Genomic DNA, 72,089 nt, shown 5'->3' with positions numbered 1-72,089 from the left:
CTTCAAACAAAACTTTCACCATACTTTGTATTCTTAGATCTAGAATTTCTTCCAACCTCATCAGTCACGATCCTCACCTTAACTCTAGATGTCACAAAGAAGAAAATACGACATTCAACTTTTAATTATAAGCTATCAAAACTCAAGTATCCGCTCTCAAGCAGGCATGGGCGCGGGGGCACTTCGGGGTCAGGGAGTGCTATCCTCGCCCCTGATCCCCTAATTCAATATTCATCTCCGACCCTGACTCGAACCCCAAACGGGGAACGGAGATCCCCATGGGGATTCGGGGTATTTTATTTTTTAATCAAAAAAAAGTAATGAATTTATAATTTATAACATACTTTTTAATAAAATAAATAAATTACTAACTCCTAATACGCTAATACAATGATATTATCTCATATTTTCAACGTCAAATCATATTAAAATATATCTATAATATAAATAACAGATAATTTTAAAATTATTAAATATATTATATTACAATATAATTGTAATCGACTAATAAAAATAAAGATTACTCCTTCCGTCTCATATTGAGTGAGCTAGTTTGACTTTCATGTAGATTAAGAAAAAGTTAGTAAGTTTAGTTGAAAAATGGATAAAGTGGTGGGACCTATCAATATTTAATAATAGAATTGAGATAGTGGAGGAAGATAGTGGGTGTAATAGTGTTTGTATTATTATAATATGGAGATAGTGGAAGAAAGTAGTGGGTGTAATAGTGAAAAGTAGTGTTCAAAAATAGTAAGTATCATAGGTTCATTTTTTTTGGGACGTCCCAAAAAGGAATAAGGGTCATATAAAATAGGACGAAGGGAGTATATTTTAATTTTTATAATATTATAGAAGGTGTCTATTTTTAATAATATATTTCGTATAACATATATAAATATATTATTATTTCTTTATATATATACAACGGGTCGGGGATTGGAGCGGGGAGACACGAATCCCGAATCCCCGACCCTGCCCCGATACCCAATTTGTTTAATAAAACTTTACCTCTTCCCCGCCCCGCCCCCGAAACCCCGACCCAAACGAGGAGAGGATCGGATCGGGGTCGGCGACCCCGGGTCGGGATGAATGCCCTTCCCTACTCGCGAGTGATACCTCAGTCTACATCTTGAGGACACATATCAATTATAGTCATCTCAAACTTAGTTAAATCAGAATCTAATTATGAAATACCTGACTCCATTAAAATCGAATCTAAAATCTCACTTAACTGAGAATCCGATTCGTATTGGTTTAGTACTAAACAATCATACTCAATAGTTTGTGATCAAGGCATACCTTTTATAATAATTGTTTAAGCATACAATTATTATCCATATATGTTTCGAATCACCTAAGCATGTTACTATTGTAATGGGCTGATACCGAATAATATTTGTTAATAAAAGTAAAGAAATTGATTTCCAAACTCATACTTCGTGACCCATCTCTCTCTCACCCTCAATATCAAAATCTCATATCTTGGAATTTCTGGTATGAGTTTCAAAATAATCAGAAAAACACAAACGTAACGACAAATTATTTATACGAGATAAAAATAGAAAATCGTTTTCAGTTTCACGGTGTTTTATTCGCATCGTCTCGACTTCAATTCTAACTCCTTTTTGACAAATTTGAATTGATGTATGTATACATTCAGTGATACAGACCGAAATGTGTATAACACTGAGGTAGCTAGGTAGCTTCATGTATACATTTTGTGAGAATTGCTTCTCCTTTTAAAATACGACAGGTCTTTGTAGCTCTAGAAAATATGTTTAATTTTAGCTTAAAAAACCTCCAAATATTAACTTTTGGAACTAATTAAAACGACGTCAAGCAAATTTCCATGTACATCTGGTATGTTTTGATCGACTTAAAAAAGGGATCATCACAAGGCGAATATATATATTTTCCTTTTTCATTTTTTCTAAATTAATATCAATGAACTCGTTGCGATGAGCAAAGTCTGAATTCTTCTGCCACCAATAAGCATATATATACAATTGTACCCCGGAATTTTCTCAAAAAAAGTTTTTGTTAGGGAGAACATGATAAGATTTTGGAAGACGTCTTCTGATATGTGATAATAATCACACACTAATAACCGCTTTTTCATTCAGTAACAAATTTTTATGAACTAAATAAAGTCTAGTTGTTAACATATGTTTATGAGCATATGAGAGTAAAAACCTTTTTTTAATTCATATAATGATATTATTTTTCAAAAAATATAATGATACAAATACGAAAAATAAATTTGGAGGGTATGATACGTGTATGAGTCCAGTCTCACTCTCAAGAGTCGAGCTGGGATAGGGGTGTCGGAAAGCTGAATGTACCCCATTCCTCCACACACAAAAAGGTATAATTAACCTTAACGAGGCAGCAAGAGGAGGGATTCTCCGAGAGGGTCTTATTGGATCTTAAACCCCCCTCTGACATCGACCCCTCGCCAACCAATACCAGTCTATTATATTCAACAACAATAACCTCTATGACACGCTTCCATATATATAGTCAGCTAGGGTTTATCACAAAGTTATATTTGTAGTTCAAGTCATGAGTACTATCTCATGTCCCTTTATCTCTTGGGTGAGTGTGTATATATATGATGGAAGAACTGAGAAGGTGTGATACGCAAGCTTCTTTATGTTCCTGTTATATGATATGTAAACAGTAGTGGGAGTCACTGATCAATATCAAGTGACATGCATGTATGGGACGAACTAGGCTCATGTTTCCTCTTGAAATTGAAATATCAGAATGGTGACTTTTTATGTTTTTACAGAGAATATTATATACAAGCCATTAATCAAACACGTCAAAATACGCGTAAATGACACTGAGAGCAAACTTACATGTCCACGACACTGTCTTAAGAAAAGGGAAAAAAAAATATAAACATTAAAGCAAACATGGGCCTCCAGGAACCAGTTAGACACATGTATTTAAGTGTTTGGCGGATTTTAATACTATATTTATTTAAGAGTCTTTGTAGTGTATCCACAAGACATACCACAAATACTAAATTTGAATAATTTGACGAATTTTAATTAATAGAATTTGTGTAAATGTATGTGGCTATCCATATTTATGATAAAATGACAAATAAAAATAAAAAAGAACTCATAAAAATTAGTATTTGTTGTGTGCCCATGAATACATCATAAAAAACTGTTTATTAAACATATTGATAATCTCAAAGTCCACCGTTAGAGTAAAATTTTGGGGACATGCAAACAGTTAATTATCAAACTCATCACTGAAGTCGACAAAAGATATCAACTTCATCATTGATTTTCACGGAGTCTCAAGTAGATCATCAAACTCGTTTAATGGTATCAAAATTATCACTGCCATTAACTTTTAAATTAAAATTAACGGGAGTATGGACGGAATGGGAGATGGACCGTTGACGTAGCAAGCTAATAAATAAACAGCGTTATCCCTTTCTTCCACAGTATGCAGTCTTTTAATTAGATTAACTTTAGGATATAATTATCCAAATAAATGTATGGAACTGAATTTTTACATATATTTATTTTCATGTCTTTGTTTGGTACAAGAAACTCCAAAACAAAAATAGAAGTGTTAAAAATCGAAAGAAATTCTTTCTATTCTATCTCCAGATTTTTCTTAAAATTAAAAAAGAGTTGGTGATATAAAAAAATTTTGATTTTTTTTCCAACTAAACTTAGTTTGATTTTTATCTCAAGTGGACTACTTTAATATTTACTAGTTCGAAGTGATCAGGATTGTAAAAATTTAAAGATATTTCTTTTGCCAACAATAATATTCACATAAAAGAATTTATTAAATGAAAAAAAATATTATTTAAAAATAATTATAATCTAATGAAAAACATAAAAGTTAATCTTGGATGTTTAGTCATTAGATCTTAAAATTTAGTTCTATGCATTTATTTAGATAATTATATCCTAAAATTAATTTAATTAAAAGATTGCATACCGGGGAGAAAGGGATAACGCTATTTATTTATTAGCTTGCCGCGTCAATAGCTCATCTGTCATTCCGTTCATACTTCCGTTAGTTTTAATTTAAACGTTAGTTTTAATTTAAAAGTTAACAGCAATGATGATTTTGATACCAGTAAACGAGTTTAATGAGTCACTTGACATCCTATAAAGATTAGTGATGAAAGATATATTTTGTCGATTTTAGCGATGAGTTTGATAATTAACCCATATACAAAATGCATATGAAAAAAGATAAAAATATCATATTTTTTTAGTGATTTGACCCCTAATAATTATTTTGATCTGCAACCTCCTCTTAAACATATCCTAGGACCACGTACGTGTTATATAATGAGAAAAGTCGAATGAAAATCTGGGACGACGGGAGAAAATATTTAAAAATTTCAATTTCGTCAATCATTTCATCTCAAATTATTGAAAATAGGAGTATAACTCATATGTTTCGGAAGGAAAGTTCTTTCATTTCTTCCTTATGTTTCTACAAATTTAATCATAAAAAATATAAACTTACACAATATCTCTTGTATACTCAGTCATAATAATCTGACACTTGCTCAATACCTTTTAAAACTTTTCTTTCTTCTTTTTTTGCTAATTTTTTTAAAACTTCTCTTCTGCCACACAGAACATAAAAGTAAGAAAAACAAAAGAAAACTAGATTCTCCTATAATTACTTCAGTCTTCGGAGCTTTTGCAAGTATTTCTGGTTTGTAAGATAATAAAAATCATAAAACCGCTTTTTATTTTAAAAACAAATACTCATGCAGCAGCTGTGTACTAAACTTGCAGCGGTTATTTCAGATTTTGCGGACCTGGATTTACACTAAAAAAAAACAAATATGAATCATTTATATATATGATGTGACGGCACGTGCTTTAAAATTTAAAAGAACGTTGTGTTGCAGAAACACACACAAAGGATAAGCATTCTCTAAATATAACGATAAAGTACTGCAGTACTGCTGGAGTGTTTCATCTAATAAAATCTAAAATTTGAGTGCAAGTCCATGGAATTTCCAATACCTTGTAGCTGTACAAAGCGTGTTAGCCTCTTCCCTACGGGTTATGACTGGACCTAAATAATTTACATTTTGAAAAGTATAAATAATAATTTTTACTAATTTGAAATATAAATTGCCTCCATAATGAAAGATGCATGCTAGTTAAGCATATTTGGTTCATAATTTGTGAATATGACTAACCAGAACCAAAACTCGGATTTCATTAATATTTAAATTAACAATGTGTTTGCTTGGAATTAAATATTTATTTGATGATCATTCCTCAACTATAATTTAAAATTTCATTTTCGTTAACTATCATTTTATACCGTTCATTTTCATCACCGTCAACTGTCCAAAACACTTCCTTAATTATTTCTCCCTTCGTCCCCCTCAATTGTTTACATTGGAAGAGGACACGGAGACCAAGACAATGTATGAAAAATGAGTAAGGTTAGATGAAAAATGGGTAGTGGGTGCAATAGTAGTTTTTATTGTTAAATATCAGATAGTGGGGGAAGATAGTGGGTGTAATGATGGGAAAAACTTACTATTTATAGTAATGTAAAGAAATGAGAGGGACATCCCATAATGTAAAGAAATGAGAAGGACATCCCAAAATAATAACCGTAAAAAAATGAGAGGAATAGAGAGAGTATTACCTTATAGATTACTGCTAATACACAAATAGATCCAATCCGATTCCGCACCACAGCTCGAATGAAGCTGACCGAAGACCAGCTTGCTGATGCCAGTATGGGTCTCTGGGACATGCATGTATCTATATGCCAATAATTTTTAAAACCAACCACCAATAATTAGATGTCATGTCGTTGTTGAGATTCTGCACTAGGTTTAGTTCATTTTCGTTTTGATTTGATCTGATTTGTCTATTTAAATGTCAGCTATATTACCTCTTTTTGTACTTTCCGTTTCTTCTCGAATAAGACCTTTCTTCTTGTGGATTTTGACCACACCTGTATAAACTACTATTAATTATTATGTGTTTCTCTTATTCTTGTTGTTAATTAATGTGTCATTAGTGATTATTTTGCAGTGTTGCACGATAATCTTCATTTGCTACTGGATCTTTATCGAGAACACTAGAGGTAGCAACGACTTTCGCATGAAGGGGCGGATTTTTTTCAGACTTATTTACTCCCTCCGTCTCAATTTACAGGTACATTTTGGAATAAACACGAATATTAAGAAAATAGTTGGTTAGATATAACTTTATATCATGTATCATTAATTAGTACATTGATAAGGGAGAATATAGTTGAGTTTCAAAAAAATCACAATAAATATAGAGTTTTGGTGCATTGAGAAATGAGAATAATGTTGAGTTTCAAAAAATTCATAATTAATATAGGGATAAATTTGTATTAAAAGAAGAGAGGGATAAGTATTTTGGGACAAATTTTTTTTCCAAAAGGAACCTATAAATTGAGATGGAGGGAGTAATAAAAGTATATATATTTGATGAATGTTTTTATGTCATTAATTTAATTGAAAACACAAAAATTATAATAGACATAAATATAATCTAATTTTCAAGGTTAAAGTCATAAAATCTTTAATAATAACATTGATTTTAACATTTTTTCTAATATATTATAAAAATATGTATTTTTAAGGGGTCAAAATTCAAATACTCGAATTAAATTTATCCCACAATACAATATTTTTGAACATATTAAAAAAAAATTAACTTCACAAAAATTGTGACACCTTCCCGATTCGGACTGTCGATCGGGGAGTCATTATACTACAAAAACATTGATAAGCAAGAAAATTAAAACTTCTACAAATACAGATATGCCTAATACATCGAAACTCATTGCTCATGGATAAAGAAAAACTGTTTCAAACATCAAAAACAACAAAAACTAGAGCAAACATATAATAACAGATTTGAAATTGTAACCAAGTGTTGCCCCATTAGTTCTATACCTGATTCATAACTAGAAAGTTTCTCAGGCCCTTTGTTAATCGGAGCTAAAACTCCGGAAACGAAAAATGCCAGAATAGGTTGTGAATAAGTGATTGTCTGATAATGAGCAGGGAATATACATCTTTCTGCTAAACAGGATGCATTGAACTCATAATTCATTGGATACTTTTATGAATGTCAACTAGGTATCGTATGTATATTGCTCTCCGTTGTTCAATCATATAATAGCTAGAGTCATTCTTTGATAAATGATCACTATCCCTGGGAGCTTTGGGCCTTTCCTGCGCAGCTTAGGTGGAAGGTGAAGAAGGCCTCCTTCCAAGTGGCCCGAGCCATCAGTGATCGAGATACTACTTTCTAAGAGCTAGAATTCTAACGTGAAATCTTAATGCCATAATGACTTTTAAGTCCTCCTGGCCATTATCCTACGGGGTTTTGATTGATCAAGAGGAAGAATCTACTTACTACTTCATTTATGAATTTCATACTAATCGAAAGACATGTCCTACCGAGACAGAATTTGTAACTTGTTATCCTCCTGTCTAGCAGGAAAAGATTTACCTCCGTGAAAAAAATGATTCATTCGGATCGACATGAGAGTCCAACTACATTGCATTGCCAGAATCCATGTTGTATATTTGAAAGAAAAACGAATCGGAATTTGAAGTAAGGGAAGGGGCTCTTGACCCGCAATAGATAGAGGAGGATTTAGGGTATATTTAGATTCTAGACAAACGAACCAACCGAATTTTCCGGTTTTGAAAAATTACAAACTATATTCAAACCGAATGTTAGAAAAACCGATCCAAACCGAACCGATTCTTAACGGATTGGTTCGGTTTGGTTTCGATTTAATACCAAAATACTAAAAAAATTGTACACTTTCATTAATTTATAATAATTCTAGGTGTTCCCTTTTTTGTCATTTAAGAAAATACTTAATAAAAGATAAAGATGAAACTTGTATAACTTTTCGGTATAAATAACTTTAGGTGCCACCCTTATACATTGTTATGAAAACAAATAATTCATTTTATTTTAAAAACTAAACAAAATATTTTATTTAAAAGATAAAAAGAAAAAAGTTTGATTATTAATGAAGAGTAACTCAAATAAGGATGGAGAAAAAGGGGAAGAATTTTAAAAGTATGAAATATTTATAATATTGATCAACACTCGAACACTTAAATACCTAAACTAAATATATAAAAATATTAATTATATAACATATGTGCTCACGGTTCAGTTCGGATATTTCGGTCGGTTTGAAAGTGAAAACCGAAACCAAAGCGAAAAATTTTCGGTATTCTAATTACCAAAACCAAAACCAAAACAAACCGTTAAGAAACCGAAATATTAGATTCGGACGATATGGATCGGCCGGTTTGGACCGGTTTCGGATAATTATTCTCAGGCCTAGGAAGAATCTACTTACTACTTGATTTATGAATTTCATACTAATATAAAGACATGTCCTACCGAGACAGAATTTGTAACTTGTTATCCTCCTGCCTAGTAGGAAAAGATTTACCTCCGTAGAAAGAATGATTCATTCGGATCGACATGAGAGTCCAACTACATTGCATTGCCAGAATCCATGTTGTATATTTCAAAGGAAAACGAATCGGAGTTTGAATTAGGGGAAGGGGCTCTTGACCCGTAATAGATTGAGCAGGATTTGGGTATATTTAGATTCTAGACGAATCAATGAATTATCAGAAAAATTCTAATCAACTTCTGCAGTGGCTCATGAGAGAAGGCTAAAATACTTTGATTTCTCTCTCTATAAAAAAACATGTGTGAAGCATAGTGCTAAGATCGATCAGCGAGGGATTCCCATAAAGGACGTAATGTAACAACCACAAAACAAAACTCTTTTTGTGGTCTTTTATGTGTATGGAAATATACACATGGAAAAAATCGTCGCATTTTTCCTACGATTCTTTATAAAGGATATTCAGTCCGTAAGAATAGAAGTTAAAGAGCATGCTTGTATGAGTTATAGCAATAAGATTCCACTCATCGGAATATGGAGGTACTTATGGCAGAACGGGTCAATCTAGTCTTTCACAATAAAGTGATAGACGGACAAATCCTATCCTACAAATCTATGACAAATATTCATAAAAATTATATATAAGTGGATTCTATAGTGTATACATCCTCGTCAGCTCGTGCCGTAAGGTGTTGGGCTAAGTCCCGCAACGAGCGCAACCGTCAAGCATGCACTAATTCATAGATATTTGGTTTTTTGATTACCAAGGAGTCCTTTATCGTATTTTATCTACGGATTAAAAAAATTCATAAAGGGGTCGGTTTGAAAATAAATGAATTGCTAGTCGTAGAATATTATTCGCGCCAGACCTAAACTTACAATGAGAGGTAGATTTTCCTTCCTTGTTTACTTTTTTCCTTTCAGTATTTTCCATGCCACAGCAATTAGGAATTTAAAAATAGGGTTAAATATCAAAGTGGTCACTGAAGTGGATATCATATATCACTTTGCTCACTAATCTTAACGGGGTCTCATTTCAATCATTAAAGTCATGATAAATATCAATCAAGTACCTCCAAATGATAGTTCAAGGAGTAAAAAAATTATTTATAGATTTTGACACATTATTTTTAAATACTAACACAACCAAGTAAAATATTATGACTTCTAGTATTTGTGATAATATATTTAGATTTTATAAAGTCTATTTACTATTTATTTTTTATTATATTAATATTTTATATTTTTAATTAAAAATAAAATAGTAAATAAAATTGATAAAATCTAAATAAAATTGTCATAAATACTAGAAGTCATAACCTTTTAAATGGTTGTGGTAATTATCAAAAATAATGTGTCAAACTCTATGAATAATATTTTTACTCCTTGAACTGAAATTTGGAAGTACTTGATTGATATTTATTATGGCTTTAATGATTGAAATAAGACCCCATTAAGATTAGTGAGCAAAGTGATATATGACCCCGCTTCAGTGACCACTTTGATATTTAACCCTTAAAAAATATATCAAAGCTCATGAACCCACACCATTGGCCAATTTGATTCGTTAGAGAGATAGTCGTAAACCTAATCGGTTACTTCTAATTACGTATATCAATAGTTCAAACCGCACTCAAAGGTAGGGCATTTCCCATTTTTATTGGATGGGGAAATGCGTAGAGATCGGAAAGAACACCAACGGCGAAAGCACTCTGCTGGACCGACACTGACACAACGTGATTTTGACTTAAAATACAATAAGATTCTGATACTATTCTTGACCTTTTACAGGTAATGACCTAAAATACAATAAGATCCCGATACTATCCTTGACCCTTTACAGGTAATGGTATGAGACAATCATCAGTAATAACACAAAACCAAATCAACATACTCTGTATATCCCGCTTAGAGCACGGTCTGGGGAGGGTAAAATGTACGCATATCACGCCCCTATTCTGAAAGAGTAGGGAGGCTGTTTCCCTAAAGACCCCTAGCTTAGTGCAAGACAAAATATTGTGTGACATGTATCTAAATGGTACCTTAGCCCATGATTTTCCTTACATGAGACTCATCTTTGTCATGAAATCTTCCATCATTGAATGATCAGAGCCCTTCTTTGAACTCCAATCCATATGTTATAAAATTCATTTTTTTGATTCTAATATAAAATTATACTATATGAAATAATATGTATGTATAAAAATAAAGAGGGTATTCTCAAAAATTTGATAAACTGGTACAAACAACAAGAGAATTATCTATGTTGCAATTGGTTCCTATAGCAGTTGGGCATAGTCCCCAAGTAATGGCAAGTTGCAACAATTGTGAAGTAACAATGGAAGGAGATATGCATGAGGTGTTACAGCAATATGCATCAGTTTTTGAAGACATTAAAGAATTACCTCCTGTAAGAGAGCAATTTGATCAAGAATACCCTTGAAGGAGGGTACTGATGCTATTAATTTACGACCATAGAGGTACTCTCTCACACAGAAAAATGTGATAGAAGAAATGGTACAAGAGATATGTTAGAGCAAGGGATAATCAGGCCTAGCAATAGTCCTTTTGCTGCACCCATATAGTGCTAGTCAAGAAGAAAGATGGGGTGGAGAATGTGTACGGACTATAGGAGCTAAAATAATGCAACGGTGAGGGATAAATTTCCTATACCTATTATAGAGGAGTTTATGGATGAGCTTCAAGGAGCTAAGCACTTTTCAAAAATCGACCTAAAGTCGGGATCCCATCAGATTAGGGTGGCACCTCAAGACATATTCAAGACATCGTTTAAAACTCATCTTGCCGTTTGGCTTAACAAATGCACCCTCGACATTCCAATCATTGATGAATCATGTCTTTAAGCCCATGTTGAGGAAAAGAGTTTTGGTGTTTCTCGATGATATCCAAATCTATAGTTTGACGTGGAATGAACACCTGACACCTGTTAAGAATGTAGTGGAAATCCTGAAGGAGAACTAGCTTCACGCAAATATAAAGAAATGTTCATTTGGTGTATCTGAAATCTATTACTTGGGTCACGTAATCTCAGCTGAGGGGGTGCACACTGAAGAGGACAAGATACGAGCAATTGTGGAATGGCCTACTCCCATTAATCTCAAACAGTTGAGAGGGTTTTTGGGAATAACAGGATATTATAGGCGCTTCATACAAGATTATGGCAAGATATGTAGACCTCTGACAGAGCTATTAAGAAAACACGCGTTTCGGTGGAATGATGAGGCACGGAAAGCTTTTAGATTGCCCAAGTCAAAGATGGCCAGACCTCCAGTTTTGGCCCTTCGTAATTTCAGTAAACCTTTTACTGTGGAAAGAGATGCTTCAGCTCAAGGAATGGGGCCATCTTTACTTCAAGAAGGTCATCCAATTGCTTTTTTGAGTAAGGCTTTTTCTCCTAAAAATGCACTTTTATCTGCCTATAAAAGAGAGTTACTGGCAGTAGTTTTTGCAGTCAATAAATGGGAACATTATTTAATGAACCTACCGTTTGTCATTAAAATAGACCAGCAAAGTTTAAAATATGTTTTAGAGCATAAACTTTCTACTCCTTTCCAGCAAAAATGGTTGTCTAAATTAGCTGGGTTTGATTACACTGTTGAGTACAAGAGTGGGAAGGAAAATGTGGTAGCGGACGCATTATCTCGCACTTCAGGGGGCTACTGTTATCTATGGAAGTATCTTCTATTAATTCACGGTTGTTGGATGAATTAAAGTTATATCGGCATAATGATGCGGACATTGGGAGACTAATACAAGAAGTGCAGATGAATCCATTATCACACCATCATTACAAATGGAGTGATGGATTGTTGTTAAGGAAAGGTAAACTGGTTGTGGGACAGGCTGATAAAGTGCAACAATTAATTCTGAATTGGATGCATTCTTTTAGTCAAGGCGGTCACTCAGGTGTGTATACTACAATGAAAAGGATTCAGACATTATTCTACTGGCCTAATATGAAGAATACGGTTCTCGAGTTTGTAAGGAAGTGTTCTACATGCCAGAAGTGCAAGTATTACACAAGTGCATTACCAGGATTACTACAGCAACTGGTGCCAGAATTATCATGGGAATTATCATGGGATGATATAATGACTGATTTCATCGAAGCATGATTGTCACGGCGGAAAGTCGAGGCGAGTCGATAGACCCCGGGCTAGTCGACTAGTCGACTAGACGTAGACTAGTCTCAAACTAGTCGACTAAAAATATTATACATTAATACACATATATTTATATAATTATATATACCTTGTTACCTACCAAATGTAGTTGACTAACAATAACACTGTATAATGGAAACATGTAGGCTGTAGAAAACAAGAATGCATTATGGTCTAAACAACAGGAGAAACATAGAGCAAGTTGTAAAACAAACACTGCAGTTCTAATGCTGAAAAATAGAGCAGAAAACAAAAAGGCTGCAAAATGCAAAACCTACAGTTTATAAAACAGTACATATCAGAGTTAATTAATAGTACATATCAGAACATTCAGCAGTCAAAATACACCAACTAAAATACTAAAATAACAGAAATTCAAAAGCCTGCAAAATGCAAAACCTGCAGTTTAGAAAACTACGAAATTTTGACTCTGCAATCTACATATCTAGGCAGTGAGTGAAAAATAAACAAACCAAAAGAAAAGCATTTAAATCAGATATCATCATAGAGGTTCAAAATATTATCTCGCGCGCGGTATTTATCATTTCTCTCACTGTTATGGTTTGGTTAATAATATTCATAATCATCCTCGACATCCTCATCATCATTCAATATGATGGGTACTTGATCCTCTAACATCTCAATATCAGGTGACACATCCATTTTAGAAGAAGAGGCATTCGCATTCGCCCTCTTTTGACTACGACGACTTTCAAGATTTGTAGATACATCCAATGCTTCATCTACTGCCTCCCATAAATCATCATCAACGGTATCAATTACTTATCCATTCACCCACTCATTGTCCCATTGAAATTCTTCTAAAACCAATGGATTAAAATTTGTTCCCTCTTCACGCCTTCGTTGGAACCTTGTTGCAATCCTTCGGTTGTATTGAATATACACCAACTTCATTTAAACGTTAGTGATCCAATCTATTCCTTTTCTTGATGTGAATCTAAAAACAAAATTAATATATATAATTGTTATTTATCAATCCAAGTACTTAGATTCCTACATCTGAAAAACAATAAAACACTTACAAATTCAAAAGTACTCCAATTACGCTCGCAACCGCATGAAGAACAACAAAGGCCAACAATTCATTTTGCGAACATTGCAAGTTCAAGGTTAAGACTACCAAAAGCTCCCCACCAATCAACTACGATAAAAAAAATCAGATAAAAATTTGAACAAGAATAGTTAAAGCTTAGTAATTACTAATCAATACACTTACGTGGACTCTTAGTTTTCCTTTGACAAATAGAAAGTTTCTTTCCAAAAGCATTCCTTGAGTTCTCATATTGGTCAACTTGGTTACTAATGGTTTCCACCAAGCTTGTGTTAACTACCATCTTTTCAAGAACATCATTGAACTTCATCCGCAATTCGCTTGAGTATGCATAATCTTTCTTTAATGTCAAAGAACTTTCTCGGATTAAAAAATAAAGTTGACCCATATAAATCTACTTGCATTTGAGATTCCCAACGCCTTTCTATAATTCCTATGACTTTACCTAAAAGCCTTTTTTTTTCTCAAGTCCAAGTTTCATCTTGTCTTTGGCAAAGTACATTGCTGCACAAAGATCCGCCATAGCCGGCTTTTCATCTCCGTCAACAACCCTCAATACCTGTAAAAGTGGTATTGATGCTAGAATGCAATCTTCGACAGTACTCCAAAACTTTGTTGATAGAACAAAAGAATGCACTTTCTTTCCTGCCACTGTTTTAGCTAGTTTGGAATTGAACCATTCTTCATTGCCAAACAATTTTCTCAAGACATCTTGGTTTTTGTGCAAGCTTTGTAAAGTAAGAATAGCTGTAGCAAATCTTGTAGCTCCAGCTCTAACAATGTCCCTTCCTTGTGTCTTCTCCCTCATGGCAGCTAGGAGTCGACCATGCCTGTACACAAAAGTGGTTAAACTTCTACCATGTGTAATAGTAGCATCAAGTTCCTTTAGCTTGCAAATATCCTCCATTATCAAGTCTATGCAGTGTGCAGCGCAAGAAGTACAAAAAAGTGTAGGAATCCGACGACACAATAAACCTCTGGCAGCCTTAAAGTTAGCACCATTATCTGTCACAACCTTCAATTAATACAGGTATTATACAAGTACAATTAGTATAATTATAACAAGTACAATTAGTATAATTATAATAGGCCTATAGAACAGAGAAGTATAATTCAAGTTTGATATAAGATACTTGAACGACATTCTCTCTTCCAATCAAATTAATCTGCTGCTCAAATAAAACAGCCAACATTTTTGCATCCTGAATTTTACTTAAAACATCAACTGAACTCAAGAAGAATGTCCCTTCTGGACAATTAACAAGAAATTTGATTAGGTGTCTACCCCTCTTATTAGTCCATCCATCGGACATTGGTGAGCAGCCATACTGTTTCCAAGCTTTCTCCTGTTTTTCTTTTAATTTATCTGTCTCTTTCTTTGCTTTCTCAAGTAAAGGCACTCTTAACTCATGATAACTTGGTGGCTTGAGACCTGGTCCAAACTGTCCAATTGATTCAACCATTATTTCGTAACTTTTGAGCACGCGGCATTGAATGGTATACCATTTTCATAAAAAAAAGTTGGCGATATGCATTTTCACTCTTTCTTTTTCTTCTTCAGATTTTGTACAATTTTCAAGGCTCGTTTGACTTGGAAAGGGACTATGCCTTTCTTCAATAACTTCTTCAGGAGTCTTTCGGATCATGGAAGCAATTGATTTTGAAGGCTTTGGTTGTGGTACAACAAATTGAAAGCCTGCCTTCCTTTTAGATTAAGTTTCAGGACTTGGTAAAGTGTTAGAAGCACCTGTTGACTGAATCTCAGTCTCTGTACGGCCAGTAGGCTCTTCATCATATCCTTCATGATCTAATTGAAGCACATAGTTCTTCTTTGCACTCTTCTCCACGTACTTTCTCATATAGTCTTTCATTTCCTTTATGATTGTTGGGTTTGTCTTCGAACACACTGCTATATCAGCAAAACCACCAGCAAGATGTTGTTTCAATCTCCTCACCCCTGAATGCATCTTCTTGCCACAAAGACTGCATTGGACCACATCCTTGACACTCAAATCGGTCCAGAATCCAAACTTTCATGATGGGTCACTTGATTTAGCTTTACGAGCAGGATCCTTGGATGGATCGTAATTTTCAGCAGATGAATCCTTCATCACTACTGAACTGCCAAAGATATCAAGTTTACATAATACATAAGTACATATACTATCATGCTATGTAAACGTGCACATAAATAAATACTAAATACATATACATATATTATGTGTCTATAACTCTATAGGTGTGTATATTATATATATATACATACATATAATATGTAAGTATATATATACAACTCTGTGTGTGTAACTGTGTGTGTGTGTGTGTGAAAGGAGGGAACAGAAAGAAGATTAGAAGAGTATAATTATCTGGTTGAAGAAGAAGTTTGATTGTGATTTGGTCTCTCGCAGTCGCAGTCGTCGCCGGTAGCCGTTATATGATGTAATTAGGGCTGAAGACATGTTTTATAGGTTAAAACAATTTGGGCTGGATCTTGACCGGGTTTGAGTCAATTTAAAACCAGTCGAGGATCCAAGCGACTAGTCGAGCCGACTAGTCGCCCAGTCGACCAGTCAGTCGACAAGTCGGGCGAAATATGAGTTGTTCTCTAGTCGACTACTCTAGTCGACTACCCATTCTCGACTACTCGACTAGTCGCGATTAGTCGAGCGCCGTGACAACCATGCATCGAGGGACTTCCTAAATAAAAAGTTAAGGAGGTCATTTTGGTGGTGATCAATCGAATGAGTAAGTATGCTCACTTCTTAACTCTTAGTCATCCATTTACTGCTCTACATGTAGCCCAGCTGTTCTTAGATAACATCTTTAAGTTGCGTGGATGTCCTAAAACAGTTGTATCGGATCGGGACAAGGTATTCACTAGTTTTTTTTGACAAAAATCAATGAGGTTATACGGAGTTCATCTGAAGATGTCAACTGCCTATCTTCCCTAGAGGATGAACAGTCTGAAGTGCTAAATCACTGCTTAGTAACTTATCTTCGCTGCATGTGCCATGAGAAACCACATGATTGAGTGAAGTGGTTACCCCTAGCTGAATTTTGGTACAAGACGTCGTTTCATACGGCCGTCAAGAAGAACCCTTTCGAGGTAATGTATGGATATCCCCCTCTGTTGCATCGCCCTTATATCCAAGAGTCTTCAAGCTAGGGAACAGATGCTAGCACTGTTGAAGGATAATTTACACAAAGCTAGGAATCGAATGAAACAACAAACAAGATTCGTTCGGAAAGATGTTTTGTAGTTGGTGATTGGGTCTACTTAAAGCTTCAGCCCTATAAACAAAGTTATGGAGCATCTCGTCCACACCAGAAATTGGCTACCAAATATTTTGGGCCATACCGTGTTCTGAAGAAAGTGGGTAGTGTAGCTTATACCTTGCAACTACCAATGGCGTCAAAGATTCATCCGACTTTTCATGTGTCCCTCTTTAAAAAGCATCAAGGTCGTATACCTATTAGTTTGGATACATTTCTCCCTGAAAAATATGATTCAGACAGCCAAGAACCAGTCAAAACCTCGTGGAAAGTGCAAGAGATCAGGACTATCAAGAGGAGAAGTGCTGCTCAGGTCCAATGGTTAATCATGTGGACTAATAGACTAGTTGAAGAAGCTATTTGGGTAGATGCTGAGGTTATTATGCAGTAGTTTCCTCACTTCGATCCTTGGGGTCAAGGATCTGCTGAACGAGGGAGTATTGATGCGTTACGTGGAGAAGAGAGTGTGGGTCTACATGTTTCTGACTCAGACAAAGGGAAAGGACGGGAAGCTGGGAAAGATAATGGAAAGAAGGACAAGGGGCCCATTGTGGAGCATGCATAACAACCGTAACGTTCATGTTGCATTTTATTTTACGTAGTTGCATTTCATGTTAATTTAGGCCGCATTTCAGTAGAGAGAATATATAGTATTGTAGGAGCTTTGGGACTATTCATGCATACTGATAACTATTTGTAATTCTCTCTCTAGACTCAAATCTGTAACTGTGGAATTTGCTTAACAGAATGGCCCTTCATTTTGGCTGATTCACTGAGTAATTTTCTCCGATCTTTCTCCCTATTATTAAGACTAGATTGATTTATCTTTATAAAAATTCTACTTTTCCATTCCATATTTTATCTCCCATATTAAAATATTATGACTAATGTCATGATTTTTCTTATAATTTAATATAATAGTCATTTGAACGTTTTACCCACGTAAATTGAGGTGTTAAAAGCACATTTCGTATTGATTTTAAATTTATGTTTTTTGAATAAAAATATATATGTCAAATTTTTATTTAAAAACAATTCAATTTTAAAATATGTGTCAAAAATTAAAAAAACTGTCATTTTGAATGGAGAGAAACTATACATTATTTTTTTAAAAATACTCCCTCCGTCTCAATTTTTAGGTCCCTTTTAAAAAAATTACGCATCTTAAGAAAATGTTAGTTGGGTATTTAATTTTCTTGTCAATCCTTAATAGTTGCACTAAATTAAAATGTGTTGTGAGCTACTAGTCAAATATTGGAAATTGTGTTTGAAGAGTATTTTAAGAAAAACTATTTAAAACATTATTTTGAAAAGGATGAGGGACAAGTATTTTAGAATAAATAATTTTTCAAAAAATACTTATAAACTGAGACGGAGGGAGTATCTATGTTATGGTTCGGGGAGAGTACCAGTGAAGTCGGTCATAGAGATGTGGCACAATTTTTGATTGCGAGGACTCGATGTTGACTTTGACAATTCTTTGAAAGTAGTCCACATGGCTAAACCGTGCTGGATCGAACAATGTGAATGCCTTCAGAGAATAAAATCTCCGCTGCATCTATGATGGAAATATTCATGCATTTGTCAATTCCGAAGATAGATGAGGGTTCAGATTCCGTAATCATCAACTGTAGTGAAAATTTGTGATCGAATAATTTAGTGGTAAAAATGTTATTCCAGATTTAAATTTTGAATTTGGAGTAAATAAAAATTGATAAGGTACCTTCTTATTTAAAATATGGTGGTGAAATTTAAAAATAATACGTTCACACTTCACATAACTACGTTAAGTTAAAATAAAGCAAGCAACTTTTTTATTGATTTTGTTTGCATATTTTTTTTCTATTAGAGCCATATTTGCTTTCGATATTTTTGCGCATTATTACTTTAAAATTACATGCCACTGTTTTTATAATTATAACACACCATGTAGTTTGTTACATGTGATTGTGCGTGATAGGGTTATTGATTTGAAAGAAGAAAACGAACACGTATTTTCATGAATTATGAAATTTAAAGATTAAAAAAGAAAGGGTCATGTCATCCAATCGATCCAGTTCTGTCGAATGATTACATTCTTGTTAGTGATGTTTATGTGGATTTGCTATCACTTCTTTTCCCCACATCTTGTTGACTTGAGAATCAATCATCGTGTCTTTCAAGATACCTCCGGCTGTTTAGTCCTCCGTCGGCGAGAATATTTTACTGTTCTATATTATGTATATTAATATATTTTTCAACAATAATATTTAATTTCTTGTCAACAATAATATTCACATAAATAAAATTTATTTAAAAAAAAATATTTCAATATTATTCAAAAATAATTATAATCTAATGAAAAATATAAAAAATTTAATCTTGGAAGTTTAGTTAATTATATCTTAAAATTAAGTTCCATTCATTTATTTAGATAGTTATATCCTGAAATTAATTTGATAAAAAAATTGCGTACTTTTTTTTTTGCATACTTTATTTCCATATAAATTTCAAATTACATGGCCTGCCACATGTCAAACCAATCTGTCATTCCGTGTAAACTTCTGTTACTCTTTTTAACGGCAATTATATGAGTTTGATACCATTAAGCGAGCCACTTGAGACTCCGTTAGTGATCAGTTATACCGTTTGTACTACACAGCCTTCCTGGCATATAACCAAAGAAGAAAAAATAAGATGCTAGAACCATTATAACATCTTCACTGTATAACTAAACGGTAGCACAGCTGTTTTTAATTTATTAAATTTTCTACCGAAAATAAAATCAAGTGCACTGCACAAGAAGAAGACAGATAAATACAAAAGCAATAAAAATTGTACATGAAGCTGTCATATTGAGTGCACCAACCAAACGTCATTCCATAGGAACAAAGAAGAAAACTTATGCAGGGAATTCCAGTTAAGTTTCTTCATTACTAAGAAATACTAAGCAATACACAAGGTATTAGTACTAAATTAAAAATTAAAAATTAAGAAAAAAAAAAAAAAAACAAGTACTTGAGGCTTATAGGTTAGCTACTGTTTTACAAACCCCTGAGCAATGTACCAGCCTCTAAAATTATACTAGAAAGTTTAAGGTAGCAATTATACATATATTATAAATATCTAAGTAAATGGAGCCCCCTGGGTACCACATTGTTACCACACTTTCTCCCTTGCCATCTGCAGCAATCTTACAATATTGATATCAGGCTGCGCTTAACACTATACGATCTTCTGGAGCTCCAGGGAGCAAACTTCAGACCAAACATCTCCTTAGAAGCCTTTCCGGGCTCTGTAAGCCCAATAAGTTTAGCTACGACAAAGGCACTGTCTGCAATGTGGTCCAAATCTCCTGAATTCGTCCATAGGAGATTGGCCAGCTGAACTCTCCTATGTTTACTATTCAAAGGAATGTTCCATTTAAGGTAGAGACTCTTTCTCTCTATTTGGGGGAGTTGCTTGTGCATTTGGATGCTGAGCATGTGCCTCTCATGACGAATAGCCTTGAGACTATTACAGAAGGAAACATAACAGCAATGGACAGAGAGTTAATAAAGTAATTAATGAAGCTACAAGTAATAAAAGACAAGTGATATAGAGGTGGTGTATTGGAGATCTCTTCATTAATCAGAGTACAAAAGTATCAGCTGCTATTTCTAATTATAACCTTTGTAATTAAACGTCAAATTTTTGCAACTTACAACCAGAACAGTGCCATTATTTCCGAAGTACATGCATGCCTACAGAACTTATCTACCATGATTTTACCGAAAGAACAAAGCAATAAAGTGAGTTGACTGCGATAATCTGCACTATAATAACTTGAAGTAAAAATATCTTCCTTAATAAAACAAATAAAAGAAAAAACATCTCTCACCTGGAAGCAATTGTAAGAGTCCTTCCGTCTTCCACAGTCTGATTACCCTGAGAAAATGTCTCCTTCAGAAAAAACAACCTCCGAAGTTCAACCTCCATGTATATGGAGTCAGTTGGGTCACCATTGAATAGCAAGAAGAAATGTGTTCTGTGCACTAAAGATACATTGCAAGTATGCCATAATTCTATTATATCTTTCTGGAGTCTTTTAAATTCTGATGGCCAATTTGAAGGACTACTGAGATCATATTCCATTGGATCTAAGCCGACATCTTTTACACTCTTCAAACACATATTGGACATCGTTTTTGTCTCATTTGCCTAAAAGAATTTACAACAAAATTGATTAGAAAAACAGCTAGTTTACATATATAAAAATAAGGATAGAAAAACATTTGTTATCTTGCTTAATGACCTCAAAAGGATAACATTGCAGAGTTATATAAGGATGGGTAGTTGCTGCCAACATGTTTCTTGTGCACTTACGAAACAAGAGCACCTACTGTTTCTCAAACATTTATCCCAAAAAAAAATTATTGAAATAGGTAACAAATATTGCACTACGTCCGGCCAGGATATATGTTTGTCCATCCATGTACACACATCACACTCACAAACATACATATCTGCACAAATGTCTACATAAACACACAATATATTAGATAACATGCATGCATGTTGAGGTCTTGCAATGAATTCATGTGATATATGCAGTTCCCACTATCATTATACAAGTGCATGATGCAGGAAATAATCTTATGCAATTCCCCTAAAAGAAAGTTGTCGATGCAGCAAAAGTTCTTTCTACTTATCTAGCGATTGAGGAGAACCCATTAAAGCCTTCAGCACACTCAAATTTTCTTTTAGTATGCAGTAACGATGACAAAATTAGATGGTAGGATATATACTAATAACAATGACTCTGCACTTCACTTGTATAAACAGATAAAATGCACTGGCCCTTAGAAGATCTTAGGAATCTATTTGAAAACTGAGGCTAAGATAAGACTTACAAGAGTGTCAAAACCTTGGTGCTCATCATGAGGTTCAGACATAGTTTCCAGTTTTGCAATGCATGTATTGCCATCGCTAATAATTTCAGCAGATAATTTTCCCTGCTCTTGTGTGTCAAGCTCAATGTCAACACCATTCTTGTTAGGCGACTGCGAGCCATTGCTAGATGAGATCACAACATCAGAACCATAGTTTAGTCTAGAATTTTCACTCTGAGAAGCATGAGGTTTTTGAGTGTGGTATTCCTCACAGCCATTTGGTGGAGTGTCATCAAGGTGTACTGCCTCCTGCAGCCTCGGGGAAGATAAGGTTGCCGAAATACCAGATTCATAGCTCCTGCTTGTTGTTGAACTCGGGCTCCTGGACCTGGAAAACTCCTTGACCAGGTCATAAGATGGAGATCGTTTTTCAGGTGAAGGAGTATCATAAATGCAATTTATTTTACTATCCTCTATATATGGTAATGCCACTTGTCTATCTTCACTACATGGAAATGTTAGAGCTTCTCTATTCGTCTTTAAAGAGGGTGCAATAGATTCTGTTTCTTCTTTCGAAAGCAAAGAGACTAATACCTCATCTGACTTTGACATAGGTGATACCCATTCCTCATTTGCAGTCTCTCCATTTTTCAAAACAATAGTAGCGGATATTCCAATGTCATGGGCATTAGATAATTGACTGGATTCCGGATGATTATTCTTACTGAAATCTTCTGTTTCGATGCACCGAACTTCCTTGCATATATCTTCAGATGTACAATTACTCTTACCATCATAATCATCCAGATCCTGGCTTAAATCACTTTCACTGATCTGTGAAGTACTGGTCAGCGGTCTTCGGCATGGGTCTGGGTGCAAATCTTCAGAAGAACCAGGGAAAAAACTGTGGTTATAATTTAGTGCATTAACATCCTGTCTATCAGAAAAGGGAGATGTGCATAATGTTTTGGAAGCAACGTCCATAGAGTGAGGAACTGCTGTTAAGTAATTATTCTCTACTCGGTATCCGGCATCTGGTGAATCCTGAACTCGCAAGTGGGGGTAGTGATTATGAACTACCTGGAAGGTTGGAACATAGAATTAGAACTTAACAATGGATACGGGTCAAGATAGAAGAGAAACTTCAGTGAGTCCCATATGAATGAAAACAATGTTTACCCTTGTCAATGGATGCCCATCATTTCCAATACATCTTAGCATTTCCTGAATTTGAGATTTAGCAGAATCTCGTTGCAGAGTCAGGTCCTTTACCTCTCTTTCCAGCTACACCATAGAGAATATAGGTTAACCACAGTTTTATTAAGCACATTCAAGATGACAGCAATATCTGATATAGCAGCTATATGTAAGGTTCATATACAGAGCATGTAAGATATTTGAGTAAAGAATACATCTAAAATTTAACCAATTAAAACAAGCTCAAAAATTGCACAAAGAGAACGATCTTTGAAGACATGAATACAAATAGAAGGGTGCACACAAGTAGAACCTTATATTTTCGATTAAATGCAATGGTAGTAATCTGGGTTCAGAAAATAAACCCTTTTGAGGGAAAATTGCAGCATCTCTACCTCATTTATATCAGTAACAATATTGCTAATTTTTCTGTAATTATTATATGTGGTTGTTTAAGAGAGGGAGGCTTTAAGGAAGATACATAGGGTTGGTTCATTGATTAACTGCTGCAAAGACATTGGCTGTGATACTGACACCAACTTTTATAATTAAAGGGCTTAAATTTATGTCCAATCTGAAATCGACTTAAATCTCCTCTGATACACTGAAGTACAAACATTGATTTCTAAAAGTGAAGCAAATAACCTCTTAATCCTTTAAAAAAAATTACCTAATATTTATGCAGAAGGGGAAAAAAGGTGACCTTACGCAATTAATAGATTTAGCATAAACCTCCACAAAGATATTGAAGCATTCTGAGTTTTTCTTGAAAGATAGAGGGCTGGTTAAGAAGAGGTTAGATTTTAAATTGATCAAGACCATAAATTACCTATTTCGTGGGGGTCAATCATTTGCAAGACAGTAAATTCTTAATGCTAAAGGGAAGAGAACTTATAGGAAACAGGTGAAAAGTTTGCTAAACCCTATTGTGCTATCAAGGAAAGAATCCTGTGGATATAGAAGGACTATAAATATTTCAGCAACAATGTATTACTTAAGGGATACTACCTCAGTTGCATTAATATTGTTGAATCCGTAATTAAGCACTTCAGATATAATACATAATGAGTAATTTTAACAGCAGAACTAGTTACTGACACTGAGCATTGAATAGTCTCTAAAAGAATATATCAAGACTAACAAATTTAATTTTGGAACTTGAGTCGTACCTTTTCAATTTGCAGTTCTTTCTCGCGAAGAAGTGCAGAATACTTCGATGCAACATAAGTAGATCCTGTACTTAACTCACTCTCCAATCTAGTTAACTCTCTCTGCAAATGTTTTACCAAAGCCTTATCTGATATTATCACGTTAACTTGCGCATTAGTTGATACTTCTTTGGCACAACTTGCGAACAACAGTGTATTTCTTGATTGCTCAACATGAACTCGTGCAGGGCTCATTGTACATATTATGGCAGTTCTAGCATTGCCTCCCAATGAGGATTGCAGTATACGGGTTAGCTTTGAATCTCTGAAAGGAATATGACCATTTCTTCCCTTGCTGCAACCATTTACAAAAGTGGGTTAATATTTTGACAACTACCACAAATAAAATTTTCGCACGTTGCACTGTATAAGCCTTCTTTAGTTTATCATAACCAACAGAGGGCAGCTGGGCAAGGTAAAGTTCAAACATGGGAAGGGTAGTTTAGGGGAGATGTGTGTGTGGGTGGGGGGTGGGTGAGTGTGATAGGAGAGCAGCAGATAATTTGCCAGCCTGTCATGTCATATTGTCATAATATCAAAAGCCTTTTATATATCTCGTAAAAATAATTAAGCAAACTTAGTTATGTACTTATGTACCCACAAGAACCATGCCTCAAATGGAAACAGTTGCAAGTCCTTGAAGATGATTTGTGACTAAAGTTTCTATCACAAATAAAGAATAGCAGAATATACATTATTCTCAAACATCAAAAGATCTATCAATTAGTGAAATAATGACTAAAATTTTATAAGTAATTGGATGGGGGAAAAAGGATAGAGAGACTGACCTTAGTTTGCGGATTACAGTCCCAAGGGTAAGCAAACTGCGGTTGATATGGCAGCCTTCCTTTAACCTTGTACCAGCTGATAATGACTGGGATGCACGCTCACTTCCAGCAAGATCGACAAAATTCTAAATTCAAAGAACACTAATTTTCATCAATATCACTAAACAAACACAATATTTAGTCCAATATTCTCAAACATATCATTTACCAATTTTGAACAAAATTAATGGAAACTTGAACGAAAGCATACCACAGATGCCACGAGGGTGCTCGAGTTATCCTTGCTTAAAAGCTCACGGGTAGAACTTTCCACAGTCTGTAATATTAACAAATGAAATAATATAATTGACATAACAATCCCATCTGGTTCTACACCCAAAACAAATCATAAAATAATATACTAGGCTCGGCAGTTGTACCATTCTTATGATTTGATGTGATCTGGAGCTTGTTTCATTCAGAGAGGTCTCCCCAATCTGTCTCTGAGCTGCAAAAGTGCAGCACAAAATATTAGACCTTATTCAGTAGTCCTCTATCAGAAGAATGGTTCGATGAAACTTACCTTCACATAGAGAAAGAAGCTCCATTACGTGATCCCAGTCTCTCAATATTTCCTCCGTGAGTTTCTCAACAATGGTACCTCTCTATCAAAACAAACAACTGTCATGCTACAACAACACATTGATAGGTGTATTGTGTAAGGAAAAAGTTCACACCTCTGGATCATCTAAGAGCCTGAGGGGAGTGTTATCAGTGCTGAGGAGGTCTCTAACTGATTCATTATAGATCTCCATTGCAGAAAACTTCAAATGAAATTCTCTTTCTGTGTGCTACAAAAAACACAACCATATATGTCTAGCAAATCAACCAAGGCACTGAATGCAACATGCAGAACTAAAACTGTATCATTAAAATGATGCACTTGACTTTAATTACCTTCTGTATATAGTCATATATATCAGATATAGTATACTCAGTAATGCCGGTCATGGTAAACGTTTTTCCGCTACTTGTTTGTCCATATGCAAAAACACTAGCTGGAGTCGTATACATTTGCGACAAAGTCAAGAGAAAATTCATGACAAAAAGAAGGGAATAAAATAGAATAGAGACGTATACTCACAATTGATACCAGTTAGAACTGATAGAGCAACTTCCTTGGCTCCTTCCATATACACCTGCCTCGTAGAGCAATCACAACCAAATACCTTATCTGGATCCCCAAAATCCCACCACGAATGAACAAAATTATAAGAACAATCTTAGAAAAATACTGTTAAACTCGACAATTCACAACTGCAGTGATTGTTGTTAGTTTCTTATTCTTATGATAACTAGTATACATCAAAATCATTGAAGCTTAACCACAAACGTCTAATGGAAAAAACATAGTCATGCTCATGCACTCCATTCCATCTCATTTCAACACATATACACTTGAACCATCAATTGAAAAGAATTACCATAAACAAAACTATATCCGACTATAAACCAAATCTAAAACCCGTTCGTACTCCACCGGCCGAGCACAAATGGAAAATGCATCAGATAATCCCCATTCCCCGAAAATGATTCATTTCCACTTTAAATTAAACCTCTAGGAAACAAAACAGCGCTTAACATTAAAAACGTGTCCATACAAGACAATTAAGTACCATTGTACATAACAAACCGAAACATACACCATACATCACACACAAATCAAGAAAAACTAATAGTAAATATAAGCTTACCAAATGTATAAGCAGACGGATACATAGACCGATCGGGCATAGAAAGATTAGCATTCTTGTAAATGACAGTGTCGCCGTTAATACAATCCCAATCCGCCACATCATTCCTCGCAATCTCCTTCCGGTTCAAAGGCCTCAACCGGACGGTCACGAAAATCTTCTCATCATGTCCCCCTGCCATCCCTACCTCCTCTCCAACATCACTCGCTCCCATTCTCAACTAACAATAATTACAATGCCACCGTCAACACATACGCCTCAATAATAACACACACACATATAATATATAGAAACACGCACACACTAATCAGAGTCATATGCTTCACATTGTAATGCTTGGCTTAGTTTGTAGAGACAATAGGGACCAGCAAATTGGACAATCATTATCTACGAAACAAACAAATCTAATCATGGATTAATTGCTAATTTCATCGCATTATTTAATTGAGTGCTTTGTAACCATATAATAAGTAGTTGAATATTATAGCGGAATGGTCCCCTATAATACAGACTGTCAGTCTCTGTCTGCATTCGCTGACTGATTTGCTACTTAATTAATCACTAGATGATAGTGAAAACTTAGATGCACTGTATGCCAAGTGATAAATGTTAAGCGCTGAGGAAGTGAAAGCAGTGAAAAATACCTGAGGTTTTCGGAAGTTGAAGTCGTTGTCACTGCAATGCACTTAATCTCATACTGTCTTGTGAAATTCTCGCAGAGATTTTGTTGTCTTCTGAGAGAGAGAGAGAGATTCAGAGAGAGAGAGAGAGAGAGATTAGTGATGACAGATGGGGACGGGGTGAAAGGAGACGAAGCTGAAGCTGTATGTTTTAGATAGACGGTGTAGTTGCTTTTGGTGCACCTTTGGACACGGGGTATGCCGTATGCAAGAAAAAAGCGATAAATTAAAGATTTTGAAATTTATTGCTCGATATTATGGTTTTTGACGTACAGTTGAACCTCATTTATTTAATTAATAATCGATATGTAATATTCTTACTAAAAGTAATATTTTTTTCTGTTTCCAACATTATGTACATAGTGTATTTTTACTCTCGATAAAGTAATAAACTCAATAAATTAATATTTTTCGTTGATCTCAATACTATTACTTTAAGAAAATTTAACCGTAAATTTAACAAAATTATAAAGTGTAAGACTCCCCCCGCTATGCCTCCTCACTTTTTCATTTAGATTTCAACTGGTTGAGAAGTTGCGGCGGCATATAAAAATTATAATAATAATTTAAAATTAGTATTTGGAAGATAATATAATCGTGTGGCAGTCTATAAAAATTTTATTAATCATTCAAAATTGATATTTGTAGAATAAAATATATTTTATATTATAAACATCTCGATGCAATACCAGTATTGATATACAAAATTATATAATTGGACTATAATTTATGAGTGAAAAAATGAAAATAAATTTCTGCATATAATTAACGATTTAAGGCATGACGAATCTTAATTTTAATTGTGTTTTTTTTAAAAAGTAAGCATGTTTTTCGCTGACATTGTCATTAATTTCCAAACTCTACTTCTTAGACATATATACCGTGCCCTACATGTAAAAAGCATACGTCTCTTTAACAGAACTGATTGATGACATATAACCATATACATTGATTGACCAATAAAATAGACAGTAAGCTTACAAGAACACAAGTGCATAAAAGTCAAAAAGATATTGAGATGTAAATCCGAAACCATCCCCAGTTTTAACAGGGATAAACATTATGTTCTAATTATACGAACATTAATTATGTCCGTACATATGAATTCCAATCCATGTTGGTGTATATTAGTGACTCCTTCCTTCAATTTCTTTGGATTGGTTGTTCGCAAAAACATGAATTAAAATTCATGAGATAACAGTCTCAAGAAAATTTTAATTCATGTTTTTGCGAACAGTCAAAAAGATATTGAGATATAAATCCGAAACCATCCCCAGTTGAATTAGATGGAGAAGATAAATAGGCAAAGAAAATTTGTTATAAAGCGTATTCGCCCCCTCATCGTATGTGTAGAATGATAGCTTTTCATCGTATGTGTAGAACGATAGCTTCCCAGGATAAAACAGGTTACGATTTATAAAGCGTATTCGCCCCCTCATCGTATGTGTAGAACGATAGCTTCTCATCATATGTGTAGAACGATAGCTTCCCATAAACGTGTTACAATGTCGTTGCATAAGAACAGCACCACCAACGAGTAAGGTTGTGGTATTGAGAGAAAAGGTTGTGTTTAGATAATCCAAAACCCTACAACCTATAGAGGTATTTATAGGTGCAGAGAGACTTGTGTGCTAATTTTTTCCATAACTAAATAATCTGAAACAGAATCAGATTAAAAAACTTGCAAGCTATTATATTCCATAAATAATCTGACAGAAGGACTTGTGTGCTAATCTTTTCTATAATTAAATCTGAAACAAAATCAGATTAAAAAACTTGCAAGTTATTATATTCCATAAATAATCTGAAACAAAATCAGATTAATTTATGCCAAGATATATACCATATCAATTAATCTACAACAAAAAAGATAATTTTTATTTTTGATATTTTTCATCCAAAAATTCCAGAAAATTAGAAAAATAGAACGGAGCTATCTGAGAGGCGCCACCTACACGCCCCTCGCTTCTCCTTTATATAAGTATATTGATATGTAACAAGAAATTATTATTTGTTTTTTTTTCAAATCTGAATAAAAAATATATAAAAAGAGATATTTGACAATAATATTTATAGTAACTATGTTATGAAATCTTAAAATATGTGCTAAAAAATTAAAAGAAGCAAGTATTTAAAAATGAAGGGAGTAGATTTTTGCTATATTATAAATTATATATTAGCTCCTTTTTCATTTTTGAAATAATATACTCCCTCCGTGACTCCGTCCCACCAGATTCTTTATAGTTTTTTTTTTGGGATGTCCCATCCAATTCTTTACATTCCAAACTTACCAAAAATAGTCAATGGGTCCCACTACTTTCCAACTTTTCTTCCTTTTTCACACTACTTTTACTCACTCTCACACTACTTTTACTCCACTATCTCTTTTTTATACATTAAAAAACGATGGGTCCCACTACTTCACTTACTTTTTTTTTTTTACTATTTTATACATATTTCTTAACCTCCATGCCCAAACCAAACGTAAAGAATTGGCTGGGACGGAAGGAGTACCTCAATTTTATGTCACTTGTCCACTTTAGAATTTTACATTGAGATTGACCAAATTTTAAGTGTATGCTATAAATTAATTTTATAAAAATTTAAAATAACTGAAAATTATATTTTTAAAGTAAGTCTCACACACACACATATATATATGTTTCTTGTTTTAGTTTTAATTTCTTTGATATATATATATATATATATATATATATATATTCAAAATTTAGTCTATTTAACTATTAAAAATAAAAAATAGACAATTATTTTATAACCTGAGGTATATCAAAAAGAATATTAAATTTAGTGTTTTGGAGTATCTACGAGCCCCAGGAATTCTTAGTTAAAAATATTATACATTTCCACTAGAACAATATTATTATTTATAATTTTAGTCAACCTTCTAAATTTGTGTGGAGACTTGTAGTAAGAATTCATGTAACACCCTAGTCTCGCATGGAGAAGCGTGGAGACTTTAGTTCAGTTTATAACTACTAATTGCACCACCAAATCATGATCTTTTGGGGGCCTGTGTTGAGTTTGTGGATTATCCAAATTGCTGCAATTGGGCCACTGTATTTGGGCTTATTTTCAAAGTTGGAATTCAGGACTTGACCCGATTTTCGAGAAAGATTCGGGATTTGACCCGGGTTGTCACAATTCACGTCATCGCTTATCGTATTAAAATAATAGATTTTATTTATAATAATTTTAAATTATCATAACATGACATTTTAAAAATATAGTCCATCAATACAGCTCGTACGATCGAAAAAAGTGTCTTGTAAATTCCGTACATTTTACACAATATCTTAAAAATCCAATTTTTGCCGGTCATTTTCAATCAATATCGTCATAGATACTTTTATAAAATCTCAAAATATATTTTTCTTGTATCAAATAACAATAGATGTTGTAATATCTTGTTTAAATATAGCCGGATATTTTAAAAGAATTTAGAATGTTATAAAGGATGTAATGCTAAATCTTAATAATTTTTAAAGTCAGTTTGTAATCTTTAACTTTGTCTGAGACGCACATAAATATTTATACTTTTTCGTGTGACAGATTGCAATCTAATTTCATAATTTCTTCTATTTCGTAGTCTCAACCTTGTTTTCGTTAAAAAAAAAAGTCGTTAATGTTATCAATTTGTATTTTTATGTCTCTGTTTGTTTTGTCTTATTTTTCATATTTAAGTAATTTATTTCTAGAAAAATATAGAAATATGTATATTTTTTTATGGTTCACCCAAATACACACTAAAGAAACACTTTTTATATTTTTTTAAAAAATAATTTTATCTAGAATTATTAATATCTGGGATGTGTTTGGGTGAACTTGAAAAAAAAATACATATTTTGATTATTTTTTAATAAATAAAAGGATTATTTCTGGAAAAAAGGTTAAAATAAAAGGTCATAAAAACATAAATAAAAAATGTTAACGATAATTTTTAACAAAAAAACGAAATGAGTTTCCAAGTATAAGAACTTATGAAGTTTAGATTATAAAATTTTATTAAAAAAATATAAATACTTTGTGTTTGAGCCAAACCGAAGGATTACAAACTCTCTTAATCTATAAATTTCCTTGTTTATCTCACTGCACACCTGCTTCACTGCGAATAATTCAATTTGGAAAGCTCAAGTCTTGATGGAAACTATTTTTCTTCTAAAATTTATACACAAACGTGATACGGATATATAATCCAAATTACTTAGAGGTTGTTTGACGTTTAAAATCCGGGTATTAAGTAATTTTTGATTTTAAGCTGAAAAAACTATGTTGTGTAATAAGTTAGAAATCAGCTTAAAGTCAAAAATAAGCTAGAAACAGATTTAAAGTTAGAAGTTTAGGGGCCGTTTAAGTGAGTTTAAAATAAGTGCTTATTATAAAAAGGTGAAGTTGAAGTCATGAAACAAAAATTAGGTAGAATGTGCTTCTGCCTTCTGCATTTTTTTGACTCGTTTGTGTAAATAAATAAAAGCACTTTTAAGAAGTTGAAAATACTAGTTTTAAGTACTTTTTTTCGATGACTTAATTTTTGATAAAGATTGCTCATAAATCATAAGTTACCTATAAATAACTTTTATTATTATTATTATATTTTTAATAACTCAAAAATTACTTATAAGTTAAAATTATCTAAAATTGATATTTTAAGCTTCTATCTTATGGTATAAGCCACGAATCATGAATTATGTGGGTGTTTGTTTCCGGCTTTTAAGCCGGGTTTCTGATTTATAAGTTACAAGCACTTATTTGTATCGTTTTTGTAAAAGTCAATAAGCACTTATAAAAAATTAGGAATGCTAGCTTTTGTTTCACAACTTCTGCTTATTTCCCAAACACTTTAATCACTTATAAGTCTTAACTTGCTTCTAACTTCTACTCCACTTTTTTATTTTAAGCAAGAGGCATTTATTTTAAACTCACCCAAACGGCCCCTATATAAACTCAGCCCGCGGGTCTCAGTTGCATGTGAATTGTCTATAGACAAAAAGTCCGATATAGAACAAAAGCTGCTAAAAGGTTGAAAGAGGTGGGGGCAGGGAGGACGCCGCTGAGCATTTGACCAAAATACATTAAATAACAAACCATGTGCCCCGAGAATCCGTGCTTTCCCTTTTACACTTTCTTTGCATGTGTTGTTGGTGTGGCTCGCTCTCTTCAATTTTTAAGATTTTAGTAATAGTCGACGTCTTTCTGCATGTGTGACTAGAGAGACCGGGAGAGCATGGCTGGTTCGGCACGGTTTCGGGATAAAATCGGAACTGCAACTTTCGATTTTTTAAATTGTGAACCGCAAGCGTTGGTTCGGATTCGATTTCGATTTAAAAATCCCGGTTCAATTATAATCGGCTCAGTTTCGGTTACAAAACCGACAAATTTATTAAATGAAAATTAATATACGAAGGAGAGCAATTGATGCGCGCAATATAGACATAATAATCAACGTGCACTAGCCAAGCAAAAAAATTCCGGAATCGGTAGATTCTTGCTCAGTTAGTGGTAAAGAGAATCACTTAACTTTTTGTAAAACTGCAACTCCTAATATAGATCAGAAACACCAGGAGCAAAATTGCAAATGTACAAGGGGTGGACTCTGAAAACTATTGACACTAAGAGCAAAATTGCAAATGTACAAGGGGTGGACTTTGGAAACTATTGTTTGTTGTTTCAAACTTAAACAAATAGTTGTCAACCTCCTTGATCCCCTAACAGCAGTAAAAACAATGATTTATAAATCTATCAAATTTAAACAAACCACAGCTCGAGAGTCACAGTCTCATACTCGTGCCCCAGCCCTCATCTGCTTGTGGTTCTTGAATACTTGTTTTAAATTATTTTAAAATTTATATAAATTATCTATTCATATACATATATATATTATATTTTTTTAATTATTTAAATAATTGTTCGGTTTGGTTTTTCCCGGTTTGGTTTTAATCAAAAACCGGAACCGCACCCATAACATCGGTTCGGTTTTAAATTTTTCGGTTTCGGCTCGATTTTTTTCGGTTCGGTTTTTACCGGTTTCGGTTCGGTTTCAGGTTTTTTTCGTTTTTTTGCTGAGCCCTATGTGTGACAACAAACATGATGAGAGTAGGGGTGAGTGGTGAGCGAAAAGAACGAGAATCGAAATTCCAAATTTTACCGGGCTGAACCAGACCGAACAAAAATCCGGTCCCATCGAAGTTATAAAATTAAAATAAAAATTATAGTATAAATAAGCAAAATTTTATGAAATATTTTTTTTTAAAATTATTAATCAACAATACTTAATCAAAGATAGATTTAATTAAATTTATAGATTACTTATTATTATTATAGTATATAAGATAAGATATATTATATATATATAGGCTCATGATCAAATATAAATACTTTTAAAATAAAAACTAAAAACCGATTTCTTTATACTCCCCATTCCCCAACAACTACATCTTATCTCTTTCATCAACCCTGTTCGTGCTAGAATTTGCGGGGTTAAATGCTAAAGAGATTATATAAAAACAATAAAGTAAAGACACAAAAATTGGTGACGCGGAAAACCCCGTGAGAGGAAAAAACCGCGGGAGGGTTGTGACCCTGCCAAGAATGCTTCACTATAATTCAAGGTGTATTACGATATGTATGGGCTGATGTTACTTGCCCTTCTTCTAAGAGTCTAAGCCCTATTTATACAAGATAAACTCCAACTAACATCCCTATTATTACTCCACGTGCAGCTGTAACTCACCCCTCCTACTTATCCGCATGTGAACTTCTCAATGCTTATCCTCTGCCTCTGACTCGTTCTCCGCGAATTCAAACTCTAGAGCATGCCGTCCCGTCCTGTCCCCCCACTGTGACGTCAAGTCACTTTACGTCAGCCAGGCTATCAAAACACGCACTAACAATTAGCCCCTGATTTTGTTTAAGAAATCTTTTATTAAATAAAATCATCATTTGTCTATCTCTTCGTTATTCCCGCGCACGTCTTCACAGCTCTGTCTTATCGATTCACATTCCCACGCGTAGTTATCTGATCTCACGCCTTCCCCTTTGCATACACCTCCTAGTCAATCTCTTTACTCAATCTCTTTCTTTCTCAAGGCATTTTCCAAATCTCATCCTCCATGGCGAAGAAAACTAACCAAACCCCTTCCTCTCGTGAGGCCGTCACTAAATCTCCCGTCAAAGTCGCATCTCCATGGGTTGCAACTAATCTTATCGAAGTCGGTGACAGTAAGGAGAGCTTTATGACGCCGGAGAAGCTTGAAGATGCCAAGCGATTTTTCGAAGGCAACATCGAGGCTGTGATCCCTCCGTCGTCTGTTCACGCCGACTGCTTCCGGCCGGACTGGGTATGCCTCTATTTCTATCCCTTTGATATTGGGATGACTTTTCCGTTCTCGAAGTTGGTGCAGGAGCTCCTTGATGACATGCAGATTTCTCCAGGGCAACTGATGCCCTTTGCTTGGAGAATACTAACTTGTCTTGATGCGGTTGAGGCCAAACACAAATTGGGAATCGATGTGAATGTGATAAAGTGCTGTTATTCCCTCAAAAGGCATTTTGGGTGCCGCTTCGGCTTCACTACCAAGAAGGCCTTGATTCTCAATGTCGAATCTGCAAACGATAGAAATTGGAAAAAGGATTATTTTTTTACTAAGAAGGAGTCACTGGGTGATGGTGGAGCTCACTTCCTTGATCGCTGGGATTCCAAAGGGGACCCAAAAGGGGAAGTCAAAGGTACATCTTTATGCTACACTTGTTTTGTTTTCTGCATGTTGTAGTCGTTCATCGTTGCTGTCCTTTCAAGATTTTCGTGTAGTGTAACTGATTATTCTATTTACCGTTGTTAGATTTGAACTTCACATTTGATCCTAACAATCTGGCTGCCAAGGAGACAGTTAGTAAGATTCTCGCTCTTCCTATTGAGGACAGGATTTGGCCCAATTGTCTTGGCCGTCCTGTCCGGAATTCTAGTCCAGTCAACATCTCAGAGTATGTCAGGAAGGGTAAATTCAAGGAGGAAGGCGATGCTTCAGAGATGGCTCCTGCCAGGACGGTTGCCAACAGGACCCGTAACAAGGCCGTGGTTGCTACCAGTCGTGCGTCTTCCACACCCCAGACTCTTTCTTCCGATTCTCATGAAAGTCCCAAAACTGTGAAGGGGCTCGAGATGAGTTCAGGTCGTATCTTTGCTAAAGGTATTCGTTACTCCATAAAGATGTTAAAATGGTGTCTTACTCTTGCGTTTGTTGTGTGCTTCTTACTGTTCTCGTGCTCAATGTTGTCAGAGTATCAAACATCTGCTATTAAGCCGCTTGAGATGTCTACCAAAGAGTTGTTCGCGAAGAGGGCTCGTGATGAGAAGTCTGTTGGGACGGGATCCTCAAAGACCCCACTACTAGCTAGTCCCATTCTCAGCCCCGAGGCCAAAAGGATGAAATCTATTCCTTCTGAGACTGCTGCTAGATCAGGTTCATCTACTCCTTTGATTTTTTTTGGCTATAATGCTCATGCCAGGCCTGCGGAGTTTGCCCATTATTTGGGTGATCTATTGCTGCCACAGTACATCGAATCCTCAAACGGTAAAAGTCCCAAGATGTTGAGGTCTGAAGCCACTGGCTATGCTTTCCATGTGAGTTGTCCATTACTGTTTCTTTTATTTTACCTCTTGTCGTTGCTGGATTCTTCTGTTAATTGTATTTTTGCATGCGTAGGCCCTGCAGGCATCTCTTATGGCTCATGAGGCTTCTGCGGTGGAGATGCGAGAGCTGGAGGACAAGTACAAGGAGTGTGTGAGCAAGTTGCAGTCAACTCAAGCGACGGCTTCCGAGAACTTGAAGGTTGCAAGGGAGGTGCAGCAAGATCTTGACGAGTTCACTGTGAAGGTGAAAGCTACTGAGGAGAAGATGCATGATGAGGCCCAGAAACTCATCACACAACATGCTATGCGTGCAAGGGTTGAAACCATGATGGAGTACTTCAAGGGCGAGCACGTTTCTTGGGATATGAACGAGACGGTGAGGATTTATAACGAGGCTTATCCAGGGGACGCTTTCCCCCTTCATGTCCCAAGAAACGATAGTGTGGAGCCCCTTGTTGATGGTACTAAGGCTACCGAAGCTGTTGCTGCCGAGGATAATCTGTCTGGTGAGGACGAGGTTCTGAAGGATGTCACGGATGATGTCAATGCTCTGGAAAAGAGCCCTGATGCTTAAGTGTGCTTGAACACTATTGCTCTCTAGTTATTTAAATGATTTTGAACTACATAATCTTGTTGGTTGGTTGCACTGGGTTTTGCTGAATGTTTTGCTGATTGATCGTACTAAGTTTATGTTCGAACACATTGTCTCGGCCTGTATGTTTGGTTAATCAGGCTTTGATTATGTTATTTCGTACTCATTTTGGTATTTGTGACACCAAGTTTTTGTGATAATAGCATTTCTACTTGTTATGTTATGTTGCTAATGCTTGATTAGAGGAACATGTACTTGCAGGGTTACTGAGGAAGTTACATTCTTTGACGTACTTCTTGCTTTGTCGTGTTAATTTCGTTGGTGCATGCACTTGTTGCGGAGCTAAGAGCTTTATTACTCTTGAAGCTCGTTATTGTTGTTGTACTCTCGTTATGTTTAATTTGACGCATCTGTATTGGTTGTGATTACCCCTCTTTTGAGGGTGAATTTGTTAGGATCTCGAAATTGTTCAGGACTTATGCTCAGAACTACGAGTTAGAGTTAAAAACAATTTTGAAAAATTTAGAAAACGAGTTGGAATTTTAAGAGTTAAATAAAAGAGAAATTTCAATGTATTTTGAAAACCGAGAAGTTGGCGCAGTTGTGAATTGATTGATAAGATGCATTTGGTCCTGTTATTATTCTTCGTGATTCACTTAGCGTTTGTTGTTTGTGTGTGCAAGAGGTATTTATGCAATCGTTGTACAAGATGTTGAATATGGAATGCAATATCACACGTATTTTATTGATTGGAAAATTCAAACTACATCATGTCAAATAAAAGATCATGAAACTACGCATTCACGTTAGAGGACGTGATGTCCTAGCGACTTATTTGAAAATCACTAAACTTAGTGCAAGAGCAAATTTGAAACTACATGTGATAAGCTTTTAGGTGTAGTGCATTCCAACTTCTGGGAACCTGTTTCCCCTCCAATGTTGACAGGTGGTAAGCCCCTTGTCCAACAATTGCATCGACCAAGTACGGTCCTTCCCAAGTATCCGCAAACTTTCCCGCAGCTGGGTCCGTTGTATTCTGGAAAGTTTTTCTCAGAACCATGTCGCCTATCTTGAATGCCCGGACGTGAACATGCTTGTTGTAGCTTCTGGCGACTTGCTGTTGGTAAGCGGCTAGCCGCATCTTGGCCATATCCCTGGCTTCATCTATGGTGTCTAGGTCGTGAATCAGTTCTGTGGAATTTGCTTCCTGGGTGAGAAGTCCATATCTCGCTGTTGGCATTACGACCTCTGTTGGCAAGACTGCCTCTGCTCCATAGACCAAGCTAAAAGGCGTCTGTCCCGTAGAAACTTTTGGTGTCGTCCTGTCTGCCCACAAGACCCAAGGTAGTTCTTCAGCCCATCTTCCCTTGCAAGATGCCAATCTCTTCTTGAGGTTGTTGATGATGATCTTGTTGCTCGACTCTGCCTGGCCGTTGGCCTGCGGGTATCTAGGTGTTGACTTCACTAAGTTTATATTGTACTTCTTGCAGAAAGCTTCAGTTTTGTCACTTATGAATTGGGACCCATTGTCACACACAATTTCTGATGGCACTCCGAATTTACAGAGAATGTTCTTCTTTATGAATGAGATGACCTCCTTTGACGTCACCCGACGGTAGGCTTCTGCCTCCACCCACTTAGAGAAATAATCCGTCATGGCAAGCATGAATACTTTCTGACCTGGCGCAGTGGGCAGCTTCCCGACAACATCCATTCCCCACTTCATGAAGGGCCACGACGGTATTGGGGTGTGCAGGTGCTCTGATGGCTGGTGGATGACAGGTGCATGGCGTTGACAAGCGTCACACTTGTTGACGTAATCTATGGCGTCTTGTCTTACGGTAGGCCAATAGTATCCCATTCTTAGCACTTTGAGTGACAAGTTCCTTCCCCCTGTGTGATTTCCGCATTCTCCTTCGTGAAGATCTCGTAATACTACATCTGCTTCACTGCTGGTGAGACATCTCTGCAGGAGCCCAGTTGCTGACTTCTTGAATAGGACTTCATCGATCATGACGAACCTTGAGGCCTTCATGCGTAGCATTCTGGCTTCATTACGATCAGTGGGTTGGTCTCCTAGCTGGAGGTAGTCCTTATATGTCTGGATCCATTTGTCTTTGTTACAGCATGCTTCTTCTATGTCCATTATGTGGGCTGTCATCTGGTCCTCTGTCCTTACATTGGCTGGTTTCAGGACGTGAATAATTGGGACGTTGAGAATGTTGTTGTTTTTCATGACGGCACCTAGTCCCGCCAAGGCATCAGCTTGCGTGTTGAGTTCTCTAGGCACCTGTTGAATGTTGAACGTGTCAAACGAGTGTTGTAGTTGTTTCACAGTGTTAAGGTATAATGACATTTTGGTGTCTTTAGCTTCGTAAGAGCCATTGACGTGATTAACAATTAGAAGAGAATCACAGTTGATATTGATGTGCTTAACCTTTAAGTCTTTTGCGATGATCAGTCCCATAATTAGTGCCTCGTACTCAGCCTCGTTGTTTGTTGCTTTGAAGTCGCAGCATATTACATATGGCATGGTGTCCCCCTGTGGCGATTTGAGGACGAGTCCTAATCCGGTGCCATTCACGTTGGACGCTCCGTCTGTGTGCAAGATCCAAGGCTCTTGGTCCTGTGTCGTTGTCAACTGTTGACACTCTACCTCTGCCTGCGCCATGAGACTCGGACTGAAATCAGCCACAAAATCTGCCAGTGCTTGTGATTTTATAGCGGTTCGGGGTTCATAGACGATGTCATAAGTGCTCAAGCGGATGGACCACTTCGCCATGCGTCCGGTCATGTCTGGTTTGCTCAATACCATCCTTAAGGGGAAATTGGTCATCACCCGGATTTTGTGTGTCTCAAAGTAGTGCCTCAGCTTTGTCGAAGTCATAGCGAGGGCCAAGACTAGCTTTTCCAGAGGTGTGTATCTTGTCTCCGTGTCAATCAAACTTTTGCTGACATAATAGACTGGGAATTGTGTGTTGTCGACCTGCTTCACAAGCACACTGCTGACGGCATGTTCCGTGACGGAGAGATAAAGGTAGAGTTCTTCTCCTGGTATAGGCTTGGCAAGAAGTGGAGGTGTGGTGAGGTACTTTTTCAAGGCCCTGAGTGCCTCTTCATGCTCAGGCGTCCATTCGAATCCTTTGTTCTTCCTCAAGACATCATAAAACATCTTGCATCTGTCAGATGACCGTGGATGAATCTGTTCAGTGCAGCCACTCTTCCCGTCAACTTTTGGACCTCCTTCACGTTGGATGGACTTGTCAGGTCAAATATTGCCTTCACTTGCTCAGGGCTGGCTTCAATCCCCCTCCTTGTCACCATATGTCCCAAGAATTTCCCGGAGGAAACAGCAAAGTTGCATTTGTTGGGGTTTAACTTCATGTTGAATTCACGAAGTATGTCGAATGCTTCCTCTAGGTCCCTGACGTGGTCTTCTGCTCGCTTTGATTTGACCACCATGTCATCAATGTACACCTCCATAGTGCGTCCGATTTGTTGTTTGAACATTTTGTTGACTAGTCTTTGGAAAGTAGCACTTGCATTGCGTAGGCCAAATGGCATGGCCAAGTAGCAGTATATGCCTCTCTCCGTGATGAAGGCTGTCTTTTCGGCATCACTAGGTTCCATCTGAATCTGATTGAATCCACTCGAGGCGTCTAGAAATGTCAACAGTTCATGTCCAGCCGTGGAGTCCACCATCGTGTCGATGTGAGGCAGTGGGAAGGGGTCTTTTGGGCATGCCTTGTTCAAGTCAGTGTAGTCTACGCAGACCCTCCATTTGCCGTTCTTTTTCTGCACTATGACCACATTGGCCAGCCACTCCGGATATTCAACTTCTTTGATCATTCCTGCTTTTAACAGACGTGATACCTCCTCCTTGACGATTTTGTTCCTTTCAGCAGCAAACTTCCTCCTTTTCTGCTGTATAGGTTTAAAATCTGGATCCACATTCAACTTGTGCGTGATGACGTCTGGGCTGATTCCCGTAATATCTTCGTGATCCCATGCGAAGGCGTCCAGTCGTGTCGTGAGGAATTCAACTAGGTTTGCTTCCAAGGTGGGCGTTAAGTCTTCTCCCACAAGAACTTTCTTGTGTCCATCTGCCAAATCTACTTCTGCTAGTTTTTCTGGTCCACTTATAGGCACCCTGTTGTCCTGCGTGCTGTCACACTGAACCGTAGGTTTCATACATGTCTTGTAACACTCTCTCGCCACACTTTGTTCTCCTCGTATTTCCTGGACCCCCCAAGGTTTTGGAAATTTGAGAACTTGATGGAAAGTGGAGGGCACGGATTGTAGGTCATGAATCCAAGGCCTGCCCATGATTATTGTATGTTGAGTCGCAATCTATGACCAGAAACTTGGTCAATATGTTGACGCCTTTGACATACGTAGGCAGTGTGATTTCGCCAATGGTTCTCTTTGTCTCGCCACTGAATCCCACTAGAGTGGTTGGTTTCTTGATCATGTCACTGTCTTCAAGGGCCATTTGTCGTAATGTGTCCTTCATCATTATGTTGGCAGCACTGCCGTTGTCCACCATGATCCGCTTGATGAAGCAGTTACCGACGGGTAGCGATATCACCAGGCTGTCATGTTGAGGCTCCATTACATGTCGTCTGTCAGGGTCGCCAAATACAAGTGCAGGTGTCGTGTCATTCTTTTCAGCAACCACCATCATCTGTGGAGCTTTTCCCCTAGCCACACGTTTTGCCTGTGAGTATGTAGTTCCACTAATCTCACTACCTCCAGCTATGAAGTTTATGATCTTGTGGTATGGTGGTGGTGGCAGTTGCTTTGAAGGGGTCTTGTGTGGGGAGTCGCGTATGACACCCGTCGTCTTGCCGGCCATGAATTCTGTCAAGTATCCCTTGCGGACCAGGTATTGGAGTTCACGTCGCAACGCAACACAGTCGGAGGCTTTGTGTCCATAGTCGCCATGATAATCACACCACAACTTCGACTCAGGGTTAGCTTTTGGTTTGTTGCTCTTAACCGGCCACTTGACCGTATCTCCCATCTTAGTGAACTCCCTCATCATCTCCGTTGGTGTGATCGTGAATCCATAACTGTCATAAGTTGGGGGAAGATTGGGATCCTTCCTCCAATCTGTCTGTTCCTGGGTCGAGTTGACGCGTGGCTCCTCCTTCACGTCTCTGGCGTCCCTTGAGTATGGTCTGTAGTCCCTGGTCTTGGTTGTCAAGATCTTCCTGTTTGGCCGGTAATACTTGTCATCATGATCCCGCTTATCCTCCTCCAATCGTACTTGGGCCATTGCCTTAGCCTGAACGTCGTCTAAAGTCTTGCAAGGGTATTTTGTTAGCTCATCGTAGAGTGGGGAGTCCCGTTCTAAGCCCCTTCTGAAGGCTTCAATGGCTGTTGGAATGTCACAATTGGTGATGGTAACTTTTTCTCGATTAAATCTGGTCAAGTACTCTCGGAGTGGTTCTCTGTACCTCTAAGTAATCTTGTACAAGTCACTCGTGGTTTTTTCAAAGACTCTGCTACTTGCAAACTGGAGATTGAAGGCGTCGACGAGGTCAGCAAAGGTCTCAATGCTCCCGTTAGGTAGGCCCACATACCACTGTAAGGCCGGTCCCGTGAGTGTTGAGCCAAATCCCTTGCACATGCATGGCTCCCTGAGCTCCCTCGTGATGGGTACGGTGAACATTCTCTGCTTGTATTGTGCCACATGCTCCTGTGGGTCAGTCGTGCCGTCATATGCTTTCATGGGTGGGACTGCAAATCGCTTCGGGGTCTCGACCATCGCTATGCTGTCAGAGAAGGGCGAGTCTGCATAACTCAGGGGCGTAGCTTTTTCCAAGGGTTTGGGTACCCCAGGAATGCGTTGTACCATCTCTTTGAGGGCCTGTAACTCTTTGCGCATCGTGTCATGACTACGTGACTTACTGGATTTGCTTTCCTTCTTCTTCTTCTTCTTGTTTCCCTTGTCGCGTTTGTCATTTTTGTCTTGCTTCTCTGGACCACCATTGTCATCATTCGGACCTCCACCATTATCATTGTTGTTAACCTCAGGACCCCTTTGTTCTGGGTTTTCTACCTCGATTTCTTCGTCATATTGTTCCTCTTCCTCGTCATCCATATTCAAACGTCTGGCTACGTTGCCTAACACCTCTCTTGCCGTGGGGTTGGACTTAGATCGGGCTGTTGTAAGTTCCCTTTGTAGTGTTTCCCTCTCGGTCTTCCAAGCTTCTTGCTGAGAACTCATGTCATCTTGCATCTTCCGGATCGTTTCCAAGAGTTGTTGTATCGTGGGGTTGTCTCCCTGGCTCGTGGAGCCATGGTGTTGTTGATCATCCGTCGTCATGTGGGCGTTCCCGTATCAGAGCTTTAGCAAGTTTCCCACAGACGGCGCCAATTGTTCGTGCTAGAATTTGCGGGGTTAAATGCTAAAGAGATTATGTAAAAACAATAAAGTAAAGACACAAAAATTGGTGACGCGGAAAACCCCGTGAGAGGAAAAAACCGCGGAAGGGTTGTGACCCTGCCAAGAATGCTTCACTATAATTCAAGGTGTATTACAATATGTATGGGCTGATGTTACTTGCCCTTCTTCTAAGAGTCTAAGCCCTATTTATACAAGATAAACTCCAACTAACATCCCTATTATTACTCCACGTGCAGCTGTAACTCACCCCTCCTACTTATCCGCATGTGAACTTCTCAATGCTTATCCTCTGCCTCTGACTCATTCTCCGCGAATTCAAACTCTAGAGCATGTCGTCCCGTCCTGTCCCCCCACTGTGACGTCAAGTCACTTTACGTCAGCCAGGCTATCAAAACACGCACTAACAAACCCCACTCCATCTCTCTCCTCTCCTACCACATCTATTACCACATCTCTGCCCACACACTTCTACCAACACTATCACTCATGTCATTGTTTCCGAATTCACCATCATCATCACCACCTGCTGCTGATATGTATACAAAATCCGTTAATATTCTGATATACTCCCCCCGTCCCACCAGATTTTTTACAGTTTCTTTTTTTGGACGTCCCACTCATTTCTTTACATTACAAAACTTTCTTAAAATAGTTAATGGGTCCTGTTGTGCCATAAAATCTCCCTGGGCTTATTTTATAGCCCATTATATTATTTGGGCTTTACCTAGGCTTATTGGAGTCATTTGGTTAAGGATAATGGGCTTCGCCATAGCTGGGTGAATCATTGAATGCGTACAAGAAGGTACATGGACTTACACTGGAAGCATAACGAAGGCTGCCATCAGAATGGGGTTGCACCTGAAGGCGCTTTAGGGGTTACCGCTAAGTGCATCCTGGCTTGCAGTTATGGGGCTGCAGCTAGGGGATGCCGCTGGCAGGGCTTCCGCCGCTTGGGCAGAATGGCAGGCAGACTCCAAGCAGGACTCTTCTTCCTTGTTTCTAGGGGGACGAATTGGAGACATATTGGGAGTATATCAGCTATTATTTATCTACGAATTAAGAGATAAATACGTGCATTATGGAGATAATTACATTCAAGGGGAGATAATTCATATAAATTCGGGTAATCGTGCAAGATGAAGGCTTCAAGTGACCTACTTGGAGTGGGATACCGCTGGATAACTACTGAAAGAAGGCTGTTTTATCCTTAACTAGAGGGGATAAGAGCTTATCTCTTCAGAGTCCTAAATCAAGAACTACATGGGCTTGATCCCTATAAATATAGGGTATGTAGGCACCTTGCAAAGGGACTAGGATCATTTTCACGAGTTCTACACTCTAAAGAGAGGCACGTGTAACCTTTGTGACATATATTTCCAGGCAATCGCAGGACGGAATTCCATAATTCCGGCCTCGTTGTTTGGTTCTTTGCAAGCTCAGCCCTTAAACACACCTGTTTCTCATTTGTTTTCTTAGTTTATGTTAACGGTAGCCCCTAAGAGCTAGCCGTGATTTTCGTAGTCGTGACAGATATCCCTATAATTGTGCTATACGGTTCTGGGGGTGTTGTATCAATTCCTCTCACAACACTTTTTGGCGCTAGAAGGAGGGGATTACTGATCTTAGAGAGGAGAGATGTCGGAAATTCCCGAAATAACTGAAAACCCCAAGACGCCGGAAGGCGCTACGCAGGATGAAAGTGATCGTCCAAGCGGAGAACTCACCCGCGAGGAGATGAAGGCAAAAATGAAGAGAATGAGTAGGAGGATTGCCTCCTTGAAAAGAAAGTCAGCAAGGTCGAAAAAGGCTAGCAAGGTGACTCCCACCAAGCTAGATTTCGGTGTAGAGGGAGGCAGGAAAGAAGGTGGCAATCCTGAGAAAGAAGCTAACCCCGAAATGGATGATAAAGAGCACTCGCAGGCTGCCAGTGTGTTCGACCGCCTTGGGAGGAAACTGACCGAGCAAGACTTGCGGCACAGGCTTGGCAACAAGGCCCCTAACGGGGATGGACCTGAAGTCTCGCAACATAGGGCTCCTCCCAGTCAGCGACACGAGAAGCCCGTGTCTGAAGCTCGGTCAAAGGACAAAAACCAAAGGCCGTCGAAGGTTATCTCCATTCATGATGATGAGGAAAGCTCAGGGTCGCACAACGATAATGAAGTAAGCAAAAAGAAAGATCAGCCCCTAGATGATGACTATGAGGTTGCACTTGATGATGGGGATGACAAATGCAAGATGGAAGAATTGCTGGAAGCCCTAAAGAAGGTGAAAGCCGATAAGAAGTCGAAAGCCGAGCTTACCGTAAAGTCACCCTTCACTAAGAAGGTTAGGGAGTCACCCCTACCTCGTATCTACAGGGGGGTTGGCGACCTGCGATTCAACAGAACCACGGATCCCGTGGAATATCTTAGCCGGTTTGACACTGAGATGGAGGTCTACCAAATTCCGGACCACACAAAATGTCGCTTGTTGGCTGCTACCCTCAGGGATGACGCTCATCACTGGTTCAAGAGGCTTCCCGCTGATTCCATCAGCTCTTGGAGGAAAATGTGCGAACTGTTTGTAGGACAATTCAGGGCTTCCGTCACTTATGCCCCACCTGCCAACACCCTGGCTAATATTAAGAAAAAGGAACATGAGACATTGAGAGAGTATTTCAAGCGCTTCAACGCAGAGGTACCCCGGGTTAGGCCAACCTCAAAGGAGACCCTGAAGAACTTCTTGATAGCAGGGGTAAGGCCCGGAACAGACTTTTGGAAGGAGTTGCAAGGGCGGGAGCCTGAAACCCTAGCTGACTTCTTCGCTAGGGCTGAACCCCATAAGGTGATCGAGGAATCCCTGGCAAAGTTGAAGAAGGAGTCAAAGTCTGAAAGCCGTAGCAGCTGGAAAAACAAGAGGGATAGGTCTTACAGCCCAGATAGGAGGAACACCTACAAGAGGAATCCCTACGCAAGGCCTGCTGGTGAAAAGCCCTCGAGCCGAGATGGCAAGACCTCACCCATTACAGTGAACACAACCAGCACGCAGGGCTTTGATAAGTCAAGGTTGACAATGAGGAAGACAAGAGAAGCAAGGTACCACGAATACACGCCACTGACGGCTTCTATAGATCACATTTTTGAGGTCGGAGACAAGGCGAGACTCTTCCGGAAGCCCTTTCGAAGTGGACCCCCTGGAAAGAAAGATCAGGGAAAATATTGTGCTTTCCACGATCTGAACGGACATGACACGGCGGAATGTGTTCATCTTAAGGACCACATAGAGGACCTTATCAGAACAGGATACCTGACGGAGTTTGTAGCCCAAGAGGCTAAGAAATATAAGGAAAAGAAAGCTGAAAGGACAAATAACCAGGAAGCCAACCGTAACACCCGTGCTGGTAGTGTACGAATGATCATCGGAGGGCCCTTCGTGGGAGGCCAGGGACGCAGTGCTATGAAGAGATATGTACGGGAAGCCCGAGGGCCGCCCTTAACCAATGTGTGCCATCTGTCTGAAAGGCCTCCCAAAATGTTCAAAGGGGAGACTATGGACATTACCTTCACTGAGGGGGATGCGCGCGCGGTACACCATCCTCATAGCGACGCCCTGGTGGTAACAGCCGTGATCGGAAATGTCAATGTACACAGGCTTCTTGTCGATAACGGAAGCTCTGTCAATATCTTGGCCTACAATGCATACCAAAGAATGAAAATGGCGGATAAAGATATGATGGCTTGCTATAATGAGTTGTATGGTTTCACGGGGAATGCTGTCCAGATTGTTGGAAGGGTAAGACTCCCGATCACCCTTGGAGTGGAACCCCGAGCTGTCACTCAGGTTGCAGAGTTCATGGTAGTGAACGAAGACATCTCCTATAACGGGATCCTGGGCAGACCTATTTTAAGGGACATGCGGATTGTAACCTCAATATACCACCTATCCATGAAGTTCCCAACCCCCAATGGGGTAGGATGTGTACGAGGATGTCAGGCTGACTCCCGGGAATGTTATAGCAAGGCTTTGAGGTCCGCAGTAAAAGCCTGTAAAGAAGCCCAACAAATGGATGAAGACATCCCGGAGAACTGTTACAAGCAGGTGGATATTGAAGAGGAACCCGAAACCAAGACCCAGGGAAGGGTTTTAATAAAGTTTGTGAAAGCAACCTGCAACATGGTGATTATCGTGCAACACCCGGGGGAAGATCCTTATCTAGAAGCCTCGCATGCCGTGCATGAAGGGCTTGCACCCACGGATGCACTCCCAATGAAGAATATTGATACAGCTGAAACCCTGGTAGAAGGGATTGTGGAAGATGTTACTGACAGTGACTTTGAGGGGGATGGTCAAAAACAGCCCCAAAATAAAAAGCAAGAAAATCAGTGCGAGGCACCTTGTGACTTCAATAGTGCTATGGTAACCTATCAACTCAGAAACCGAACACGGCTTCCCGTTCATGAAATCCTGGGTACGCAACCCCAAGAGGGTGGCAACAAAGAGGTTACCGTTGAGATCGACCTCGACCCGAGGATGCCGGAAACCCAGGTGAAGACTGGAGCAGCCGGGGATACCCTGTCCATCTTGGTGGATGAGTCCGACCCCACTAAAGAACTAAAAATTGGGGAACAATTGGGGCCGGACCTAAGGGAAACCCTGACCGCATTCTTAAAGAATAATCTGGACGTCTTCGCTTGGAACCATTCGGATATGATCGGGATTCACCCGGAAGTCATGTGCCACCACCTCAATATTGACCCAGACAGGAAGGGAGTCAGACAGAAGAGAAGACCAATTAGTGGGGAAAGGGCTGCCGCTCTTCAAGAAGAGGTAGACCGACTATTGAAGGCAGGCCTAGTGAAGGAAGCTTTTTACCCCACATGGCTAGCAAACCCAGTGTTGGTGAAAAAACCTAACGGAAAGTGGAGAACTTGCATAGACTTTACTGATCTGAACAAGGCCTGCCCCAAGGACAGCTTCCCGCTCCCTCGAATTGACCAATTGGTGGATTCCACTGCGGGGCATGCACTGTTAAGCTTCATGGACGCCTACTCGGGCTACAATCAGATCCCCATGTTCGAGCCAGATCAGGAACACACCTCCTTCATCACTGACAGGGGGCTTTATTGCTATATAGGCATGCCGTTTGGTTTACTGAACGCCGGGGCTACATATCAGAGGCTGGTCAATAAGATGTTTAAAGATCAGATTGGAAGGACTATGGAAGTGTATGTAGATGACATGTTAGTAAAATCAAAGGAAGCTTACGATCATGTTACACACTTATCAGAGATGTTCGACATACTGAGGGATTACAGGATGAAGTTGAATCCCCAAAAATGCGTATTCGGGGTTGAATCCGGCAAGTTCTTGGGCTTCATTGTCAATCACAGGGGAATCGAAGCTAACCTTGCGAAGATCAAGGCCTTAATTGAAATGAGGTCGCCTAGGAACATAAAGGAGGTGCAATGCCTAACAGGCCGGGTCGCCGCCCTAAACCGGTTCATCTCAAAATCCTCAGACAAATGCAGAGAATTTTTTGCAGCCATAAAAAAGGGGCAAAAATTTGAATGGACGACAGAATGTGAGGCTGCTTTCCTGAAGCTGAAAGAGCAACTCGGAAGCCCGCCACTGTTGGCCAAACCAACGGAGGGTGAAGCCTTGATCCTTTACCTAGGGGTTTCCGAGTTCTCAATTAGCGCAGTCCTGATCAAGGAGGAAGAGCAAGCCCAACAGCCGGTATACTATGTGAGCAAGAGATTACTTGATGCTGAAACCCGCTACTCAAACATGGAAAAGTTAGCCTACGCACTAATTTTGGCTTCCCGCAAATTAAGGCCTTACTTTCAGGCTCACAGGATTGAAGTATGAACATCCTTCCCTCTCAGACAGGTCTTGCACAAGCCGGAAGCCTCTGGAAGAATCATGAAATGGGCAGTCGAGCTAGGCCAGTTTGACATAGAGTACAAGCCAAGAACCGCTATAAAGGGGCAAGCGCTAGCTGACTTCATCTTGGAATTTCCACCCACTTTTGAAGTCGAAGGGATGGAATGCATACCTAAACCCCAGCCTCCAATAGCCATACCTGAGAATTGTTCCCCTTGGTGGAACCTGTACGTCGATGGGGCTGTAAATGGAAATGGGGCCGGGGCTGGCATTGTCTTAGTCAGTCCGGAAGGCCATAAGCTGCAAAGCTCCATTCATTTCGACTTTAGAGCCACTAACAACGACGCGGAGTATGAAGCCCTAATAGCTGGCCTGAAGTTGGCCTTGGAGATGAGAGTGGAAAATATGAATGTTTACAGTGATTCTATGCTGGTAGTCTGGCACATCCGAGGAGGCTTCCAGACTAGGGGTCCCCGCACCGATCTCTATATGCGGTATGCCCAGGAACTAATTGGAAAATTCAGGGAAATCAAGCTAGAGCAAATACCAAGGTCTGAGAATGCAGATGCCGATGCCTTAGCCAAATTAGGCTCTCAGAGGGATGCACACATGCTCGGGGTGATCCCCCTCGAAATCCAGTATCAGCCTAGCATCCCCAAAATTGAAGTCATGGATGTTGAAACTGATGAGACTAACCTCTGGACAACCCCAATCCATGAATACATAGCCAACGGAACCCTGCCTACAGACAAGGATGAGGCCAGGAAATTGAGGTACAAGGCAGCCCAGTATGTAATTTACGATGGAATCCTTTACAAAAGGGGATTCAACCGGCCCCTCCTCAGGTGTGTTGCTGGGGTAAGATGTGAATACATTATGCGCGAGGTACATGAAGGAATCTGTGGGAATCACTCGGGGGGTGCCTCCCTCGCTCACAAAATCCTCCGTCAAGGCTACTACTGGCCTACCCTCCACAAGGACGCCCATGCCTTCGCCAGGGCCTGTGATAGTTGCCAAAGGTTCTCTAATACAAACAAGAGCCCCGCGGTACCCCTGAAAACCCTGACAAGCCCCTGGCCGTTTGCTGTTTGGGGTATAGATCTGATTGGTGAATTACCAAAAGGGAAAGGAGGGGTGAAATATGCAGTCGTGGCTGTAGATTACTTTACTAAATGGGCTGAAGCTGAACCCCTAGCTTCCATCACTGCAAGGAAGTTAGTAGACTTCGTTTGTCGCGCGATCGTCTGTCGATACGGGGTTCCCTACAAGCTCATATCAGACAATGGGAAACAGTTTGACAGCAATGAAATGATGAATTTCTGTGAAAACCTTGGCATAAAGAAAGGCTTCTCCGCGGTGTGCCACCCTCAGAGCAACGGTCAAACGGAGGCCGTAAACAAAATTATTAAGCACACCTTGAAAGCCAAACTAGAAGAGAAAAAGGGATGCTGGCCGGAGGAACTTCCCATGGTGTTGTGGTCTTACAATACCACTCCAAGGTCTACCACCGGCGAAACCCCGTTCACCCTAACATACGGGTGTGAAGCCATGGTTCCCGTAGAAGTTGGAGCAGGATCTTTTCGAAGGAATAACTACGACCCTGAGAATAATGAAGTCAACCACAGGCTCTACTTAGATCTGATTGAAGAAGTACGAGATACGGCTCAGTTGAAACTTGCTGCGTATCAACAGAGGACCCGTAAATACTTCGATAAGAAAGTAAGGGCTCGACCCCTCAAAACGGGAGACCTAGTTCTCAGAAAAATGATGCCTAACATGAGGGTTCCCGCTCATGGGGCCTTCGGTGCAAAGTGGGAAGGCCCATATATCATCAAAACAGTGCTTTGGGAAGGTACCTATCACCTCACAGACATGGATGGAAGACTCATACCACGGGCATGGAACGCCCAACACTTAAAAAGGTATTACCAGTAGCTTCACCCGGGTAGTATTTTTGTAGGCTTCGGCTTAAGGGTCAGGAAATAAAGGCGATTTATTAGTTGTAATCGCTATGCTTTTAGGAAAATTATCAGGCTACTATTTGCTTTATTTGCTAGGACGCTCGGGGGGTAGTGTCGTTACACCCCCCAATATTATGCTATGTCAATTTCTACCATGTGATTCAATAAAATTTCGCAGCTTTCCGTTATGAAAATGTTGTGTATGCTTGCTTACCATGATTGTTAATTGAATACTTCATGTATGCTTTAAAAATTATTTAGGGCTTCAATTGCATCTAGTTCTCCACCATAATTAAAATTATGCTAAAGAACTCGGGGGGTAGTAGGCGTATCATTAACATTGCTCATTTGGCTTAAAATTCAAATAAATTTGGGAATCGAAAACACTAAAACTCGTGAACACAACTCGATAACTTGGCTGCACCGGTGGGAAGGCTAAAGCTTTTCAAGCTTTCAAGGTTTCAAGCCTATCAAGGCTTTCAAGGCTAAAGCTTTTCAAGCTTTCACGGTTTCAAGCCTATCAAGGCTTTCAAGGCTAAAGCTTTTCAAGCTTTCAAGGTTTCAAGCCTATCAAGGCTTTCAAGGCTAAAGCTTTTCAAGCTTTCAAGGTTTCAAGCCTATCAAGGCTTTCAAGGCTAAAGCTTTTCAAGCTTTCAAGGTTTCAAGCCTATCAAGGCTTTCAAGGCTAAAGCTTTTCAAGCTTTCAAGGTTTCAAGCCTATCAAGGCTTTCAAGGCTAAAGCTTTTCAAGCTTTCAAGGTTTCAAGCCTATCAAGGCTTTCAAGGCTAAAGCTTTTCAAGCTTTCAAGGTTTCAAGCCTATCAAGACTTTCAAGGCTAAAGCTTTTCAAGCTTTCAAGGTTTCAAGCCTATCAAGGCTTTCAAGGCTAAAGCTTTTCAATCTTTCAAGGTTTCAAGCCTATCAAGGCTTTCAAGGCTAAAGCTTTTCAAGCTTTCAAGGTTTCAAGCCTATCAAGGCTTTCAAGGCTAAAGCTTTTCAAGCTTTCAAGGTTTCAAGCCTATCAAAGCTTTCAAGGCTAAAGCTTTTCAAGCTTTCAAGGTTTCAAGCCTATCAAGGCTTTCAAGGCTAAAGCTTTTCAAGCTTTCAAGGTTTCAAGCCTATCAAGGCTTTCAAGGCTAAAGCTTTTCAAGCTTTCAAGCCTATCAAGGCTTTCAAGGCTAAAGCTTTTCAAGCTTTCAAGGTTTCAAGCCTATCAAGGCTTTCAAGGCTAAAGCTTTTCAAGCTTTCAAGGTTTCAAGCCTATCAAGGCTTTCAAGGCTAAAGCTTTTCAAGCTTTCAAGGTTTCAAGCCTATCAAGGCTTTCAAGGCTAAAGCTTTTCAAGCTTTCAAGGTCTCAAGCCTATCAAGGCTTTCAAGGCAAAAGCTTTTCAAGCTTTCATGGTTTTGGGCTTACGGTAGCCCTTCAAAGTTTAAAGCCCGTCAAGGCTTTCAAGGCCGAAGGCTCATCGAGGCTGTCGGGTTTAAAGCCTATCCAGGCTCATAAGGCTTACTTGGTGAAGTTATTACAAGGCTAACTTGGTGGGATTACTAAAAAGCCTACGTTGTAAAATTATCTCAGAACTTATACTTGAAGACTACTCTAAAGGCTTACACCCAATGGTGTCCCTAGATTCTCACACATGTGAGATCAGATTCAATTGTGCCTAAATGGGTTATTACAAGGAAAGACCAAGTGCTTTTATATACGCTATTGGGGAGTTAACACAGACATACACAAAGAAGGAAACAACCTTGAAGAACAAGGCCCCAAGGGTCGCAACCCCCCAGAAGGTGGACAATGTGTACACTTTCAGTACAAGGGTTATCCCCTATATTCATCCTTTCTACCTGCCTGGAAGAGTTAGGCGACCAACACAATAATATCCAAGGAAATACAAAAAAAAAATTCATACAAAGCAAATGAAGGAGCAAGAACAGCTGTTATAAAAATAATAAAATTCAAGGGAAAATTCCTCCCCACACCAACAGGGGGAGGTCCCTTGAAACGGCAAATGTCTTGCGGAGCATTCGGAGGTGCCCGCACCCTCATCCAAAAAATATTCAATTCGTGACGACAAGCGCCACGCACAAATTCAACATTCGTAGTTAAAAGTTGATTAAAAAAGGGGGAGGGGAGATCAAGGAGCAACAGGAGAGGAGGAATCCTTTTCATCACCAGCAGGAGGATCCTTGGAAGCCTGGAGTACGGCAAGAGCCGCAGCCGGAACCCCTTCTGGGGGCGTCACCTCAAGACCTACAGGAACTAACTCTGCAGGCTTCGGCTCGTCTTCGGCTACAGTTCTCCTTTCGGCGCCGTCCTCGGAGAAACCTTGGGAGGTCGCCGGAACCTTCTCCTGGCCAGAAGCATCTTCAGCCTTTGCCTCCTCCAGGGCTACCGCAGCATCAGGCCCCAACTTGGCCCAATCATTGTCGGGGAAGAAGCGGTAGGCCGATTTCACGCAGTCCTGGACCCCTGCAGCAACTCCGGCCTCGAAAACGGCGGCCTCCCGCTCCTTCCTCGTCGCCTTTGCAGCGACGGCAGCCTCCTGCAGCTCCTTCACCTGGCCCTCCAGCCTCTTCACCATCTTCCCAAGGCCATCTGTCTCCTCCTCCAAGGAACGCCTCACGGCGTCCTCCTGCCTCCTCTCCTCACGGACTTTGGCTTCAGCCTCCTTCAGCTCCTGGTTGGCCTTCCGCACAAGATCCCTGTCTTTGACGGCGGAAGCCAGGTCCGCCTTAGCCTGCTTCAAATCCGCCCTCATCTTCTCATTGACCCGGGCTGTGTCAGGAACATGCTCCCCCATCTTCAGATCGAGGAACAGGCTCTTAGCGTTGGCCACCACCTTGTCACGGGTGGCCTCGGCTATTGAAAGCCTGTCCCACTCCCGGACGGTAGCCTCGGGGACCTGGTCGGAGAGCATTCGCTGAAAGAGCTGAGTCTTTTGAGAAGAGGAGGAAGCGGGAGAGCTACGGGCCAGGGTTAACCTGGGCTTCTTGCTTGTACGGCCTTCAGCTGAAGGCCCCGCCTCAGCAGTCTTGGAGGGGTCCCGCTTGCGACCCCCGGAGGAGGTCTTCTTCTGCTCCAGAGAGGGAGAAGGGAGCTGAGAAAGTGGCTTGACAGGAAGGGGAGCCTGAGGATCGGAGGCCTCCCCGAACAGATCCTCGTATTTAGTGGAGCGCTTGATGAATTTGGGAATGTTGGCAGCCATATCTGTGGGAAGAGACAAGGAGAAACAATTAGATAATATGCAAACATATGCGGAAATATGGGGAGATGCAAGCCTAGCAGATGGCAGGAAAATCATAAATCATGCAGGAAGGAAATTTATAAAGCAAATATCAGGAAAGTAAGTTCAAAGGTGCAAGCTAAGAGGAAACCTGGGCTTCCCGTCGCCTCCACATCTGCACCCCCCTCGTCAACGGGGGATGCATTTACCACCGTAGTGGAAAAACCGAGCCTCTCCAGATTTTCTGGAGTAAGCAGGCTGGAGCCATCACCTAGCCCGGTGGATAGCCCCAACACATGCTTGGCCCTCTCAAGGGACTCTCCCGCCAGAGGAGTCTGCACTGGCATGTCTACAACAAATACAAGCGTAAGGGAACTAAACGGGAACTCAAAAGGGCTAAACTGGACAATGGATTAAGGGAAAGCTGGCTTACTGGGGGAGAGATTGAAGTCCTTCCTGTAGACTGGGCAGTCATAGCAGTAAAGGAAGAGCTTCTGCCAGTCCGACATCGACTGGCGGTTGCCCTTGATGCCCTTCTTGTGGTGGGTGTTCCAGGCAGTGAGGTAGAAGAACCCTGGGGTCCTGCCGGTAAGTTTCAGCTGGAAGAACCAGCCCAACTCCAAGGCAGACATCCTCACCCCATGGTGGATGTCGTAGAGGATGTAGAGGCAGACTGCCATGCGGTAGGAGTTGGGGGTGAGCTGCATGGGGGAGACCTCATAGAAGTCCAAGACCTCCAGGATGAAAGGATGGAGGGGGAGAGACAAACCCAGCCTGAAGAACTGGGCGGAAAGCACAGCTTTGGGGTAGCCAGTGCCCGGCTTGAGGGTGTCAAAGCGGTGACACCTCTCTCCTGGCTTCGGGATCCCCAAGGTGCAGCCAGGGTTGCAGGACTCCAATAGGGACTGCAGCCGAACAGGAGTCATGATGGAGTCCATATGCTCGCAGGCAAGGACTACAGCTGGAGGCTCGATCACCTCCACGGAAGCCTCAGCCTCCTGCTCAGCCTCCTCGGGGCTCCCCTCGAGGGCTTCAGCAGCGGGGTCCAGCGGGAGGCCCGAGGTCCCATCCGCCTTACTGGACTCAGAGGTTGTCCAGTTGAGCTCCTTCACCACCAAATTGCGCCTGGAGCGGGTTCTGGAGCTAACCCCTAAACTGGGCCGGGCAGGTTGAAGGTCCTGGCTAAAGGAGGATCCCGTGTCAACCGCAACAACGGGAGCCTTGCTGGTGGCAGACTGAGAAGAGTGTGAGGACATGGATCCTTGAGACATCTACAATAGGAAAGGATGGGTTATCGAAAGGATACAGCAAGATGAGGAGAGGTCGAGAGAAAGAAAAACAAAAAGGGAGAAGGAGAAGGGGTTTGCGGAAGAATGGGCTGCAAGGGTGGAGCCCTACGGGTGTGAAGGAGGAATGAAAAGGCTTCAGTTGGAGCCCTGAAGTGTAAGAGGACCACATCCCTCACAGGAAGTAGCACAGGCCACGGAGGATGGTTCATCTTCTTCGGGAAGCCCAACAAGGGACCCGGGGCGGGAAGCCTAATCCTAACCCTAATCTCAACCACAACAATCAACGCCCAATCACAATCCTAAGATACCAGCTAAACAAGTATAGCAAGCAAATCACACAAATAATACATTCACAGCAGATAAAGGGCACAAAAAGAGGGGTTCGATTGTGAAAGAGGGGTTCCCCCTGGAGGCGATTGGGAACCTAGGGTTTACAATCTAGGGTTACGATCATGGCCTCAAAGCAATGCGACAACACCAAGGGCGATAATCCAGTTGGGAAACAATCAGGGCCTAATTGGGGTCAATCAAAACCAGTGGTGTGTGTATATTCAAAGGATGAGTGTACATGTTTAACTATAACTGGCATGCAGGGCAAATTAGCAGTTTAATCGGGCATAATAACATCAAGCAAGGCGAATGTGGGTGTGTGCACGCATACCGAGGTGAACAGTCAAGAGAAAAAGAGGCAGATAGGCATGGATCATACAAACGTTTAGTTGCAGACATGGTGCAAATGAAAAATAAAAATAAAAACGAAGGCTCAAGGAGAGCATACCTTTGGTCGGAAGTTGGAAACGGAGACGGAGAAGTGAACGCCGGTGAGAAAGAGTAATGCGCGCCTGGAAGTGCTTCGGTCGGAAGAGAGAGTGTGGAGTGAAGTGTTTGAGAGTTAAAAGAAAAGTGAAACAAGGCTGTGTGTAAGTGTATATATAGCTGTGGGGAGTGGGGGACAGCTGCGCCAGGTGGCGTGCCGTGACTGGCTTGGCGTGGAGAAGGCTTTGATGACGCAGGGCTTCCCGAGGCCTAGGTGTGTGGCTGAAGAGGTAGAGGCAGTCTAGGACTCTACAGCTGCACCACCTAATTAGGGATTTTCTGTTGCAATTCAAACCAATTTGAATTTAAATTAAACCCCGAAATCTTTGGGATTGGCCTTATCACAAACTGACGTGGCACACGCGGGAAACTAGAAGGGTGGAATAAAAATTGTGGAAGCTCGGATATATTTGTGGAAAATAATTTTTATTATTTTGGGAATAAATATTCAAGGCTTGTGGTGGTTGTACTGAATTAATATAATTGGTTTTATAATTATGTGTGGGAATTACATCTGAATTATTTCTTGTTTCTTACACCGGGCTACGCCCACGTAAGCTTAGGAATAATTTACGATTAATCTCTGACATAATTTAAGGGCTTGCAGCTGGATGATTGAGGGTTACCGTTCTTAGGTTCCTCTCGTATTCAATACTTCAAGGAACCGGGGGGTAGTTGTTGTGCCATAAAATCTCCCTGGGCTTATTTTATAGCCCATTATATTATTTGGGCTTTACCTAGGCTTATTGGAGTCATTTGGTTAAGGATAATGGGCTTCGCCATAGCTGGGTGAATCATTGAATGCGTACAAGAAGGTACATGGACTTACACTGGAAGCATAACGAAGGCTGCCATCAGAATGGGGTTGCACCTGAAGGCGCTTTAGGGGTTACCGCTAAGTGCATCCTGGCTTGCAGTTATGGGGCTGCAGCTAGGGGATGCCGCTGGCAGGGCTTCCGCCGCTTGGGCAGAATGGCAGGCAGACTCCAAGCAGGACTCTTCTTCCTTGTTTCTAGGGGGACGAATTGGAGACATATTGGGAGTATATCAGCTATTATTTATCTACGAATTAAGAGATAAATACGTGCATTATGGAGATAATTACATTCAAGGGGAGATAATTCATATAAATTCGGGTAATCGTGCAAGATGAAGGCTTCAAGTGACCTACTTGGAGTGGGATACCGCTGGATAACTACTGAAAGAAGGCTGTTTTATCCTAAACTAGAGGGGATAAGAGCTTATCTCTTCAGAGTCCTAAATCAAGAACTACATGGGCTTGATCCCTATAAATATAGGGTATGTAGGCACCTTGCAAAGGGACTAGGATCATTTTCACGAGTTCTACACTCTAAAGAGAGGCACGTGTAACCTTTGTGACATATATTTCCAGGCAATCGCAGGACGGAATTCCATAATTCCGGCCTCGTTGTTTGGTTCTTTGCAAGCTCAGCCCTTAAACACACCTGTTTCTCATTTGTTTTCTTAGTTTATGTTAACGGTAGCCCCTAAGAGCTAGCCGTGATTTTCGTAGTCGTGACAGATATCCCTATAATTGTGCTATACGGTTCTGGGGGTGTTGTATCAATTCCTCTCACAACAGGTCCCACCACTTTTCCACTTTTTCTTCCTTTTTACACTACTTTTACTCCATTATCTCTCTTTTATATATTAAAAATCAATGGGTCCCACCACTTCACCCACTTTTCTTTCCCTTTTCCAGTACTTTATACATATTTTCTTAACCTCCGTGCTCAACCCCAATGTAAAGAATTGGGTGGGACGGAGGGAGTACTATTTAGTGATATCGGCTATACATTTTAGTGATATTCGCTGTAGAAATTAGTGATATTCGTAAAAATCTCCAGAACTTGATGCAAACTTACAGATCTATTTTATTTATTGATTCCGGTGATGATGGCGGTGATGGACATGAAGGGGGCAGGGGCATGGAGGATGCGGGGGGTGCGGGTTGAGATGGTGGAGGTGGAGTTATGACGGAGATAAGGGCTGAGATAGCGCGCGGATTAAGGTGGTTGTGGTAATAGTGTCGAGGTGGAGGTGATGACGGCGGAGGTCGAGATGAAGGTGGTGGACGTTGGTGGTAGTATTAAATGTCGGAGTTGAAGTGAAAATTATTAGCCTTTTTGAAAATGGCAAACATGGGCGAAGTCCTACAAACTAGCAATTTTCCGGGGAAGTAGTTAACGCCCTTTTTCTTTTGCTTTGTTTCGCAGAACTCTGTGAATTGTATTTTAATTTGACCTTTGATTATATATTTTAAGGGTAAAAGATGGGTTGGTTGGTGAACAGTTTCCATATATATATATATATATATATATATATATATATATATATATGTATATATAAGTTGCACTCCACACAGAACACTTTTAAAAAAGAATAATACAAAAAACTATCATAATACTTCATTTTTCATAAAAATGATTTGTTAAGATTATTATCACATAATTAAACACTAACTAAACTTAATATATGAAATCTAACATCCAAATTTGTAGAATATTATAGTATCCTGAACTGAATCATACACACACACACACACACACACACACACACACACACACACACACACACACACACACACATATATATATGGGGGATGTTCTACAACCAAAGGTGGATAAGTTTTTAATTTTATCCACCTCATCTTTAACCATCCATTAAGCAGTTAACGACCAAGAAAAAAGAAATAAAATATAAAATAGCGGGACAAATTAACGACCTATGTTGTTACGCTATATAATACAACGGACCGGTTTTTTACAGCGGAACCGGGTTTGTTGTATTGGAAAGCGTATTGTGGATAAACAAAAAACATAACTTAGCAAAACACAACCACAGCTCCACTTTCTTTGAGTTCGTGTTGAAAACGTCTAAACATTTCTTTCGTGTAAGTAAATGCCGTATGATTCTCCAATGATGATGATGATGTTATTTTTGACCTTTCCTTGTTCTTTGTTTCATAATCAGCCTCTCTTTCACATAAATATTGTTTCTCCAACGCTTTCTGTGAATTCTCTATAAACTCTTTCAAACTAGTACTAGCATTGACAAATTCATCGAAAAAAGAGTTCATTAACTCACTTATGAAGGTAGTGGTCATCTCGGTTGTGACGTGGAGTTTAGTGTAAATACGGACCCACTTGTGTCGAATGGAGTACATATCTTGTAACCAAGAATGGTTCATCAAATCGTAATTTTCAACTAATGCCTCCCACCTATCTTCGAATTGTGCAACCGTTAGTGACTTGTGGATGCAAGAGTTGAAATCTTCTTTGAAGTGATCATGATGTGCATATAAATGCGACAATATTTCACAAAATTTTGTACTTATATGTCACGTACAAAATAAATGAATTGTGTTAGGCAAAACTTCGGCAATTGTGTTTCCAATAGCAATGTGTTGATCGGTGATGATCATTTGTGGAGCCTTGTTCCCCATAGCCTCCAACCAACTCTTAAGCACCCATAAGTAGGATTCTTTGGTCTTATCCCTTATCAGGGCAAATCCGAACAAAATCGACTAAAAATGGTGATTTACACCCGTAAATGGCACAAACGGCATGCAATACCTATTCGTACGATACATGGAGTCAAAAACATCTCCGAAATTTTTGTAGGCATTGACTGATATCGGGTCAACCCACAGCATAGCCCGCACACGATTTTCCTCGTCCACGTCAACTTTATAGAAAAATTCACCTTGACTATTACTTTTCAATTCTCGAAGTAAGGCCAAACCCTCTAAAGCATCACTCGAATCAAACACATAATGTTGAATATCACGCAATACATTCCGAACATCTTGATTACCAATTCCAGTATTCTCCAAGCCACCCGTTAACTCCCCTAACACGTTTAAAGTTATTGAAGGCCCAATACCCGATTTATTCAATGTTATAATTAATTTCCAAATAACGGGAGTTATATTCCTTGGCCTTTGCATGAAAAGCACTTCATCCTTTGAAATCATCGTGTGATTGTGTTTTAAATCAACCAATGTCACTTCCCATTTCTTCAATTTTTCTCTATGAACAACGTACATCCGCGCCAAGCAATGCGTTCTACCAATAGAATCCCTATTTCTCCTTCTTTTTTGAACATCCGTATTTTCATCCAACGACTTGGGTACTAATCGACCACCCTTTCGACATATATATAAACGCGAACGAATTTTCCTACTTTTCACACGCCTATGTGTGGTTCTAATTATCACCTCAAAACCAACACTTCAACCATAATCTCTATAAAACATCTCCGTTTCATCTAAGCTATCGAACAATTGACCAACACAAGGACAAATTTCATTCAAATCATAATCATTTTCTGAATTTTGTTTGTCACAAAAATCATCAAAACCTTCATCACCAACCTCCTCAACAACATCATCACCAACCTCCTCAAAAACATCATCACCAACCTCCTCCACAACATCATCATCATCACTATCATCAACATTCACTATTGGGGGCTTTTCACCATTATCATTTTCTTCTTCAATCTCAATTCTATGTAGATTAATAGAAATCTAACCTTAATAAAGAAGTCCAATAAAGCTCCAAGCTCTAAGCTTCAAACTATAAGCTTCAAATTTAAAGTTTTAAACTCCAATAAAGATCCAAACTTTCAAACTTCTAGTTCTAAGCTTCAAACTCGAATAAAGATCTAAGCTTTGTGTATTTTGTGTGTATTGGGTTTGTATGCTCTAAAAATGGTTCATAGTAAGAAGAGGTCGTGTTTTTGAGACTGTGGATCTGGACACACTGTAATGTAGCGTATGTGTCTTAAAACACAATATTGTATTGCGTCAACTGTTCATACGCTACATTATATAGTGTATACGCTATATAATGTTGCGTAGACGCTCTTTTAAACTGCGTAATCAGTATCTACTTTGATTTCTGTACGTTGATGTCCCTTTTTTGGACGGCTAGAGATAAGTTGGATGGATAAGCTAGTTATCCACCTTTGGTTGTGGAACATTTTCCTATATATATATATATATATATATATATATATATATATATATATATATATGCTACAAGAACTTAACGTTTCTTGCCGCAAACTCTCGCTGTATCTAAAATAACAGCTACATGTATGCATCTTGATCTTCAAACTTCAGTCGTTTGGCCATCAAATTGTAGGCTTTTCCACGGTACATACACGATTGCAAAATTTGGTCCAGAAAATTTGCACATACAGTGTGCAAGGATCTTGATTTGGCCGTATACATTTCGGTTGCTCCCATTTCTTGTCCACTTGTATGTTTTTGTCGAGGCCTGCAGTGCAGTATCAATTCCCAATAGTCTGTATCGTGGAAGTCACTTCAGTGTGTCGATCATCCTGGGGGTGTTCCGTATGTTCAACACAGATACTACTGAATTACACACATTTACAAAGTCTTTGGTTGGATCCATAAAGAAGCATTTCTATTCTTCTTGTTATCATCTTTCGGTAAGAAAATTATGATTTTGATCCTGTTTTCTTACTTTTGCATTGTAAACCATTACCATACAATCTGCATGGACCATCGTAGAGATCATATTCGTAGGGGAGTAAGGGGTGCCCGGGTTCCGAGAGGGGGTTCTTTAGGAAGATGTCAGATCAGATTGGCTAGTTTGAATGTTAGAACTTTAACTAGCAAATTTTTAGAATTGGTAGATGTCCTACGGACGAAGAAAGTCGATGTGGCTTGTATTCAAGAAACTAGATGGAAAGAGGGAAAAACCAAGGAGGCTAATGGCTTTAAATTGTGGTATTCAGGCTTAGTCAACTCTCGTAATGGTGTTGGTATCTAGTTATCTACGAAACTCAAAGATAAAGTGGTGGAGATCAAACGCTATGGTGATAGAATTATGTATATTAGATTAGTTGTTGGGGCAGTTATTGGGATGGTGATTTGTGTATATGCGCCTCAGGTTGGGTTGGGGGATATTGAATCTATGACTTTTTGGGGCTGTTTGGATGATTTGGTTCGAAGTATTCCTCAAGTCCAATTTCTATTTGTTGGTGGTGATTTTAATGGTCACATTGGTGCAAGAGTGGATGGATATCAAGGTATTCATGGAGTGTTTGGCTATGGAGCTAGAAATGACAATGGTTCGACACTTTTTGAATTTGCGATAACACATGATTTAGTGATTGTTAACTCTTGTTTCGCAAGCGTGATGACAATCTTATTACTTTTAGGAGTGGAGGTCATGCTACTCAGATTGATTATCTTCTTATTCGGAGTAGAGATTTCAGATTTTGTTCAGATTGTCAGGTTATTCCAAAAGAAGCTTGTGCTTCGCAACATCATCTTTTAGTCATGGATTTATCTTTGGATAGTCAGCTAGTGGAGGATTGAGCGTTGCTACACTAAGAATTTTTTGGCGAAATTTGACAGGATCGAAAGTTACAGAATTTAAAGACATGCTGGAGGGTTGTTTTGGGTTGGTAGATGATGTAGACCAAATGTGGACAAATATGGCTAACTCAATTAAGAGTGCAGCAAAGAGAGTGTTGGGGGTGTCATTAGGAAAGGTCAGTATTCAGAGAGAGTCTTGGTGGTGTTATGAGGATGTACAAGCCAAAGTGCAATTAAAGAAGGGGTGTTTTTTGGAACTAATGTCATGCCCGGAAGGCCTGATCGGCATATAAAGAGGGAGTTATTTAAAATTGCAAAACGAATGGCTAAATAGGCAATCGTGGAAGCAAAATCTAAGGCGTATCAAAACATGTATAGGCGTCGAAGTACTAAGAAATTTTTAAACTTCCAAAAGCACGTAATAAGAGACGTCAAGATATCGGTTCGGTTCGTTATATTAAGGACGAGGGTGATCGTGTTTTACTTCATGACCAGGATATTACAGCGAGATGGGGTAGGTATTTTTCTGAGTTATTTAACGTAGCACGGGGAAGGGAGATTGTATTCGAAAATGAGATTGTCCATGTTCCTAACAATGATGTGCATATGGGTCAAGATATTGATGTGGCAGAGGTACGCGCAGCTTTATGCATGATGGGTAAAGGTAAGGAAGTTGGGCTCGATGAGATTCCGATTGAGGTATGGCAGTGTTTGGCAGAACAGGGTGTAAGATGGTTGACGGCTTTTTTTAATGTGATCTTCCGAACATCCCGGATGCCGAGTGAGTGGCGGTTGAGTGTTGTGGAACCCATCTACAAGAATAAAGGTGATGCTCAAAGTTGTAGTAATTATCTTGGTATTAAATTGCTTAGTCATACAATGAAACTCTGGGAGCGAGTTATTGAGTGCAGGGTTCGAAGAATTGTTACCATTTCAGCGAATCAATTTGGTTTTATGCCTGGGAGGTCAACAATTGAGGTGATTTATCTCATTCGTTGTCTTATGGAGAAATATCGAGAGCGTTGTAAGGATCTTCATGTGGTGTTTATAGATCTTGAAAAGGCTTATGATAGTATACCACGGGCCGTTCTTTGGAGATGTTTAGTAGCGCGAGGGGTTCCGTCGATGTATATTCGAACCATACAAGATACAGTATGTATCAGCAGTGGGGACTTGTGTTAGGACGCCCGTTGGAGATACTCAGTATTTTCTGGTGGAGGTAGGACTTCATCAAGGTTCAGTATTAAGCCCGTTGCTTTTTATAATTGTTTTGGTTGTGATTACATGTGACATTCAAGCTCCTGTGCCTTGGTGTATTCTTTTTGCTGATAATATTATATTAATAGCTGATGAGTCTCAGAATGAGGTTAATGTAAAACTAGAACAGTGGCGTACATCATTGGAGGGTTATGGGTTGCGTTTGAGCCGTTCGAAGACTGAGTACCTTTGTGCCAATTTCGATAGGATGGTTGCGATGGAGGGCTGCTACTTGTGTGTTGTGTGATTAAAGTGTACCTTATAAGTTGAAAGGTAAATTCTATCGAGTAGCGATCAGACCGTCATTGTTGTATGGTTCTGAGTGTTGGCCATTGACAAAAGCTCAGGAGCGTAGCCTAGAGACAACGAATGCGTATGTTGCGTTGGATGTGTGGTAACACCATGATAGATCATATACCAAATGTTACTTTTCGATGCCTTTTAAGTGTGGAGGCTATCTCTAATAAAATAAGGGAAGGACGTTTACGTTGGTATGGACATGTTCGACGAAAATGTAACTCGGTCTCGGTTAGAAGAGTTGAACATATATCGATTCGGGGTAAGAGAAAGAGAGGTCGGCCCCGTCGGACGTGGGCTGATCAATTAAGTTTGGATATGGGAGCCCTAGATCTCACGGGTGATATGACAGTAGATAGAAATGATTGGAGACGACGTATTAGAGTAGTTGAGACTCCGTCTCATGGCTTACAGAGGTTTTGATTGTCCAGCTGGCATTATACTTTAAGGAAAGGTTCAGATCATTGATGGATAGAGGAATTAGCGACAAAGAGGTTTTTGAGTATTCTGACTATATACTTTGACGAAGAGGTTCAGATCTTTCATTGATCTTTCATTGACCGACGAATTCGCGGTAGAGGTGAGTCCCATGTTTTCGCAACCATGGGCTCAGGTACTATTTACATATACATGACACGATACTTTGTCCTGCACTAAGCCGGGGGTCTGCACAGAAACAGCCTTCCTATTCTTTAGAGTAAGGGCATGGTCTGTGTACATTTTACCCTACTCTAAACGGATATACTAGATCGGTTTGGTTTGATTATATATATATATATAAAAGAATATGTATTCTCAGAAATTCTCGAATTTGCAATTTTCGAAAACAAATCGTAATTTGTGACGACTGAAATACTTATTTATAAGCAGGTAGTGTTATGATACCCCGAAGAAATAATCTCACACATGTGTGCTTGGGGATCAAAGACATACCTTAAATGACACTTTTTTTTAGAATCCTTAAGTGACACTTAATTATTTGAAAATGTGAACTGCATGTTACTCATCAGCTTTAATATATCATTCTTTTTTATGTCGACGCATATCATATCTTGCAGTTCAACGGGTTTAATAATTACGCTTACTAGTAAATTGGTGTATGATTGTGTACAGGCAATAAATAGTGTACTGTTTCTTATTATAACGCTACATGACGGTTTCGATAAAAATGAAAAAATTGTCGCCCCAAATAAGAAAAGGTTCTGACATATTTTACTTTAAATAATTATAAATGAGGATTATAATGACCGAGGGCATGTGTATATTTTCAAAGATCAATTAAAACCAAACATATTATTACCGAAGCTATGAATCCTCAAATGGGTGAAAAAATTGTTAGGACGAGATAACCACTAATTACTAAAGCATTACTCCCCGGTCTCATCAGGATGTTTACGTTCACTGTTTGCACGTATTTTGAGGCTCCTATAAAGTATAGTTGAATAACGTTTTTTCTAATTTTTTCTTTTTTTGAATAAAAGTTTAAACGTTAAACTTTTTTTCAGGATTTTTAAAAAAATAAATATATAGCGGAACTGCGGAAGTATACTTTATAGGATCCTAAAAATGCGTGTCAAAAAGTAACATAAAGAACCTAATGAGACGGAGGGAGTACTAAACTACACTCGTTACTCCCTGTGTCTCATTTAATTGTATACTCCCTATGTCCCTCTCATTTGTTTACAGTTAATATTCTGAGACGTCCCTCTCATTTCTTTACGTTATTATAAATAGTAAGTTTTTCCCATCATTACACCCACTATCTTCCCCCACTATCTCGTATTTAACAATAAAAACTACTATTACACCCACTACTTTCCTCCACTATCTCAAATCTATTACTCCCTCCGTCCCACCCATTTCTTTACACTTTCCTTTTTGGGGTGTCCCACCCAATTCTTTACATTTCAAAACTTACCAAAAATAGTCAATGGGTCCCCCCACTTCTCCACTTTTCTTTCCTTTTCACACTATTTTTACTCCACTATCTTCTTTTTATACATTAAAAATGAATGGGTCCCACCACTTTACCCACTTTTCTTCCTCTTTTCCACTACTTTATACATATTTCTTAACCTCCGTGCCCAACCCATTTGATAAGAAATGGGTGGGACGGAGGGAGTATTAAATATTGATAGGTCCCACCACTTTACCCACTTTTCATCTAACATTACTCCTTTTTTATACATTGTCTTGGTCTCCGTGTCCCCCTCCAATGTAAACAATTGAGGGGGACGGAGGGAGTACGTTTCTTTTTAGCTGCTCGACACGCATTTCAATGCTCTTATAAAACATGGTTCCGTAACTTATTTTTGAGATTTTCTTTTTCTGAATAAAAATATAACTTCCAAGTTTTAATTCAAAAAAAAATTTTAAAAATAAATTATACAACTACACTTTACAGGAGCATTAAAGTCCGTGTTACGTTCCCGTCACCCGATGTATACTACTTAGGGGGACGGAGGGAGTATCATAATTGACCGGAACCGTGACCTGTTAATCGGCTTACAGATTCTTTGCAGTCAGATGAATATCTAACTTTTAAAATTATAATAAAATGTTGACATGTCATGCCTTTTAGGGATGGGCACGGGGGCACTTCGGGGTCGGGGAGTACCATCCCCGCCCCCGATCCCCGAATTCAACACTCATCCCCGGCCTCGCCCCGAACCCCGAACGGGGATTCTTTTCCTCCCGAACGGGGAACGGGGATCCCCGCGGGGATTCGGGGAATTCTAGTTTTTAATAAAAAAATAATAATTTTATAATATATAATATATTTTTTCAATAAAAAACAAACTACTAACTCATAGTATACTGATAAAATGATATTATCTCATATTTTTAACATCAAATCATATTAAACTTGATTTATAATATAAATAAATGATAATTTTAATATTATTAAATATATTATATTAGAATATAATAATAATCGATCAATAAAAATAAATATTATTTTTTAAAATTTTAATAATATTATAAAAGGTATCTATTTTTAATAATATATTTAGTATAATATATATAAATATATTATTATTTACATATAAATATATTATTATTTACATATATATACAATCGGGGTCGGGGATCGGGGCGTGGAGACATAAATCCCCGACCCCGCCCCGATCCCCGAATTTTTTATAAACTTTTCCCCGTTCCCCGCCCCGACCCCGAAATATTCCCCGAATCCCCGACCCGAACGGAGCGGGGATCGGATCGGGGTCGAGCGGGGCGGGGTGAATGCCCATCCCTATGCCTTTTTAATTGTTAGACGAGTCTTATCGAGTGTTTTTTAATAATTGGACGAGATATTTTTTAATCAAACAATTTTAAAATACTGAACATATTAAAATTTTATTATAATTCTGACCGCTAATATTTACCCGGTCAAATAGGTAGGTCCATCACCCTTCTTTTTAATATCCAATGATCCATGATCAGTACTGTACATAATAATCTGGTATTTCGGATTGATATTTATCTTGTGACATTTGTTCCTCCACATGACAGTCTGATGGCCTTTGTCAACATATGTCAGATAAGTTAATGATCTGTCTGTCTTTTCCGTTTGTTTGTAGAGTGTTTAATTAATTTATTATGTTGATGATAATGAAAAGAAAAGGTTGACTATTAAATTTTAAATAAATCAATTCATTTAAACATTCTATTTTCATCACATTTAGTTGACATATTTAATGAACTAAATTTTAAAACACTAACAAATATATTATAATTTACTGTATAATAACAAAAAAGAAAGTCGACTCTCAAGTTTTAAATAAATTAATTAATTTAAATTCCCTACTTTCATCGATTCTAATTGACTTTTTTTTTATGAACTGAATTGACAAACATTGTATAATTCTATGTTTAATAGCCATTTTAGTTCATTATAAGTTATTAACGTTTTCTAAATATATAAAACACATACCTACTTAGTATTTTAATTTTTGAAATTTAATGTTTTTGTAAACGAGAAATATTGATAAAAAATATTTTAATAACTTCTTTCACACTCTTTGAATGCTAATGAAAAGGCTTAATGACCTTTTGTCGTACCTTTTAGTCCTTATGTCTTGTACCGGTATATAACGGAGTGGACAAAGTTGATATTTCATACGTGAGGGTTAAAAGGGGCATTTAACATTAAGGGTTAAAAAGAACATCTAATTTATTTTAATGTATTCTTTAGGAGTTTAAAAGAACGAGATGTATACTTTAAGGGTTAAAAGATACGCCCAAACTTTACCCCAAATATGAATTGTAAGGTTTATTCCCCGATTTACACCGGCATTTTTGAAAAGGGCTAAAAGATACAACAAAGATACTTTGAAGGTCGAATGGTACGTTTTTAAATTTCGAAGCCGCATCGAAACTTCCACCCATACTTGTAGGGCTAAAAAGCCATTAAGCCTAATGAAAACAAGGACATGTCCAGTCTACATGTGTGTAGAAAGGCTGGTATGTTGTAGGGAAAAGAGAAGATTATGTGATTTGTGTTGGAGGCATGACCATACCAGCCCAGGATCAGGAAAATTGCACTAATGAAAAAGCCCAGTGACCTTGGGACAAATTTGAGATTTAGGGTTTCAAGCTTATAACTATAACTAGTCGAGAAGTCGCGCGTTGCGGTGATCTATAAAAATTATATTAATAATTTTAAATTAATATTTTTGGAATAAAATAAATTTACGTCTGTACATAAAAATTATATTATTGATTCAGAAGTAATATTTGTAGACTAAATAAATTTTATATTATAAGCATCTCAATGCAATTACCAATATTAATATTTAAAATTGCAAAATTGGACTATAATTCATGAGTTGAAAAATGAATATAAAGTTCTACATGTAATTAACGATATAAAGCACAACAAATCTTGACTTTAGTTATGGTTTTTTTCTGAAAGTAATCATGTTCTTCATTGACATTGTCATTAACTTGCGAAACACTACTTTTTAGACATATACTCACCCATGCATATAAAAAGCATACGGCTCTTTAACAGAACTGATTGATGACATCTAGCCATATACATCGATCGGTCAATAAAACAAACAGTAAATCTTACAAGAACATGGGTGTGTAAAAGTTTAACAAATATTGAGATGCAAGCAGTCTATGTAGGTGTTTGGCGAAGCTTTTAAGCCCCGCTTCTGGACTTTTAAGTTATAAGCACTTATTCGTACCGTTTGTGTAAAAAGTCGAGAAGCACTTATAAAAAGCTACGATTCCTAGCTTTTGTTTCATGACTTCTACTTTTTTCCCAAACACTTTAATCACTTATAAGTCTTAACTAACTTCTAAATTCTACTTCACTTTTTTATTTTAAGCAAGAAGCACTTATTTTAATCTCGCCAAAACGGCCCCTATAACTACCCTTCCTTACAACAATCTATATTTTTTAATACTGTATAAACAGCCGCCTTTACTTAAAAGGTGCTTGAATCGAGCAAACATATATTGTGGAAGTGTTGCATGAATAATATTTTCTAGTATATAAAGTAAACCATATAAAAATTAACAATAACAAACATGTCCAATGAACAAAACAAATATAACAAAAGAATAAGGAACAAACATATATTACTAACAATAAATTTATTGACCTTTGCATCCATCAATATCATGTCAAGAATATATTATACTTCCGTTTGGATTTGTCGACTCCCACATCCGACAAACTCTTACTTTTATCAGTCAATCATCTCTATCGCCATTCAAAGCATCCAGAATAATATAACTCATTATTGTATTAGATGGAGAAGTCCGGCTTATCAAAAATACTTTCTGTTTTTGATATATTCCTTTTCCAAAAATACGATAATAGTTTTAAATTCTGATTTGATTTTGATATTTTGAAAATGGCAGTTATAAAATTTTCTTCAAATATATCCAAAATTAAAAAAAATAATTTTTATTTTTGATAGTTGAGAAAAGACTAACATGTAAAAAAATACTTTCTTTTTTTGATATACAAATTTTTCAAAAATATGATGATTTCAAATTCTGATTTGATTTTGATATTTTAAAAAAGGTAGTTATGAAACTTTATTTTTGATAGTTGAGAAAAGATCGGTTTATCAAAAATACTTCATGTTTTGATATACACATTTTTCAAAAATATGATGATAGTTTAAAATTCTGATTTGATTTTGATATTTTGAAAAATGTAGTTCTGAATTTTTTTTTCCAATATATCTGAAACTAAAAAATACAGTTTTTATTTTTGATATTTTTTCATCTAAAAATTTCAGAAAATTAGAAAAATAGAACATAGCTTTCTTAGATGCGCCACCTGAACGACCCATGATTCTCTTTTTTATAAGTATATTGATGATTGATTGATATTGATGATTTTAATATTTGCATGATAATTTAAGAAACTCTGGAATTCAGAAACATATATAAAATTAAAAAACTCGAGATCCCTGACAAAAAAATAATAACAACGGGAGATCAGTGATTTTTCTCTTTTTGGCCACAGGAGATCAGTAAAATTTAATAATAATGTTGTAAGTACTAAATTGCCATCATGTTTTTTTTGTTATGGCATACTCTATATATCATGTTCAGATTATAAAAAAGATTAAGAATATTGGTTTAAAAAATAATTAATGAAAACTCGTGTTTGATTTATTTTTTAAATTCTTATTATTACATATATCTTCCACCGTGTGAGAGTGTGATCGTATATAAAGTTCAAAACATGTATAGTACTTGTAACTATGATATTTTAAGTTTGAAATCCAATTTTGAAGATAAAATGTTGTAGGGAAGTAAAAAATATTCCGTTGCCGGGACTTGAACCCGGGTCTTTCGGGTGAGAGCCGAATATCCTGACCAACTAGACTACAACGGATTCGGTGATAAGCTTGAACATAACAGGATTTTCTTTGACAAGAATGGAAGTCAAGTTATTAAGATGAATCTAAAGTTCAAGTTTATTAAATCATCTTCGAGAGCTTCATAATTGACTCCTAAATATAATATAAATATATGACTCTGAACAATTCAGTATAAGGTTAAGATCATGAACTTCAACAATACTCGTTATATTTCTTGTTTATATCATATATTATTCATTTTGGGCTCCACTATAACAAAAATCCAAATTCAAAAGTGGTGATGAATTGGAGGATTTTTTTTTTTTTTTTTTGATAAAAATAAGTTAAAAGCCAAGTTGCAGTTCTTAAAATAGTGGAGAGAGGGTGATCTCTTAACTTTTTAAAGAGTCTCTTGGAGCTCTATTTTGGACATAACTCATTATTTTTTCATTTAAGAGCTCAATTAGAGAGTCTTTTGGAGTTCCTTTTATCACTTATCGTAATGAATACGATCAGATAATTTAATTGATGGATTTATCCTCTCTGATCTCGTGACATCGAAGTTCGATTCTGCCTTACCACGAGAAGAGACGATCTATGAACAAATAATAGATGGGTTTTAATGCTCCCATAAGAGCATCTCCAACCATGAAGACCCCTTAGCTAAAAGATGAGTTGTCATGCCAAAAATAAAAAATTTAGCCAACCACTTCAAAAATTCACACTCCAACCACAGTGACCTGTTGTCTATAAATTTAGCCAACCTCCTATGGATGGCTAAACTTGTCGAACCTCTACAGTTCTGTAAGAAATCTGTAAGAAGATTGCACATCATTTATTACCATATTGAACTAATATATTCTATTTTAACAATCTAAAATATTAATAACATGCTATTTTTAAATTATAGCCAACCAATATAGCCAATACCATTGAAGAGAAATGTCTTACAGGTTCAACAAATTTTACATAACGTCTTACAGATCCAATTTAGGCAACGATTATAGCCAACATCGTTGGAGATGCTCTAAGCAATGCAAATTGCAACACCCCCATGATGCACCATGACTGCTTTCTTCCACGCT

The 72,089-nt window shown here is 38.4% G+C and overlaps 6 protein-coding genes and 1 non-coding gene across 7 annotated transcripts; 1 reads left to right on the top strand and 6 right to left on the bottom strand.

Annotated features, from left to right (window-relative positions):
• Window positions 1-14,152: 14,152 nt before the first annotated feature.
• Window positions 14,153-15,170, bottom strand: LOC108221401 (uncharacterized). Its single transcript, XM_017395283.1, has 2 exons — window positions 14,841-15,170; window positions 14,153-14,722 (listed from the first exon to the last, which is right to left on the bottom strand). The coding sequence occupies exons 1-2, from the start codon at window positions 15,168-15,170 to the stop codon at window positions 14,153-14,155; spliced, it is 900 nt and encodes a 299-aa protein (XP_017250772.1).
• Window positions 15,171-19,794: 4,624 nt separating this feature from the next.
• LOC108223816 (kinesin-like protein KIN-7F) lies at window positions 19,795-27,558 on the bottom strand. The gene is made up of 14 exons (XM_017398242.2): window positions 27,401-27,558; window positions 26,757-26,976; window positions 26,147-26,236; window positions 25,960-26,060; window positions 25,740-25,853; window positions 25,586-25,667; window positions 25,443-25,510; window positions 25,274-25,339; window positions 25,024-25,148; window positions 24,197-24,530; window positions 23,010-23,114; window positions 21,852-22,910; window positions 20,840-21,159; window positions 19,795-20,472 (listed from the first exon to the last, which is right to left on the bottom strand). Exons 2-14 carry the CDS (start codon window positions 26,968-26,970, stop codon window positions 20,154-20,156), a joined length of 2,997 nt encoding a protein of 998 aa, XP_017253731.1. The 5' UTR covers window positions 26,971-26,976; window positions 27,401-27,558; the 3' UTR covers window positions 19,795-20,153.
• Window positions 27,559-37,549: 9,991 nt separating this feature from the next.
• Window positions 37,550-40,866, bottom strand: LOC135152759 (uncharacterized). The gene is made up of 2 exons (XM_064093850.1): window positions 39,908-40,866; window positions 37,550-39,854 (listed from the first exon to the last, which is right to left on the bottom strand). The coding sequence occupies exons 1-2, from the start codon at window positions 40,864-40,866 to the stop codon at window positions 37,550-37,552; spliced, it is 3,264 nt and encodes a 1,087-aa protein (XP_063949920.1).
• Window positions 40,867-40,978: 112 nt separating this feature from the next.
• LOC108221398 (uncharacterized) lies at window positions 40,979-41,953 on the bottom strand. The gene has a single exon (XM_017395280.2). The coding sequence runs from the start codon at window positions 41,951-41,953 to the stop codon at window positions 40,979-40,981; it is 975 nt and encodes a 324-aa protein (XP_017250769.2).
• A 17,835-nt stretch (window positions 41,954-59,788) lies between these two features.
• Window positions 59,789-60,310, bottom strand: LOC108221397 (protein FAR1-RELATED SEQUENCE 5-like). The gene has a single exon (XM_017395279.1). The coding sequence runs from the start codon at window positions 60,308-60,310 to the stop codon at window positions 59,789-59,791; it is 522 nt and encodes a 173-aa protein (XP_017250768.1).
• A 1,813-nt stretch (window positions 60,311-62,123) lies between these two features.
• On the top strand, window positions 62,124-63,799 carry LOC108221396 (uncharacterized). Its single transcript, XM_017395278.2, has 3 exons — window positions 62,124-62,325; window positions 62,657-62,793; window positions 63,113-63,799. Exons 1-3 carry the CDS (start codon window positions 62,124-62,126, stop codon window positions 63,797-63,799), a joined length of 1,026 nt encoding a protein of 341 aa, XP_017250767.2.
• A 7,167-nt stretch (window positions 63,800-70,966) lies between these two features.
• On the bottom strand, window positions 70,967-71,039 carry TRNAE-CUC (transfer RNA glutamic acid (anticodon CUC)). The gene has a single exon. It is a non-coding gene; the product is annotated as a tRNA-Glu (tRNA).
• Between the last annotated feature and the right edge of the window lie 1,050 nt (window positions 71,040-72,089).

The sequence above is a fragment of the Daucus carota genome, chromosome 5 (genome assembly GCF_001625215.2).
Source record: "Daucus carota subsp. sativus chromosome 5, DH1 v3.0, whole genome shotgun sequence".
Taxonomy (NCBI): domain Eukaryota; kingdom Viridiplantae; phylum Streptophyta; class Magnoliopsida; order Apiales; family Apiaceae; genus Daucus; species Daucus carota.
This window is presented reverse-complemented; position numbering and strand designations above follow the sequence as displayed.

Bases quoted from the DNA above. Each gene is read 5' to 3' on its own strand.
- LOC108221401 (XM_017395283.1), bottom strand. From the start codon at position 15,170: ATGGTTGAATCAATTGGACAGTTTGGACCAGGTCTCAAGCCACCAAGT. The intron at 14,723-14,840 runs GTATCTTATATC...TATTAATTGAAG, and splicing joins GAAGAGAGAATGTCGTTCAA to GTTGTGACAGATAATGGTGC.
- LOC108223816 (XM_017398242.2), bottom strand. From the start codon at position 26,970: ATGGGAGCGAGTGATGTTGGAGAGGAGGTAGGGATGGCAGGGGGACAT. The intron at 22,911-23,009 runs GTAAACATTGTT...CCAACCTTCCAG, and splicing joins ATGGGCATCCATTGACAAGG to GTAGTTCATAATCACTACCC. The intron at 21,160-21,851 runs GTAAGTCTTATC...AAATTCTTTTAG, and splicing joins ACCAAGGTTTTGACACTCTT to GCAAATGAGACAAAAACGAT.
- LOC135152759 (XM_064093850.1), bottom strand. From the start codon at position 40,866: ATGAAACCTACGGTTCAGTGTGACAGCACGCAGGACAACAGGGTGCCT. The intron at 39,855-39,907 runs GTTGACGGGAAG...GTCATCTGACAG, and splicing joins AACGTGAAGGAGGTCCAAAA to ATGCAAGATGTTTTATGATG.
- LOC108221398 (XM_017395280.2), bottom strand. From the start codon at position 41,953: ATGGCCCAAGTACGATTGGAGGAGGATAAGCGGGATCATGATGACAAG.
- LOC108221397 (XM_017395279.1), bottom strand. From the start codon at position 60,310: ATGTACGTTGTTCATAGAGAAAAATTGAAGAAATGGGAAGTGACATTG.
- LOC108221396 (XM_017395278.2), top strand. From the start codon at position 62,124: ATGTATATTAGATTAGTTGTTGGGGCAGTTATTGGGATGGTGATTTGT. The intron at 62,326-62,656 runs GTATTCATGGAG...GAAATTTGACAG, and splicing joins AAGAGTGGATGGATATCAAG to GATCGAAAGTTACAGAATTT. The intron at 62,794-63,112 runs GTCAGTATTCAG...CTTCATGACCAG, and splicing joins TGGGGGTGTCATTAGGAAAG to GATATTACAGCGAGATGGGG.